Source organism: Simochromis diagramma, unplaced genomic scaffold (genome assembly GCF_900408965.1).
Source record: "Simochromis diagramma unplaced genomic scaffold, fSimDia1.1 OVJJ01000642.1, whole genome shotgun sequence".
NCBI classification, from domain to species: Eukaryota; Metazoa; Chordata; class Actinopteri; order Cichliformes; family Cichlidae; genus Simochromis; species Simochromis diagramma.
The window spans coordinates 65065-126012 of record NW_024387518.1 but is presented as its reverse complement, the minus strand read 5'-3'; the positions used below and the strand labels follow the sequence as shown (position 1 = coordinate 126012).

Sequence of the window (60948 nt, the reverse complement as noted above, 5' to 3'; positions counted from 1 at the left end):
GGGAAGGGTAAAATCTCTTGGGTCTGGGTTCTGTTTCCCCCTCTGGGGGAGAGGGTACCTGGACCCGGGGTATAGAGTATGTTTGGGGAGTGTGATTGTGTGTACATGTCCATTTATGTCAATCCTTACGTTGGGTGAGTGCTGAGTGTTTGTATATGTGTGCATGAGGGTGGGAATGCATGTTTGTGTCTGTGTGTGCCTGTTTGTCTGTGTTTATATGTCAGGTTGGGTCTTACACTCCACCTCTCTGGGAACTCGCAGGCCCTCCAAGGCCTATCTCCCCTCACCACACTCCCTGCCGGTGACTGATGCCCTCAGGGGTTGGTGCATTGGTGGTTCTTGGTGTCCGGGGCTGGGCGCTCAGGTATGTACCAGCTCACTCCCGGTGGCTACTTGGCAGGGCCTGGCGCCTGTTGCTCGGTCAGGCCCCAGGGATGCGGGGGGGGGGGGCCTTCAGGCCTCCGGCCTCTGGGCCTGCGGCTCGGTTCACCCTGGCACAGCTGGCTGCCGGCAGAGCCGGCGGCACGCCGGTGCAGCCCCCTCTGACGCCTCGTCTGGGGATCCTCAGCCCTTCCCATGAGGGTGGCACGGATGCCCCTCCGGTGGTCCTCCTTGGGGTCTCGCACTCTGGGGCCTCTGGATGTCTGGAGCCTGGATCTCCTCCATACCTGCTTCGCGCCCTGGGGACGGGGCTATGGCTCGCTACATCCTCTTGCAGACCATTACATGGGGAAACCATTTGAATACAAGCGCGCTGATCCACACAGGTATGCACATGGGTGTTCACTGCTCGTAGACTTAAATTACACCTTTCTTGGCTGCTACTTCAAAGCACATTGTGCGCTGTCTCTCCTGCGTGCTGCACAACAACATTGAATATTTAGTATTTACTGCTGCTTACACTTAGCTAGATTAATGCGATGGTGTTGTGTTTAGTATGTTGCTTTGGGGTTTTTTTTTTGCTTGTTTTCTATTCTTCTTCTCTCAACAGGTGATCCAGGAGATTTTTTTCCTCCCCCCCTTTCTCACTGTCCCTCTCCCCTTCTGTTTTTCTTTTCCTTCCTCTTTCTCTCTCCCTTTCCTATCCCTCACTCATGTCTGTCCTGTCTGTAACATCTGAAAATAAAATAAATAATAAAAACAAAGGTCGATCAAATGGACCAATATGGCAATGCCACGATGATCCATTTGGCAAAATAAATCCATTGGGTATCCTTGTTGGTCTTCAGACAACAATTCTGACGGCTAAAGAACCAAATGGGTCAGGCAAAAAAAAAAAAAAGAAAAGAAAAAAAGAAAAGTTTAAAGTGAGACAATTTGTATTTTCATGAAAAATATTAAAAGTTAAATGGTAGTGAAAATAATATAACGAGACCATCTTAGACAGGCATATTTTCACCAATCTGGAAAAAACTGCATATACAATTTGTTGAAGAATACTGTTTCTCAATGTGAAATTGCAAAGTCTTTAAGTATCTTGTGTGATGTACATAATATCATTAAAGAAACTGTGAAATTTTGAATTAATTGATCAAGGTCAAAAATCTATATTGGAAAATTAGGACAAGGCCATGTGTTCCTGCCATCAAATTCAAAATCAGCTTATTTTGTTTTTACAGTGGTACATTTTCTCAGTTTGACATTTGATATGATTTTATGTTGTATATGTGATTGTTATTTTATATTTTCTTCCAGATGTCAGTAATCTCATCCACCTTCAATGACTCTTTCCTTGATCAGCTATTCTCTCCCTTTGAAAATACAGTGTCTCATCTACAGACCAAGGTCCCTTATTTTCATCTCCTTCAGCATCACCATTATCCTCCTCCTCCTATGCACACTTATCCTCTAATATGTTCTGCAACAGTGGTGGAGAGGGCACTCTGTCTTCTCAGCATTAACAGCAAGTCAGTCAGACAGTTTCACATACCACATAGTCACTATGGAACTAATTTATAGTTTTGGATGTATCCTCATCTGTTTCGCTAACTACAACCAAGATTTAAATATACTGTTAGTGGGGGCCCTTATGTATTTGTCCAACTGGTTTGGAGAGACTTCACATCTTGACCTGTGTGAAGCGTTACTTGGCTGTTGGTCATCCCATCACGGGACTGAGAAATGAAAGAGGAATCAGAATGAGAAATATATCTAGTGACTGTGCTTGGCTGCTTTCTATGTTTGGGGCAGGTTTGTCAATGAAAGAAGACATCTTTTTCATTGTGTACTTCTGCCTCCATATAATATCAATAATAACTATATCTTTCTGCAGTCTTTGTGTACTCTGTATTTTGATCCGTCCTGGCCCAGGGGAACAGGGACAGGGTTGACCAGTCAAAGCAGAGGGCATTCTACACTACTGTGGTCCTGCTGGTTGTTCTGGTATTGAGGTTTGCCAGGACTGTGATTTGGGGATGTGCTCAATAATTCAGAGGGAAATTATTGTCTGATTATGAAATGTTTTTTTCTAAGGGTACATTTTGCCAGCAGTCTGGTGTAACGTTTGCTTTTTCTACACAGAACAGGAAAATTAACATCTTGTTCAAACAAAACAGCAACAAAAAATAAAGTCAGTGAGGGTAAACGCTATTTAATCATTCAAGCTAAAGCTACAATGTTACAATTAGATTACAAGGTGAGGGTCAACTTAAACTATTGGTCCCTCATTTGTTATATATTTTATTTTGACACTGAGAGTGGAAAGGTATAAATGTTTTGATGTGTAAGATCTGTTTTTGTGTTGATATTTGCATTCTTAATTTAAATTATTGCAAATTATGCTGTTCAGTTATTTCCTTCTGGTAGGTATTATTTATTTTGCCTGTAATTATTTGGCATGCTATATAGCTTTCATAATATCGGTTTGATACAGACAGTACAACAAACTGTTCTATTTCGGGCTTCCGTCCACACTGAGATGGCGTTTTTGTTCAAGAAAAATGGAGCTTTTTGAAAATGCTCTTCAAAGTGGATAAATTTGAAAATGCTGCTTTCACGTTGCAGTGTGGACTGAGAAAACAGAGGCTTTCGAAAATGATGACACATTTTAGTCATATGATGCAGTCATGTGACCATGTGACCAATTCAGCTAAGATGGCGGATGGAATTGTACAGCAGTTGTTTTGGTTTTTCCCATTTTTCACAGCCCTATTAAAGATTAATATCAGTTTGTACATGCTCCAGATAGCTTTTCTTCAAAGAAGACGGAATGTTAATTTCAGCGTATTTGTTTTGGTATGTCTCCCAGTCTATATTCTCGCTTGCTTTTGCAACTTTGTACCCTTGTGTTAGTCACAGCAACATCTCCACCTCATTGGCAATCCATTTGAAAAACTTTGTGCTTTTCCTCAACATTTTGGCGTTTCAAAAAGCTTGAAAGTAAATAAACAGCAGATGGAAATGAGGCAGGTCGAATCGTCTTACGTTTCATGCATGTGCAATACAGGAATGAAAGCTGTTATTCTGGGTGGACAGCCAAAGAATATAAATTCAGATAAATTTTAAAGCATACTGTGCGAGCCATACATGGGGAGCAACCTATTCTACAGTTTTCACAATAGACATGCTGGCATTGTTAACACCCCCTGCAAACTAGCCTATTCAGCTATGTCCTCTGTGATAGACCTTGGTTTTTGGTCTATATCTTTTGACATATTTGAGTTACTAAGTTACTAAGTCCTGATGTACTAAACAGGCATACTGGGCTTTCCAATGATATCTCATGTGTCTGGGTGGTCTCTTTTAATTCCAAAGAGGAAGGAAATCACAAAAATGCTCATGAGAAGATTCTTTTTTCCTTTATTTCTCAGGCAGATGTATGGGCTCAAAGGCATCTTATTTGAATCTCTGACTGCTGCGGTGTCTTTGAGTGTGAGATGAAGGCACTTGATGGAAACTTTTTTTTTTTGTCTGTTAATGGAAATATCCACTCAGATTTAGTATTTGAGAAATGTTCTATGCTTTGGTCATCAGAGAAAGTGATGGCAAAATTTCCCTACAGACATTAACTGTGTAAAAAGATTAAGTGGGAGAATTTGCTTGGAAACATGCAAAACTCCTTGGTAGTCCTCCATCTGTTACGCAAACACCCGCATTAATGTTTCCCATGAGATTCCTCATATTTGGATTAGGTTACAGCAGTCTCTCACAGTACAAGGCGATCAAACAACTGACCAGGTGAGTATACTTTAAAACCTCTATTACATATTTAAGCTGTTATTGTCCCTCATATACCATCATTAGTCTATTTGACTGTCAGGCTAAACAAAAGTCCACTTGAGTTCACAAATTATGAATTTACGTTGAAACACACTGACTACATTTTAATATCATTATTTATCATTCACTCCTTGTAAAGTGCATCAGTGTATCATAAGCAAATTTAATAAATTGAATATATTTATGGAAAAAATACAGTTTGGTTAATAGATGAAGAACCACTCTTCTTGAATAGATGGATATGTAACACATGTAGCAAAGGCATTTCATGTCTGTCTTTTTCTTTTTCAGACATGCCAGTGAATGATTCCTCTTTCAGCACCTCTATCCCTTTAAGCACACTGTGTCTCCTCTCCAGACCAAGCTCTTATATTTTCATCTCATATAGTATCACCAAAATTGTACTCTTCATCCCTCTCTACATTGTCATTCTCTGCTATCGCCTCCAACAATGGTGGAAAAAGCACTCCACCTCCTCAGCAACAACAGTGAGTCCCTCAGACAGCTTCATCTACCACATGGCGACCATGGAGCTGATTGGTATTATTGGGTGTCTCATCTGCTGTTTTGGAATCTACAAGCAAGATTTAATAATGTTACTAGTAGGAACATTTATTAATTATTTTCGCTGGTATGGACAGACTTTCTTTCACATCCTGGCATGTTTGGAGCGCTACCTAGCTGTTGTTTATCCCATCGTCTACTTGGACCTGAAAAATGAAAGAGGGATCAGAATGAGGAATACCACTATTGGCTGTGTCTGGGTGCTTTGTGTTGCTGGGGCAGGTTCAGTGATGAAAGAAAACATTTTCATCATTGTTCACCTCTGCTTAAATATATTGTCCATAATCCCCATCTCCTTCTGTAGTCTTTCTGTTCTCTGTGTTTTGATTCGTCCAGGCCCAGGAGAAAAGGGGACGGATAAGACTGACCAATCAAAGCGGAGAGCATTTTACACCATTTTGTACATACTGGGAATGCTGCTGTTGAAGTTTGCATCTAGTGTGCTTTGGACTGTAATCTATGGTTTTGGAGGGAGTAATTGTGTAATAATGACAAGCTTTGTCTGGATACATTTTCTCTTTAGTATAGTGTTACATGTACTACTTTTGAAAAGACTGGGAAACTCTGTATTTTGCAAAAACAACATCCACTGAGAATAGCAGCTAGTTTTGTGTTGATAGGATCAATATAAACAAAGGTACAAACAAATCACTGAAGCATGTTGTGCTTAGACTAGTTAGCAATTGCACAAAGTAATTAAAAATAAAGTAAAAATCTGATTTTTAGGTATCAAATCAATGCCGCTATTAGCATTTGCTTTCTTCTAGTCTGTGTCCTGAGCAAAAAATTACAAAGAAAGAATAACTGAAGGAAGAAAAAGAAGAAGCTGTAGATAGGTGGTTATAAATCAAATTAGTATATTATATTTATAAATAAATATCCAACATAAGTTGTATCCATTTCACATTTGTTTCTTATTTTCTCACCATATAAAAATTTTATCTTTGATGAAAGAAGTTTCATGTAAAAGGCACAGCACAGAAAACATATGTTTCAAAAAATAATGATTAAACATATAGTCATTTTTTTTGCAATTAACGTGGTTTTTGATCAATTATTTTCACTTTAAAGCATATACATAGTAAAGGTGTATCTTAACTCTTGTTTTCAAACTACAGAAAAATATAGAAAATATTTTGTTACAAATTTTTTTGTTTATACTTCCTTTCAAATTAAGTTAGAAAGTGCTAACCAATCCAAATACTAACCAGACCTGACCCTCCTTAGCTAACAATAGAGAAATACATAAAAATATGAATATTTTTTGTGTTCATAAAGCATGTTTCACTAGAATTGAAACAACTCACATTTTTGTGTCTGTATTTATGTTTTTATTTACATTTTTCCTATATTTGTAAGTGTAAACTGAAGTATTGTCAGTATCATTAGCAAACATGCAGACTGCAGGAAAAAAAGAGACTTGATACTAATTCAGAATAAATTTAATGTCTCTTGTAGAAAATCTCACACTAAATCTTAGGAACATAAAATTATTACATTACAGTGTCAACATGTCTAAAATCTACAGCAAAGGTATATTACTGCACATCATCATATATAGCTCACGTATAGAATGTAAACTTGTAAACACCATCAGCCGTTGAGCTGTTCACTTTGTGTTTCTACTGTTATTACTGTAAAATGTATACCTGTAGTGTAGGCTAATGAGCCTTAAATTGTAAAACTTGTCACATTTGTAAAATGTTGTATTTAAAAGTAAAGTGTACACAGCAAAAATGGCACTGTTGATTTTAGAAGTTAGAAAATATACAGTACTCAGTGTTGAATTTATAACATTAGGAGTTTTGCTGGCCAGGTCTCTCTTGGAATGAGACTTTTCACCTGGAAAAATGACGGATAATAATAATAATAATAATAATAATAATAATAATAATAATTAGGGATGGGTACCGGTGTCCGGTGCCATGATGGCACCGGTTCTGACATAAACGGTAGTAACCAGACCGAAAAGCAGCGCACATTTCGGTGCTTTATTTCGGTGCTTTTTTTCCTGAGCTGTGATACACTTCTAGCCAATCATTTTACGTTTCCGAGGATAGTAGGCGGGCCCAGGTACGTACGTTCTTTTAGAGCAGAGCTACAGATTAAAAATGCCCAAGGCGAAGCGGTCAAAAGTCTGGCTGTACTTCACAGCAAAATATGCAAACTCAGCAGCCTGCAACAAGTGCTTTAAGCTGATACTGTGATACTGTCAAAGGAGGTAACACCTCGAATCCGATGAAACACCTGGCGACGCATAGCGGGTTTTTTTTAAAAGCCGAGAAATGCGCTGTATTTGATAGCGTGCTGCGAGACCTCACACCGAGCACATCTACTGCGGGTGGGTTGCCTGTTATGCAACATCCCCCAAAAACCCCGAAGAGGAGAGTCCTGGCCCCTAGCCCTGCCAGTGTAGCAGAAATGATGAGGATGATGATGCAGCAGCAGCCGTTCTTCTCTGCGTGAGTAGCTTAATGTTGTTCGTGTGTAATTTACGTTCAGTAGGCTAACCATGTTATTACATTAATGCATGTAAGGTGAACTATCAAACATCATCATAGCTACATGCGGCTGTCTTCTTGTTTGATGGCAGATACTCCCTTCACCCTGGCCCAAAAGGCTAAAATGACCAAAGAAAAAGTGGAAAACAGTTAAACATGAGAGGTTTAGGACAAAGTTTGTGTTTTTTCCATTGTTTAAGCACTGCTTCCAGCCAAGAGTGATACCATAAATCCCCTATAGCTGCAGAAAAGGCTAACATTGTTATCTTTTTACAAAAAACAGCTGAACATGAGAGGTTTTTGGACCAATTTTGTGTTCTCCATTCTTTAAGCACCAGTTTGAGCACCGTTTGAGCACCGGCACCGTTTCAAAATAATGTGTATATTTCCACGAGAGAAATCCCACGCCTGGACCATCGTTGACTGCTGCCATGATTCTAGCCTACGTTACAGCGTCATGTGCGCTTTTTACATCCAACACAAAAACTGCAGTCGTGGTGCTTTTGATTGTACTCAGAACTCATAAATTCTGCCTTCCGAATAGGAAGATGTAGGTAACACCAGACTGCAGATAAACTGCATACAGAGCTGGACTGGGACAAAAAATCAGCCCGGGCATTTTGACTAGAGACCGGCCCACCATTGTAGCAAAAATCATAAAGCCTTTGAATGAAAACAAACACTGTTGTGACAGTGATGTACGCTGTCTTGATGGTATATATGTATTAATCTATCAATCGTTTGTTGTAAGACTCAGATAATTATTTATTAAAAGCTAGACATTTGAAATGAGAATAAGAAAGTATTTCTTTGTACCTGTTAATGCCCTACCTGCCCCCTGGCAACACTTTGCTAGATCCGCACCTGCACAGTTACCAGCTGTCAGCTACCTAAAAAAGGATCCTGGTGTTATTTGTCTCTCAGAAACAGTTCATAACTTCCCTTCAACTCATTCATGTCACCTAAAAGGTAAACCTGTTTCTCCATCAACTGTTCAGCTCTGATGATTCAGTAAGGACATCTCCTGGTTTCATCTTCATGTTTCCCTCTCATCACATAACCAAACCATATCATGACCATCAGGTTTACAGCTGTGGCTCCAGCAAACATCAGCTGATACTAGAAATTAATATTAAATAAATTCTAACAACAGCTGATCAAGATTAAACGTGCTGCTGTTGTTTAACGCGACATCCGCTGGTTTCCTCTTTCTGGCACAAAGTGGACGATAAATAAACAAGAGGGAAAAGCCGATCAGCTGATCATTGATCAGTTTTCATGATTGAAGTAGAAACAGGAGAGGGAGGGGAGACAATGAGAGAAGAAGAGGCAGCTGTGCAGCAAAGACACAGAATAACTCCAGCTTTGTGTCTTTTTCATTGTAGCTGAATTACGGGACAAACTGTTCCTTTTCACCTAAATACGAAACGCGTAATAATTTCTCTGAATACCAGACGATTCCGTTTTTTAGGGAATGGTTGGCAACTCTAATAATTAACCGTATGAACAAAATAAAGTTCAACATTAGTAACATAGCACCCACCCAGCTGTATAGAAACCCTGTCATGCTAGCTAGCACGCAGTACGAAAAAGTCAGCACAACGAAAATAAACTCCACCTAAACTTGGTTTATATCTGACCCAGATGGACTGCAGGTCATAACTTCTTACCTGAAGTTCAGTTCACCTGACACTCGGACCGGCGGCCGCTTCGCATCTCTCCTCTTGCCTCCCTTTTCCTTCATCCACCTGCTGGCTTCCACCACTTGCTAATGTTATTGAATCTGTTGAAGCTCCACGATAGTCCCAACACTGAAAATTACAGACAATCTGTTCTTTCCCTCAGCAGTGTCCCCAGTGACTGTGTCCTAAATTAGTTGGTCTTAAGGTGCATGATTTTACACACATGAGGAAGAGTTCATCAAGTCACGATGTTCAACTAAGTAAGAAAAGAAAAGCTATAATTTTCTCTTTATACATTATTTTATCCACTTTTTATTAATATTATATTCCTTTATTCACATCAAAAATAGTTCACAAGATTTAGTAAGAATTGTGCATTTCATCTGCTTACGCATGTGCAGTTTCACAGCATTACCACTTTCTCAAAACAGATTGTTGACATGCTAATGACACTGAAAGCAAAGAACAGATCCTAATTAACGATATGGCTACAGTCAGTAAACGTAACATAATATACACATGCATGGCTTAATGATGAAAGGATATATTCTTGCCACCACAAATCTTTTGTTTGGGACAATGGAGAAATCACCTTTAGCACACACGAATTTTTGAGTAAATTTTTTACGTTTCATATGGATTGGTGTTTATGCTATTCTGTTTTAAACTCTGTGTGAACAAACAAACGGGCGATCGTGGCTCAAGAGGTGGGAGTTCGCTTTGTAATCGGAAGGCTGCCGGTTCGAGCCCCGGCTTGGACAGTCTGAGTTGTTTGCCTACAGACATTAACTGTGTAGTTAAGTAGAAGAATTTGCTTGGACACAAAACTCGTTGGTAGCCCTCCACCTGTTACACAAACACCCACATTAATGTTTCCCATGAGATTCCTCATATTTGGATTAGTTTACAACAGTCTCTCACAGTATAAGGCAATCAAACGACTGACCAAGTGAGTATACTTTAAAATCTGTATTACATGTTACAAAAAAAATGTTACAACCAAAAAGGGGATAAATCAATGACAACGCTCAGACATGATGCTTCTCTTTCAGCAGCTTCATTGCGAATGATTCAGAAATATAAACATACATACAAAAGTATTAAACATCTTAACAATGATGTACAGTCTCTGTTAGTTCTAGGACAATATACCTCAAGACCATTTTCTTTCCTTTTCTTTAAGCTGCAGATTAAATAACATGTAAGAATTTACAAAAATAGCTTATAAACCAATAAACAAACGCAGATCATTGAACTTAAATGTACTGAAAATAAACAAAGCATTCATATAAAAATATTAATAGGCATTTGCCCCTTCACACAAAATAAACATGTTCTTCAACAACATCAAATGCAAAATGCACACAATGCTGTATGTTTCATACGCAATCTTGCAAGATAGTGCTTCATACTAGCCACCAACAGACCGCTTAGCTTTGCTAGCTGCTTAACAGTTTCCTAACAACACAGTGAACATAAATCATGTAAATATTCCTAATATCCTCTTGGTACATTTGGAAACACGGTCAGTACAGCTCAACATACAAAAACAGAAATGCTCAATTACCACCTGAAAAGGGTATAAATCAATGACGACGCTCAGACACGATGCTTCTCTTTCGGCAGCTTCATTGCAAATAAGACATCCCGGCCAGAGCTCCCCGCGGAGAGATATGCAAAGACGACACAAGAGTTCCCGAGGCTCATCTGGAAGCCGGAGTAAACCAGAAAATGTCTCCCCGAGCGTGAGTCCTCTATGAAGAGCAGCTTTTCCTTCTCACCAGAGGTCCTGGCCACTACAGGGCTAGCGGGCTCATTTCCCTTGAAACTGCAAAGGCGCCATGGTGATGTCACACTGATGGTAAAAACATTGCCCTTTTCCGCAGTGCCACGAACCCAGCCACCACAAGTCAGAGGCTCCTGGGAGAATCGGTGGACCGGCAACTGTCGGAGGAAGACGTGAGTGAAGAGGAATCCCCCATTATCCATTTCTAGCAAGGACAGCATGCTCTCTGTGAGCTCGAGAGTAGTACCATCACCCAGGCCCGAGAGCGAGAGGAGTTTCACGGCCCGCCCTATGTGAGAAATGTTAGATCTGTTGAACTCCTGGCTAGGGCTGCCACAAACGATTATTTTGATAGTCGACTAGTCACAGATTATTTTTGCGATTAGTCGACTAATCAGATCATGCATCCATTGGATGTAAAACGTACATAATATAATGATAAACTTAAGCGGATTTATCAGTTAACTTAGACCATCTCAGATTTGCTTAAAAACCTTTCATCTAATTAGAAATCCCAGTCTTCAATTAATTCAATACAAAATACTACATAGAGTGCACTATACAGGTCATCAGATGTTCAAGATGGGCTTTACATCTACCAACAACTGCTCACACTGCCAAACCAATTCACCGGACAATTATATCCACGCTCTTTGGTTCTGTCCACCAGTTCAGAAGTTTTGGCGCGAGATATGTGAAGACTTATCAAAGTGTCTGAAATGTAACATTCCAACTTCCCCTTTAGTGTGTTTGTTGGGCAGCTTAGATAATGTCACTTCAGAAAAGAATATAGCCCATATGGTTTTCACTGCCCTATGCATAGCCAAGAAAACTGTCCTCATGAACTGGAAAAATAAAAAAAAAATCTTAATTCTAACCAAAATAGAAATGATCTGTTAGATTACATTAGTCTTGATACAACCTCTGCCACCACATCAGATCAATTGCTCTGGGCTCCTTTGATCAGCTCCATCACCTAGTGGGGGTGGGGGGTCATAGTTTAGTCCCACCTTCGCTGTCGTGATTGGTGTGGGGGTAGGGACAGGCTTAGGGCGTCAGGTGGCTCCCCAGGAGCATCTTCCTTGGGGGGCTCAACCCGGGGTAGCGGTCATGTCCGGTTAGGGGCTCTGTTGGCTCTTAGGTGACGGTTTCCTCGCGGCTGTGTGCAGCGGGGCTAGGGGAGGGTCTGTGCTGACGGACGTGGGTTACTGACCTGGTAGCCTGGCTGCCCCTGGGTGGGTCCGGGACGGGCGTGAGGTTCTGGGGGCACTCCGTCTCTGGGCTGGGGCCCTGGCTGGGCCTCGGGGGCTTGGGTCCTGGTTGGTGTGTTGCCGGGGTTGTGGGCGGGTGGGTGTATGGGGGCCCAGTCCTGGCGCAAGGTGCCGCGGGTGCATCGAGCCACCTGGGGGGCTCTTCTGCTGGTGGGGGAGGTTGTTACATATTGCAGGAGCTCTCCTCTCTTTAGGAACTCACTATGCAGGAGGGGGAGGTACAGGAGAGGTGGAGGAAGATCTCAGCCTGGGCGTCTATTGTCTTGTGTAGTCTGGAAGATGAGTGGATGGTGGGGTGAGTGCAGTTTTCTCTGAGGTGGGGTCGGGTGTGCTGTCCCGGGCTCTGTGGGGCCGGGCGGCGCTGCTGTACTGGGCCCCGGTCCGGATGGGCCTGGGCCCCCTTTCCCTGGCGGGTTGCGGAGTATGGGGGTGCCTACTGGGGTCAGCGGGGGAGCTGACACCAGGGAGGGGTCACTTGCCCCTCCCTTCCTTCCCTCCCCATCTCCAGTTGCCTCCCTCTTCCTGCTCCACCACAATCACCCACACATGCAGGGCCTTGGGGTAAAGATGTGTCACCAGGGTGCAGGGGAGGCTACCCCCCCCCCCCCCCTCTGTCCCCTTCTGGCTGCCTGTGCCTCAATTTTATCAACTCAGACATTCACATTACTCACTCTCATAACACATACATATAGGATCTTGGGGGTGGGCACGCTACACGGAATCCAAAGTACCATCAGGGTGTACAACCTCACCCCTGGCGTCATTGCCCACCTCTCAATTTTAAATACACGTATACATTGAGGGCTATCAGGAGGGGCTATGCGCTTACCTGCTGCTCTCTGGCAGGTAGCTCCATACCCTCCTGGGTTTTAAAGGCACCTTAGAACACACATGCATCAACACTACAATGAGCGGGTGGAGGGAGGTTTGGAGTCTTCACACACCCCCGTTCTCTGCGACCTGCTGGAGCGGGGGGGCTAGGAGGAGTTGGCCTTCCGACTTTAAAAAAGTAATCAGTAACTAATTACTGATTACTTTGCCAAAAAAGTAATCCCGTTACTTTACTGATTACTTATTTTCAAAAATAATTAATTACTTAGTTACTTAGTTACTTTTTAAAAACACAATTTACAACCTTAATAGGTGATAAAGCGATAGATCTTTCAGCCCAATTCTACTTTTTCTGCATAATCCATCATACAAAATGTAATCAAATGGAAACGTCCCTTTTTAAAACTTGTTTTATTAGTTTTAATCTTTTAACTTTATGCATCAAGCAAAAATTTAATTATATGCAACATTCTCTGACTGGAAGAAATTTGTTTAATATTTAAACCTATTTTCTGCACATTCCAGCACATAAAATAAAATAGTTTTTTGTGTTTACACTCACTCTTTCAAATAGATGCAAGTAAAACACAGCAGAAAATAAATAAAATCAAAGACTAGCGGTCCTGTTGCTCTATTTTCACCTGTAAAGCAGGAGTGGGGTAGGCAGAGGTTTACCCTGGTGCAGGTGTGCCGCAGCGGTCAGTGGAAGAATCCGCGAGTTTCTCTGTGAGTTTCCCATTATGTCGTTGCGCACTCGGTGCTTGCTTCGAAGTTTAGGGGTTTTTTTCGCTGTAAAAAGAAGTTTTCTTCCCACGCAAAATGGACACTAATGTTTTTGTCACTTTTTATGGAATCAAACTTAAAGTAAGGTCAGTACTTCCATGCTTTAAACGCTGCACGCTCATACTCTCTCCCGCACTCGATATATTATCCATTGTTGATCTGCACACAGCTGTTGTCATGAACGTCGCACTCGCTTACGTCACTGTCGTGAGACATTCTCGCAAAAAAATGACGGTAACGCAGTAACGCAGCGTTCCTACGGGAAAGTAATGGTAATCTAATTACCGTTTTTGCAATAGTAATCCCTTACTTTACTCGTTATTTGAAAAAAGTAATCGGATTACCCATCTCTGGTTCTGGGGGCCTCTGGATGTCTGGAGTCTTGATCTCCTTTATACCTGCTTCATGCCCTGGAGGACGGGGCTGTGGCTCCCCACACCCTCTAGCAGATCATTACATGAAGGAACCTTTTAAAACAAACGCGTTCATGCTCACAGGTGTACACACGGGTGCTCACACACACAAACTACACCCTTTTTGGCTCCTACCTCAAAGCACACTGTGCGCTGTCGATCTTACATGCTGCACAATAATGTTTAATATTTAGTATTTACTGTCATATTCCCATATATCATTGTGATGTTGTTTATTGTATTGCTCTCGTTTTCTTCTGCTTGTTTTCTTTTTTCTTTCTCAACAGGTGATCCAGGTGATTGATAGATGTATTTTTTTATCTGCTTATTTAGTTGTTTTTTGTTTTTTTGCCCGTCGCTCTTCTCCGCTGTTTTTCCCCCTCTTCCTTTCTCCCTTTTCTTTCCCTCATTCAAGTCTGTCCCGTATCTAGCAAGTGAAAATAAAAAATAAATAAAATAAACAATATAAGGTGAATCAAATAGACCATTACGGCAAGGCTGGGATGGTCAATTTGGTAAAGTAAATCCGTTGGGCATCTTTCCTTGCCTTTAGACAATAATTCTGATGGCAAAAGAACCAAACAGGACAGGCAAAAAGAAAAAAGAAAAAAAAAAAAAAGGAAGGCCTTCAGCAGCTTGACGAATGGCAACATGGATATCCTGTTCCCAGTGATTATGAATCTTTGCCGTTCATCCTCTAGGGGTCAGATTTCAGACGAGGACACGATCGCCAGGATATAACACAGAGCTTCTCACTTTCCCATCATAATGTTTTTTCACTTCTGTCTGTTGACTTCCTTGCATTCTCCCACACTATGTCACATTCCTCTTGGATTTCTCGTGTCTATTTCTCTGTGCAGGTCCGGTGGTCTGTTTTCCATGTCTCAGAGGTGAGACCAAAAAGTAGATCAGTAAGTAACCTTGGGGACCTCCAAAAGTTGATTCTGTTCATCTGGACGTAGCTTTTTGTGGGAGAAACGCTTCGTCACTAATCCAAGTGACTTCTTCAGTCTCAGCTGACTGCAGGTTTCTACAATTTTATAAACAGTACATTTGCATAATGACTGAAACCAGCCCACTGAAGGAACAATGGGCTGGGAGGTCAGTTCCTTAATCTTAATTATGCAAAGTCTCATGACCATTGATCAACAACCACTGATCAAAACCCACTGATCAAAGCCCACTGATCAATGGCCATGAGTACCATCCACAGAGAGTTGGGGAATTAAAAAACCAGTACGCATGTTGGAGAACTAAATATATGAGCCAAGAAAGATTCTTCTGCTAATTAATTATCTTAGTTTTTTCTGGGAAATTCTGTATGCTTTTTGATATCAATTTTCTTCTTCACTGAATAATCACAATTAATGCAGTGATGCAGTATTGTATTTAACCGTGACTAAACACTAGGGGTGCAACGATACACAAAATTCACGGTTCGGTTCGGTTCGATACTTTGGTGTCACGGTTCGATATTTTTTCGATACAAAAAAAATGTTCATGCCTTTTTAATTTGTCATTTATTAAAATTATAAATATATATTTTAACTCAAAAGTACAGTTTTTAAATTTAACCCTAACCCTTGTGCGTGTTTTTTATTTTGACAGCGAATGCGCACCTGCGGACCACTTATGTGCAGCCCTGGTTATTTAGCTCGTCATATTGCAGCCACAGAAATTATTTTGTCCATGAAACCATAAAGCTGCACTTTCTTTTTGCCTTATAGTCTGATTTGTCATAACTTCTCCGTTTTGTGGTAAGCTTTTCTTTGGCTGTCACTTCTTCACCCTGACCTGTCTTATTTGGCTCAGCAGAACTAAAATATATATCCTGCTGCTTTTACACACGCACTCACATAACGCTCAGCGATTCTCTGCGCGATCAACCTCTCACATGTTTAAGCTTGCTGCGGGAGATTTCTACGGTGGCCCCTAGAGACAAAGCACACGCAAAATACAAAGCACATGCAAAATACAAAACACATGCAAAATACAAAGCACATGCAAAATACAAAGCACATGCAAAATACAAAACAAATGCAAAATCAAAAACACATGCAAAATACAAAACACACGCAAAATACAAAACACATGCAAAATACAAAACACACGCAAAATACAAAGCACACGCAAAATATAAAACACATGCAAAATACAAAGCACACGCAAAATATAAAACACACGCAAAATATAAAACACACGCAAAATTCAAAACACATGCAAAATACAAAACACATGCAAAATCCAAAACACACGCAAAATCCAAAACACACGCAAAATCCAAAACACACGCAAAATCCAAAACACATGCAAAATCCAAAACACACGCAAAATCCAAAGCACAACGGAAGTGCTCCAGGACGCTAGGGGCAGTGTTGAGCTCGATTTGCAAAATAAACGGCAAATTTGTTGCAAACACACGGAGATGGATACCAGCAGAAAACACCAGCAAGGATAGACCAACCACGCCTCATAATAAAGGTAATGTGCAAACTGTTGTTAGTTTGATTGTTGTTGTTGTTTTATTACTATGAACGCTTGGTTTATGCTTTGCTCATGGAGAACTGGTTTAAAAAAAATGGATAAAAGTATGAAAACGTCATGTTTTAGCGATTTCTGTCCCTTGCTAAACATAAAAAGTAGCATGCTGTGCCGTTTATATACATATATAGAATGAAAGTTAAGATAAAATATGTAATCTTATTTGAATATTTTGCTCTGAGTAATTGATTGAAAAACATTCTCATGGTCAAACAAGTATTTGCAAGTGAGGTTATAAAAATCTAAGTGTAATGTTTTTGGTTCAGGAGTCTTAATGTAAGATGTGAAATACTTGTATTTTCTGTGTGTTGTAGTGAATCTTAATTTTGTAAAACATTTGATGGGGTAATTTTTACAGATGTACTGTCCCTTCTGTGGACACCTCTTGGCAGACAGTCCTGCCTTTTGTAGTCTATGTGGTAAAAACATCAAGTTTTTAAAGGACATCACCAGCACTGTGTCGAGAAATCCTGCCCTTGGTGAAGAGGCAGCAGCTCTTCCATCTACCAGTTCCAGCATCCTGACTGGCACAACTATACAGACTACACAGGGTAAAAAACATATTTGTATTAAATAAATCTTCTTAACTGTCCGTTCCCTAAAATAATATTTTTTTTTTCTGTTTATAGCTGGGAAATCATTAGTGGAGTCATTTAGAAAATTTAGGGATGTGAAAGAAAGGGAAAGAAAGGCATTTTTTTCAAAGAAACACCAGGAACAGAAGGACCAGAAACCAATTAAGGTATGTCATAAATTTGAACGTGGAAGTTGACCACTTTTGTTGCTAATACAAAATCCAAATTACCTGTAGCACTGCCAAGGCATCGCTGTAAATTTCCATATGCATATGAAAGGAACTGTATATATTGCAAGGGTGGCCAACTATGTCCTCTACAGCTATGGACCCCCCCCAGACTATCTCTGTTTAATTTACTTTGAGGCTGATTGCTGTTTATTACCTGCATATGGTGTGTTCAGCTAATCACAACCTTGGACATTAGTGTTTCTCGGGGAACGTTGAAGAAACTAGAAACGATCTAGTTGCCGCTCTTGGGGATTGTAGTTCACCACTGATACAGGGCTTACAATTGTTAACCTGATCAGAATTTCTTAATTGTCAGCCTTTGGTCAACATTCCTTCAATAATATATGCCCCCTGTTAAAACTATATTTAGTCGCTAATGTTGTCTTTTGAGTCACAGCACAGCTGGATCACAACTACAGATCAGAAATAAAATGGAAGACAGGGAACACCATGTAGGAGCAAAGATGTAAAAACATGTTATTGTTAATCTCATTCCTAGATACAGATTGGCATCATGAGAAGGACCAGTGATGGTATAAGACCTGTTCGAGGAAAGTCACTTCCAGTTGATGTTCATTCTCACTGGTCAACTGAGCAAATCTTGTCTGCCGGCGTGAAAAAACATAAGGACTTTAACCAGGACATGGCCGATGGACCCTATGTACTGCTATACCCTGATGCAAGGGAAGTTAACACAATTCCTGGAACCAACACCCCTTTCAACATCCAAAAATACAAGGATGCCATAGGGAAGGCCTATCAAAGAGTAACTCTCTACATTTGCAACCATGATGACTTCTTAAATTATGGTTAGTGATTCTGATAATGCAGTGACAATCATAAATTTTCGATATTAAAATAATTCAAGATTTTTCAAAAAAATGTTGATCAGAGAGTGACATGGTTTTGCCACAGATTTTAAATATATTTAAATTGTGATTTATAGCCAAAGTGTTCTATATGTTTGCTAATTGTTCGATATAGCTTTCAATACATACATATATTTAAATTAGACTGTATGTTTTGAATCATTGAATATTTGCAGATTGCAACACAGAGTGTGAATCTGAAGAGGACAATGAAGTTCAAGTAAAAGCAGTAGAAAGCCCACTGTCGGACACTGTGGTTAGTCTTTTTTTCTTTACCATTGTTTTGTGTGTGTGTGTGTGTGTCTGTGTTTGTATACACCAATATAATCAAGAAAAGTTTAAAGTTTTAAAAAGTGCTGTTAAGCTTATTTTACTACTTATCAGGTATGGGATTTTCCAGATAATCACAGCACCCCGGAAAGAGCACCTTCAAGAAATAGGTAAGTTTTGTATTGTGGAGGATACAGTGCGGCGACCGTGAATAGTGAGGAGCCAAAATACATTATTATGTATTATATTGTAAATTCTGAAATTATTTAAATTCTTTACAGGGGGTCAAACTTGCAAACTTCTTCTGAAGTAAGACTCTGAAAAATGTCATTAATAATTGTCATACAGGCTACAAACATAAAATATATTAACTGTTCATATATTTTTGATATTTAGACTCAAGGGTCCCTGCTACAGGTATGTTTTGGACACAGAAATTTGTGTATTGAGACACTAGACCAATAAAATCTTAGTTAACTTTAGATTTTAAGAAATGTTCTACTTTGCCCACTAAATGTTTTTTATTGCAGCACATACACAAGTGTTTATGCACCGATTGTAATTGATAGTGACTCAGACAAAGAAGTTCTCATCGAAAAGGATGAGAGTGAAACACAAAGGTAAGTATACATTTAAATGTGAGAATGTAAATATGCTAAAAGTGAGTATTAACATCCTCATTTTATGTGATATTAAATAATTTTTTTATGTTCTAGTACAAATGGCCTGACTGCTGCAGAAGTACTTGAAGAGCTGGCGTCTAAGACAATAAAAACATCTGTCAGCAGATTTAATATAAACAGAGCAAATGTTTGGGACGGAGCAGCTCGGGGCTTTAGACGTGTGTCTTACAACCCAACTGATGATATACTTGTGAAGTTCAGCGATGATGCAGGACAGCGTGAAGATGGAATGGATAATGGTGGTCCTAAACGTGAATTTTTGACATTATTAATGAAATGCCTTAGATCACGACGAATATTTGATGGACCTGAGGACAGCAAATTTCTTACATTTGACAGCGCTGGTGAGAAAGTTATACCATCTGACTATAAAATTAAATTAATACATTCTGAAGTTAAGCTTGGATGATTCATTGTTTATTAAAATAAAAGGCATTTAATTTAAAGCATTATTTTAGCATAACTAACTAAATACATCCATTACCAGCTGCAAGAGAGGATGAATATTTCCTTGCTGGCAGAATGATTGCCACATCATTGGTACATGGTGGTCCAGGGCCTGCCTTCCTCTCCAAGACACTCTACCAGCATCTGATTGGGACAACAAAGTCTGATGTGGTGGAGGTCACAATTGAAGATGTAACTGATGAAGCTACAAAAGCTTTTCTGTTGGAAGTATGTTGATTTAAATATTCTATTTTAAAACTACAATTTCTTTTGTTATCACAAAGATTGATGTGTTAATTGCACATTGGACTGTAACACTGTGCTCCAAAGTAGTTGTAATTTTAATCAGCATGCTAAGTGTACCGATGTTTGTTAATTATGAACAAAGATAAATGTTTGACTTTCAGTACAGGAGTAGAAAACAATACCAGAATAACATGCTTTAAAATATAGACCAAACATTGAAGTGCACTAGTAATTACATTTAAAATAATTTTGATGTGAACGTCATGCACAACAACCTGTGATACTGCAATTTTCTTTTTTTCTTATGTAAACACTAGATATCCAATGCTGCAACGCTGAAGGAACTCCATGGGTGCATTGAAATGCATTGCAGCTTATTGCAGACAGCTGGCTGCTATGGATTTCCGGACTCTTTAGATGGTAAAGGCAACATCATTAAGGACTACCTTAGGTGGTACATCATATACCGCAACCACTTCTCAATCCAAAGGTAACATATTTGTAAGTATTTGGACTGATACAAAATAATGGGGCAATGTAGCTACACTATTTTAATAATAGTTTTTTAACAAAATTGTTTTTAAACCGTAAGCAACACTATACTGAATTGATAACAGACCACAGCTACAGAAGTGGTCTGCCTATTTTTTTTTCTAATAATTTGTATGTTTTTGCTTAATTTTACAGTTTTGCATCTTGCCTTTTTATTTATTGTTTCCATGGTTAATTATACTTGTGTTTGTTATCCTAATGTTTGCAAAAAGGTTTTGAGTTATCATGCATGTTGTTTATTCAGTATAGAAAAAATCATGTGAAGCTGCAAGGACAGAGATCAAATTTCAAACTTTTGAACACTTATTCTATTAGAATTCTTGTTACTTATCAGTCCCCACATAAAACGGACAAAGCTGCAAACACTAGTTCAGCTAGTGACCATGTTTAGGCAGGTACTTTAAAAAATCCAGTGCAAATTTGATGTTTGTAGGTGGTTTGATCTTTTACATTATTGGTTTTATTGAGAATAAACCGTACTGTACTGGCTGAAAATGCATTTGCAACATTGTGGCTGAAGTAAGTTAAGCTCCAGTTTGCAACATTCCCTTGCTGATGAATACAAATGCAGATGGTAAAATATAAATTCTGAAGGTGGCATGGTGGAGCAATGGATAAAACAGACTGGGATTCAGAAGGTAGCACGTTTGATGAGAGCACACACACCAGGTGTGTCCTTGAGTAAGACAGCCAGCACTAACTCACTGCTCACCCCAAGGGTGATGGGTTAAATGCTGAGATCTAATTTCCCCCTAGGATCAATAAAGTATTTAAAATTCATTGTGCTTTTGGAATAATTAAAATAAAACATTCAAAAAGTGTTTTTCATGTTTTTATTGTAGTGCTGATGACAATTTTCCCCTTATAGATTTAAGGATGGCCTCGCAACACTTGGTGTAATCCATGCCCTGCAGCAGCATCCTTTGTTGTTCCAACCCTTCATGTGCTCAAGACCAGAGCCACTGACATCTGACTTTTTAGAGGACATGTTTGCTGTGGTCCTGAGCGAACCTGGCAGTTCAAGACGGCAGGAAGAAACCAGGGTGCTTGGATTCTGGCGAGACTATCTGATAGACGCTGAAGGTTTGTATAATACAAAACTTGTACTGCAAACAAATTACTACGATCAGTGCAAACCAATAAAGCAGCTCTTTCATGAATATTACTTTTATGATGTTTTTTAAGTTTAAACTGTCAGGTGATATTTCTGCTATAGAACAGGTATTTGTGCTATTAATCTTGGAAAAAAAGGAAAAACATAATACTTTGGGACATTTGAGGATCCAAGTTTCTGATATTCTGCTTTGTATTTGAAATTTTTAGAAAATAAAGATTTATCTTTAGCTACATTCTATTTAATTCTAGATACCAAAACAGCAGTCTCCCTACAAGACATACTGATGTTTGCCACGGGCCTAAACAGCATTCCACCAGCTGGAATGGAACCAAGACCAAGATTGCTGTTTGGTGATGCATCACGTTTCCCAATTGGGAAAACATGTGCAAACACCATTGTGATACCAATGGCTCAGTCATATAAGCAGTTCCAGGATGATATGGACTTTGGAATATTAAACTCTCCTGGTTTTGGTCTGTATTGATCGACTTACAGTTTGATCCTCATACTGTAATGTAGTCTTCATGTCAACTGTGTTTTTGTTGTTATACAAAAAGGTTTGTTTAAAGAAATTGACTAGATATCTGTTGGGCCAAGGCCTTTGTTTTAGTTACAATGCTAAAGTAAATGTCTGTGATTTGAAATGATTACTTTTAGTACCCTTAGCTTTAGAAAGAATTCCCTTTATATCTATTCTAAATGGTGAATAGTAGTATTCATAGATATTGTACATTTTACACAATTTGTATGTCAGTGCAAAGTGTAATTTGCCTTGTTAAGGTTACCAATAAATCTTATTACTTAAATTAGAGTGTTTTTACTCCTTTATTTTATATCAACCTGTATTAATAAAGCTAATAATACCAACACGTGTCTTGCATTTAAGGTGGAGGTTAAGAGAGTCTTCACAATATCATCTGTTAGGAGAAAGAATTTATTTGATCGCACTGTCACAATTGATATTCTTATTTGGAAAAAACACAAAGGCAATTTTTTTTAAGTGACTATAAACTGATGAACTATAATTGTGTTCTACTTGAAGCAAAAAACATTTTTTTTAGCCTTAACAAAAGTGCAGGTGGTGCATTATTATAACCACAAAGTGGAATCCACAGTTCTGGGATGTGTGGGAACCTTGGCATTACAACCCAGCAAGCCTTTTTAGTCTGATGTAGTTCTCCACACAAGATTCAAATGTCTGGGATGAACTGAAGCCACTGTTTAGTCCTTCAAAATATTCCTGTAGGTGAGGGTCTCCACAGAAATCGGGAGTTGAACTCATCCTGAACTGGCTCAGCTCTTGATGTCCAACTGCAAGGCCACAGTCGCGTCCACCAAACCTAAAAGTTTGTACAAGGAAAATCTTTAATATTAAAATACTAAGAAAATGCAAAAACATCCTTGTCTCTGTAAGGGGGGGGGGAACTATGCTTAAAGTGAACATATGCTTTTGCTTAAGACCATTGGCTGTGTTATGGCATCGAATACAATAGAAGGTGGTCAGAGTTCCTGTAACTACCTGTCTTGAACAGGTAGTTATGTTGCTGAAAACATTGGCAGATTTTTGTTATGTATTTAAGGAGATAATATAAAACAGCTTTTCATGAATTTTAGCACTGGAATCAACATGTGAAAAAAGTAGACATATTTAGTCCAAATTTTTGGTGGTACAAACACTGTGGTGTCTTTTTTTTATGACCATACAGTAAAAGAAGACTATATGATCAAGTGCATAGATCAGTGCGCCCCAGGGTGGCTGTGGCTACAATGTAGCTTGCCATCACCAGTGTGTGAATGGGTGGATGACTGGTTGTGTAAAGCGCTTTGGGGTCCTTAGGGACTAGAAAAGTGCTATACAAATACAGGACATTTACCGTTTATAGATTAAAAGGTGCTAAAAAAAAAAAGAAGTCATTTTTGTGATTTCTACTTAAATTAAAGAATTTTGATTTTTCACATTTGTAATTGACAAGTGATACAAACCTATGAGGCAGGTAATACATCACATCCGGTTTACCAGATGGACAGCGTGACTGGCTAACTGGACGGATCAGGTGCGTGTTCCACTTTCTTTTGCATTCATCCAGATCCCTCTGAAGCACAGCCATGAAAATGAAGCGCACCAAGCACATGTGTTCATAACTACCATTAAAGAGGTGCATTTCTTTCATGTCACTCAAAAGGTCCATCCAGAACTGTGTTCTAAAAAAGACAAAAACATACCATCAGATCACAAATCACCAGCCTTCAAAGCCTCACTATTTCTTACATTTATGAAATTGTTTCTTGAGTTGACGTAAAGTGCGTGCATTTTGGATTTCTATTCATCTCTCTTTCTTTATTGACTATTACAGTTTATATTTTCTATCTTATACTTGTATGTAACATAATGGCTACACATTGAAGCTATAAAGGAAAGGTGGTGTAATACACATCAAGGCTTCTGCATCACAGACTATATATTACAGCCACACTTTTATCTGCTTAATATAGTTGTTTCTTGAAAAATTTTAAAACCTACCGCTGTTTTCTGAAGTACGACCACCAGCTTTCAATTCTTTGATTTGTTATTGAAGATCCATACATATGACTGGCAGCTCCTGCAAAAAAATCCTGATGAGATGACCGTAAGGCACAATGCATTGCTGCCATCGTCCCATTTTCAGTGCCGCAGTCTGTGCGAAGTCGCACTGGTATGACTCCAAACTCTGAAGCACACTGAACGTAGTGTTGAGCTATGACTTCTGGGTTGCTGTTAGTTGCTCCGCAAACCAACCATAATACCTTCCGCGAATAGCCATCAATACAACCACTGATAGTCAAACCATATGGCTTTAATTTGTCATATCCATCAACATGCCAAGTGTGGTTTGGTCCAGGTGAATCGTAAACTCTTCGTACAAACTTTTTCCTTGAGCGCTTTTGGACTCCAGATGGGTCGAGCTCTGCCATTATCACCATGACATCATGCCTTTTCACAGAAAGATGGCGTTTCTGACGCAGTGTCTGCCACATTGAACGGTATCCATAATGTTGACCAGGTCCCTTCAGCTCTTCTATTATTGCAGCACGAATCAAGGCCTGACTTGAGTAATCTTTTTTGCGGGACAGTGATAAACTTCTTAATCTACATTTAAGTGTGGTCAGACTGATCTTCTGTTTATGTTTTGAGGCCAAAATGTCCAAAATTTCATTATAGGAGTAACCGTCTCTGAAATATTTCTGAATGAGGTCTTCGATGGAAATGTTTTCTTGAATTGATCCTTATAAACAGAATAAAATAAAAAATAAAAAAAAAGATGGGAAATGGTAAAATAGATCATCAGACAAGAAATGTGCAGTTTTAAATAACAATGACATTTTAAAACCAATGTATTGTTTCATTATTTAACTAAATTAATATGTTGCTTATTTGGGCCTCAGTAAATTCAAGACAAATAAAGTCTACAACTATAACCCTAACCTGGACGACTAAGAATCTTCACAGATATACCTTAATGGTTTAAATGATTGCAAAATAACGTGTATGCAATTTATATAACATAAAAATAATATAGTACATAAGGACTGCATTCAAATGTAAATAAGCTGTAAACAGCCAAATGGCAGCTTTGTGAACTGGTTGAGACAACCTTTTTTTTAATATGTAATTTGTGAAATACTTACTGTTGTCGACAAACGCCAAAAACTCAATATGTTTGCCACATGAACCGCAGAACTTGACAACTTCTCCCACGTTATGGCCACAATATGGACAAAACATTCTTATCCTGAAAGACACAGCATTTTTCTTTTAAAATAGAGTATTAAAACGGCAAAGGGCAGACCTAAGCTAAAGTGTATATACACAAACGCATTTCCAACACAACAGCTACGTTGCTAGCGTAAAACAGAACTTCCAAAACACAACTACCTACATAACTTAAATTACACAATCGAGAGCATATGTGTATTAGTTGTTGATTTATAGACAAACACTAATATATATTCAAATAATTAAAAAAAAAAGAAGGTTCATTTACCTTTTACTGCCACACACCAAATCCGGTCATTAGAAACGTCATGGCTTATGTAGCCACTAGGTAACAAAAACTCAACACTGCCCCTAGCGTCCTGGAGCACTTCCGTTGTGCTTTGTATTTTGCGTGTGTTTTGGATTTTGCGTGTGTTTTGTATTTTGCGTGTGTTTTGGATTTTGCGTGTGTTTTGGATTTTGCATGTGTTTTGGATTTTGCGTGCGTTTTATATTTTGCGTGTGTTTTGTATTTTGCGTGTGCTTTGTATTTTGCGTGTGTTTTGTATTTTGCATGTGTTTTGTATTTTGCATGTGTTTTGGATTTTGCGTGTGTTTTGTATTTTGCATGTGTTTTGGATTTTGCGTGTGTTTTATATTTTGCGTGTGTTTTGTATTTTGCGTGTGCTTTGTATTTTGCGTGTGTTTTGTATTTTGCGTGTGTTTTGTATTTTGCGTGTGTTCTGTATTTTGCATGTGTTTTTGATTTTGCATTTGTTTTGTATTTTGCATGTGCTTTGTATTTTGCATGTGTTTTGTATTTTGCATGTGTTTTGTATTTTGCGTGTGCTTTGTCTCTAGGGGCCACCGTAGATTTCACTTGTCATGTTTGCATAGTAAACTAACGATTAATAAGACGATGTCAGAGGAATTGGTGCACAAATTATCATCACTCACAGATCAGTGCTGTCGCTCTCTATACACAGTTCGCACGATTGGAAAGTGAAAGCAAAAAAACAAGCGCAAATTCAAATGCGATTTCAATATGTCACATATTGACAGTGGCTCACCGATGCCAATGACATAATTACTCAGCTACATTTCTGAAAGAATGCAAAAGCATTGACATATATTTTTCCTTCCTACAATAGCCCGACGGGCAGGGAAGAGATAGATTTTGGTAGCCCGACTGAAAAAATCGCTAGCCCCAGGACGTCGGGCTAGCGATATTGCGAGCCCTGTATCTGATTGAGGAATCACTCATCTTTGGAAAAGAGAGTTTATTACAGAGAAATGTCTCTTTCCAAAATAAAAGCTATACTATCCGCTTCTTCTGGGCTATATTCTCAGCAGCATAAGGAGAATCATGTGCTAACAGCTGTCTAAATGACTCGGCTAAAGTTAGTAGCATGCTTGTTGTTTTTGTCTTTGCACTAGGATGATGTCGGCGTAAATGTGCAGTCATATTCATTGTGTTCCCACTAGTGCTTTCAGATTAATCTCGTTGAAATGACCTTAACGCCACAACACGGCAAATCTCCGTTAACGAGCTACCGCCGATTGCCCCGTGCATGGGGCTAGACGGCCAACACGTTAACGAGCTAACTGCGCTAACACACTAGTTCCCACCCATGTAATTGAGCATTGCATGGCACATCCAACATACTGTTTTACTTTAGTCCATGACTCGCTTACCTTCAGGGTCATACGTCACATGAAAACCAAAATAATTCCAAACACCAGATCTGAATGAGGGTGGGGGAGGTCCATGTTGCAAGGAGAGCTTACCTTCTGTCTTGCTAGCTTGCCCTGCGCTCTTCCTTCTGACGATGCTGTCTGTGTTGAGCGCTCAGTGGATCTGCGCTCGACAGTGCAGCCTAGGCGGAGTAGTCGAACGCAGATTCACTGAGCGCTCAACACAGACAGCATCGTCAGAAGGAAAGTTGATAAAATAAATTACAAATGTTGTATTGTTCGATACATATGCGTACCGAACCGAAAGCACTGTATCGAACGGTTCAATATCTATACGAATATCGTTGCACCCCTACTAAACACCCTATATGACTAAACAGAAATATCTGTTACACTATGTGTTTGATGAACTATATCACTTGGAAATTCATGCTGATATGTTAGTCTTTAGAAAGCAAACCTCCTACCTTATATTCTCTACTAGAAACAAAATAAAACCTCTGTTTTAATTAAAACAAAAAAGCAAATCAGGTAACTCACACATTAGTTGTTTATATTGAAGTCATTTGAAATATTGTAGGCATGACAGATAAGAGGAATCACGTTTTCATGGTTTGTGTTTAGGTGAGAGGTAAGAAAATTTGATTTTAATACAGATTTACGTTCATGAAATGATTTGTGTTTCACTTGTGAAGTATAAGTTGTGTGTTAACATATCAAAGAAAAATGAAACGGTGCATTTAAAAACAGTGTTGTAATCTCTTATGGTTATAATAATCTCTGAGCCGGGGGGGGGGGGGGGGGGGGGGAATGCTGACGCTCTGCTCACCTTGGAAGTGGAGAGAACAATGAGAAAATTTTCCTACAGAAATGAGCCATGAAAAAAACAAGACCAAATTAAGCATACATACATAATGCATCCGTCATAACATTCTCTGAACCCTTAAGGCTGTTAAAACAAGCACCATCTATTTCATCACAAGTTGATTTGGATTCTGTAAAGAACACAAAACTGTTGGAGGAATCTGGTTAGTGTACACTACCACATTAAGGAAGTGACTGCAAAATAACATAGTTGAACTGGCAAGAATTACATTTCTGGGAGAAGCAGTACATAGTAGTTATAGTATTAGAAGTAATAGAAGTAATAAGTCTAATAATAGATCTTGGGTCCCAGGGTCATGCTCTGGTGTCCATGAAAGAGGAGCGAGCATTATTAACATTCACCTAATGAAAAATACAAAAAATTAAAAAACATTCAAAACATCACAGCTTGCTTTGCAACATGCAAAACCTCCTTCCTCCTCCCACATGTGATATGAACACTCACTAATGATTTAAAGTGCTGTATAAAGTGCAGATATCAGTTTGCCACACATTCTAACACCATAGAAGGAAGATTGGAAATAAGCACTACTGAAAAGGTGGGTGTCCTTTAACACTTGTTAAACTATTTGTTTGCTTTTGGATGTTTTCTGTTTGTGTTCATGTGGGTACTGTTTAATCTGACATATTTCTTTTTAGTCAAAATTAAAAAATGCAGATCCCATCAATGAAAGACACATAAAAAAAAGCTGCAATTGCTGCAGATTATTTTCTTTATACTGACTGAAATTGACTTGAACTGTGTAGATGTAAGAGCAATTTAGAAAATAGTGTTGTTTTGTTATCAAAAAATGTATTTGAAGTTTGTGTTAGCAACATACTTTACTGAAAACATCAATATGTCATTTTTGCTTCTTTTCTTTCAGGACAAATACACGTACAGCTGATGTAATATTAACATTTTATTCATCTGATTATCTTCTAGATGTCAGTAAACTCTTCCTCTTCCAGTGACTCCACTTTTCTTCACCCAAACCTTTCTTCAATTAACGCCCACATTCCAGTTGACCTTGAATGCCTCATGTCAGAACCAGGCTCTCTCATCTTCACCATATTCAGCATCACAAATTTGTTCCTCCTCCTCCCTCTCTGCATCTTCATCCTCTACCATGGCTTCCAAGAAAGGCGTAAGAAGTTCTCCCCCTCTACGATAAGCCACTCTGACAGCTTCACCTACCACCTGGTCATCATGGAGCTGGTCGGCATCTCAGGGAATATCCTCAGCTGCTGTGGTATCTACAAGAAAAATTTGAACATGTTAGAAGTAGGGGACACTCTTTTTACTTTGACGTGGCACGGAGAGAATTACTTTCACACCCTGACCTGCGTGGAGCACTATCTGGCTGTTGTTCACCCCATAACTTATGTGAGCCTGAAAAACCAAAGAGGGATCAGAATCCGAAACATAAGCATTGGCTGTATTTGGCTGTTTTGCTTTATAGGTATAGGCTGGGTGATAAATAATAATGCCTTTCTCTTTTTGGATTTTTGCCATTTGATACTATTGCTGATGGTTGTCTCCTTCTGCAGCCTTTCTGTTCTTTGTGGTTTGATTCATTCAGGACCAAGAAAACACGGTGGAGGCTTTGACCAGTCAAAGCAGAAGGTGTTTTACACCATTGTAGTCATACTGGGGCTGCTGGTATTAAGGTTTTGCTGGGGCCTGGTTTGGGCTATACAATTCATTTCAAGAGAAAATGTTAATTGTGTTACATTGGGATGCGAAGCCTGGTTTAATCTGCCAAGCAGTCTGGTGTTACCACTGCTATTTCTACACAGAAATGGTAAATTTGTGAGCTGTATAAGCAACAATCACTAAAAATTCTTCTTAATATCATCAAACAGATTCGAAGACAATACTTTTTTAGGGGTAAGAGATGAATTGGGTCGTGTGATTAAAGAGTGATGTATGAAGGTGTATTTATGCTGAGATAAAGGGGCCTGTTTATATTAATGTGGCCATCATTGTATTAATCTTTTGACGGCAGAGGAAAAATCAAAATTTGCTACTAACTTAGAATAAATATAATCTCGCTTGCAGAAAATTTCACGCTAAATCTACTGGCAGTTTAGTAACATAAAATTATTTGATTACAGTGTAAACCTGCCTACTCTTTATCATATATAGCTCATATAAACATTATGCAAACCTTATAGTTGAACACCATCAGCTTTTGATTTGTCGACTTTGTGTTTCCACTGTTATTACTGTAAAATATATACCTGTATCCTAGAATAAGGATTGTTACAGTGTAACATGTTTAAAGTTTTTAAAATGTTGTACTTCAAAGTAAAGAGAACAAAGCACAAATGCTGGTGCTGATTCTTTTTTTCTTTTTTTTTCTTTTACTTTTGCCGCTCCATTGGCCAGGTCTCTCTTGGAATGAGACTTTTCACCTGGATAAATAAAGGATAATAATAATAATCATCATCATCATCATCATCATCATCATCATCATCATCATCATAGTAATAAATTATGTAAAATACTACCAACACTACTCAGTGCTATTTTTTAACACTTACACCAGTGTAGAATATTGTTGATACTGCTCAGTGTTAGTCAGTTACTCTATAACTTGGTAGTGTTAAAATAATACAAGGTCATTGTTAGAAAATATGAACTTTCAAAGGTTTAAATTTAACACTCAGTGTCTATTTAACACTGGTGATTTTGCAGCATAGATTGAACTACAGCATCAGAACATACAACAATATTTCCCTGTACTTTCAGTCTGCTTTTTCTGGCATATCCTGAAATAAAAGCTGTGATGGTGTTCTGTCCAGAAACAGTACTTATTTGATTGTAAAATCATACAGAACCCAAAAGAGGCTACACTGCATTGTTCACACAAATCCAAATGATCCACATCAATCAAACAAATTTTAGCATAATTAACCATCACAAGTTTTTTGATTGCATATAAACATTACAGTCAGTCAGTCAGTCCTTTCTCATCAGTGTCCTAAATTAGGTTGTTGGACTTAAGGTACAGGATTTTGCACACATGATGCAGAGTTCATCAAGTCACAGAGGTCAACTTAGTAAGAAAAGAAAAGCTAATTCATTATGTTAATAGTTTTCTGTTAATATTTTATTCCTTAATTCATATCAAAAGTAGTTCACTAGATATATCAAGGTGTACATTACATCTTTTTTATGCATGCATATTTTTACAGCATCATTACTTTATTTCACTTTATTTCTCAAAACAGACTGGTGACATGCTCATGACCCTGAAAGCAACAAATGCTAATTAATTATAAGGATACAGTAAGTTAACAAAACATAATACACGCATGGATGGCAAGAGGAGATCTTCTCTCCACCACAAATCGTTTGTTTGAGATAAGGGACAAGTTTAGCATTTCAGACTCTTTTTTTTTTTTTTCCCCAATATATATTTTTGGCCTTTTTCCAGCTTTATTAGACAGATACAGAGACGACTGACAGGAAAGCAGAGGGAAAGACATGTAGCAGAAGGCCTCAGAGTGGACTGAAACCAGGGCTGGCCACGCTCAGCCATGCAGCATATGGTTGCCTGCTCACCCGACTGAGTTAAATCAGCACGATGCACTTCAGAATTTTCAAGTAGTGATGTAATGATACTAATTATTTCAAACTGATACAATATCGATACTTGGATCTGAGTACTTGCCGATACTGAGTACAAAAACCGATACTTCTACCATACACACAAAAAATGCAACGAATTGGAGGACAGATTTTATTTTATTCTCTGTTGATAAATAATAAAATATTAATAAAAATGACCACAAAAATAACATTTCGAGTAAAATATAAACACTTCCGTAAAATTATCGCAGAGTGTCTACATTGTAACCAGACAAACAAAATAACTAAAGTATTTTCCACTGTCTCCAGCTTTCAGAGAAACATAACGTTAATGAACCTATTGCAGAGTATCCACATTATAAAAAAAATAATAATAGTGAACTATTTGTGACTCTCTCCAGCTTTCAGATTGAAAAATAAACACTTCTGTTCAGAATAAATTAAATACAAATTAGGTTTCAGAATAAAATAAACACTTTTGTTAAATTATTGCAGAATGTCCATATTGTATCCAAACAAAATATCAGTAAACCATTTGGCACTGTCTACAGCTTTCAGATTCACATAAGATTAATGAAGTTATGCATGTGTTTTTCTACCTCTTCAGTCAGCAAGCAATGGTGTGACCTCTGAACTAAGCTGTTTTGGGGAAAGTGAGAGGCAGGTTCTTTTTGATGAAAAGAATCATGTCTGCATGATCATATATGAGCCTATTTCTATTTCCTCCTATTTCCTCCTTCTAAACGTCAGTAAGACAAAGGAGCTGATAGTGGACTTCAGCACTAAGCAGGAGAGGAACTACCAGACCCCCGTCATCAACGAGTGCCCAGTGGAGAGAGTGGACAGCTTCAAATACCTAGGAGTTCACATCACGCAGGACCTGTCATGGTCCTGTCACATCAACACCGTGGTGAAAAAGGCCCGACAGCGTCTCTACCACCTCAGACGCTTGAGAGACTTCCAACTGCCCTCCAAGGTGCTCAGGAACTTTTACTCCTGCACCATAGAGAGCATCCTGGCGGGAAACATCTTAACCTGGTTCGGGAACAGCACCATGCAGGACAGACGAGCTCTACAGAGGGTTGTGCGGTCAGCTGAGCGCACCATCCGCTCCGAGCTCCCTGACCTGCACTCAATCTACAGCAGGCGGTGCTGGACCAAGGCCAGGAAGATCGTGAAGGACCTCAGCCATCCCAACAACGGACTGTTCTCTCTGTTGAGGTCAGGAAAGCGATTCCGCTCCCTGAAGACCAACACAGAGAGACTGAGGAGGAGCTTCTTCCCGCAGACGATACGGTCTCTCAATCACACCACCACACAGTACTGACCCACACATACAGTTCTTACACACACACTGGACTTTCTGGACTTTGTTTTTGCACAACACTGGTCACTATATTCTTCATTTCCGGTTAATACTTGTACAGCTGCTGTTATTGTGTATATATTTATTTAGATTTAGATTTCTTCATACATTCTTATATAGTTCTATATTGTGTATTGTGTATTTTGTTGTACAGTTATTTTATTTTCAACTTTAATTTATATATTTATCTTATTCTTCCCAGTTAAATTTACCCTTCATTCTAATTTGTGTTGTACAGTTATTTCATTTTTAACCTTAATTTATATTTTATTCCTTCCTAGTTAAATTTACCCTTTTTAATTTTTCATATTTATTTCCTATCTTATTCATAGCCTTTTCCTTTTTGTTTTCTTTAGGTCACGAGCAGTTGTCCAAGCATTTCACTACATATCGTACTGTGTATGACTGTGTACGTGACAAATAAAATTTGAATTTGAATTTTATTTCTGCTTTCATTCACAATGTGTGACACTGAGCTGAACATCCTTTTACTATCAACACTTGTGCACGGTGCTGAAAGGTATCTGCCCGCCAGTTTAGCCAGGTCTGGGAACCGCACTTTATTAACCAACCAGTATTTTAGTGGTTTGTCTTGTTGTAAAATTGTGGCCTTTCCAAAATATGTTTCTAACTCTACACTGGAACCTACCGCAGCTCTGCCCACCGATGCTGATGCCTGCTCATCTGCAATTTCATCAAACATGCTGTCCAGACTAGTAGTGGGCTGGTCACTGCATGCTTTTCTTGAAGGTGGTTCATTCAGGTCATGATCCTCCTGCTAGTTTCAGCACCTCTTTGACATTTGCAGCAGTTGTGGTGCCGGAGAAAAAAATAAGATTTTTGTATTTAAAACAGAGAAAGAAAAAAGTTAGCTGACAATAGGTTTGCTTACCTTCTTTTTTGCAGTCACACACAGTTACATACACAGTCATATTCACACATACAGTCACAGAGACACACAGTTACATACACAGTCATATTCACACACAGAGTCATATTCACACACAGTCAAACAGTTACACACACAGGCATACACTCACCTGGGATCGAGAGTGGGTTTTCTTCCACGTCAGTGAACCGCGTCCTGACAGCTGCAGCCAAGGTTCCCGTCATTGCTTTAATCCCACGGTCCTCATCAGTCTCCCTTGTTAGAAATCTGTGGAGCACAGTGACTGCTGGAATAACATCTGCAGCCATGGCATCTGAAGAGCTGAATTTTCGAGTTTACTCCTCAAATCGACCCAGAACAGATATCACCTTCTCCAGCAGTGTCCACTGGTGAGCCATGAGCCTATCAGGAAGTCCATATTCAGACACGAATATTCTCAGAGCCCGTTTCTGTTCGATCAATGACTGTATCATATGAAAGGTGCTGTTCCAGCGGGTCTAAACTTCTTGCTGGAGCCTCTTCGCAGGCTGGTTGACCTGTAATTGAATGTCCTTGAGACGGGAGCTGGCCAGAGCAGAATGTTTAAAATGTCCATTTATTTTGCAGCCAACTGCCATCGCATCAGCAACACTCCTCTGTGACAGAAGGCCCTCATGAACAACCAGCTGGAGAGTGTGAGCAGTACAAGGTAGGCTCGGCAGCTCAGCATCACTCATGGCCATTTTCATATGTCTTGCATTATCCCAAAGTACAATGTGGACAGACGTCTTCGTTTCAGTATATCCCAGGTCTGAAGCTTGCTATTGAAAGCAGCTGCGATGGTTGGGCTGGTGTGCGAGCCCCTGAATGACTTTGCATGTAGTGTGACTTGATAACAAACAAACTCCTCATCAATCCACTGCGCCTTTAAACTGAGGAGTGACATCGGGCACACACTGCTTGTCCAAATGTCCGTAGTGAAACTTAGGCTGAAACTTCCTGCATGAGGTTATGCACGTGTTTTTCTACCTCTTCAAAACGTTTTGGCACCATTATGTCTGTGATGTATAGGGCTTTGGAGTTGATGTCATGCCGCAATGTATTGTGGGAGCACGGCGCCATTTCCCCGTCCATAAATCAAAACAAACACACTGTGTTGGAACGATGACGACAAGAAACATGCTTAAAAGCAGCTCAAAAGAAAATGGATGGTATAGAGACCGATTGCGTCCAGAGGCGAAGCAGCGGTACTTGAAAAAAATAGAGTGCATCGCAAATGTGGACCCATATGAAATACGGCAGTGGAGTAAAGACCCCGACGACTTACCACCACTGTCCTACCCCGATATCGTCACATATCTTGTTTGTGGAGTAAGCGCTTACACTGCGAACCAGTTTCGTAATTACAAGTCACTGGAGGCGCACATCCAATTTACAAATGGCTGGGTGCAAGATTTGGCTACTTTCAAGCCGCCAAACTGTGAGTATGTCGTCATTCAAACCAAGGTAAGTCAGCTGGAGTGCATCGAGTGTAATAGCCATGGTTCACCCCCTACCACAGTTGATGTTATACATTTATCAATGAACTGGTAAAATCTCGTTGTCATATTATGTGCCCATAATTGTAAAGTTGATGCAAACTACCACATTGACAATCGGGCAAGATATTACAGCCATTTCATAGGCAGGCTTCCCTACAGTTGTGCGAAAGAATTAGCTAATCGTTATGTAACCCAACCAGTGCAGGGGCCTTCCTACACCCCGGACTCTGCGTTGTGTAAGTTTGTGTTGGATTGGGGTGCACAGCAGAGAGACCAGTCGGACACAGGCATTCAATTTGTGGCTCAGACCGCGCCGTTTATTCAGATGCTGGGGCAAACACCACTCCAACTCTGCTGCTGGCCCTTTGCAAATCACAGTAAACACTGCGTGATTATCAACATAGTAAAAGCCAACAACAAATATATAAAAAACACATTAAGCAAAAATAATCATGTCCTTACAAAATTCCTCGGTCTCAGGAATGAGTATGACAGAAAACTAACATAGCAGGATTACCAGCAAACTGTAGCTGAAAAGCTAATGCTTCATCTTGCATTACTTTGCCCGAATGAATGCTCTGCTAACTAGCGGGAATGTAGCCTGAAATTGCGGCAGATATTACAAAATGGAACATGCACACAAACTGCTCATACTCTCATCAGACAATACATGAACCTCCCAACAAACACAATATATGCTTAGCAAACCGTTATTTTACACAGTGGAACACTTATTTTTAACCAAAAATCAATGCAGTACACCACTGATAGGTTTGTAGCTTGAACCTATTCGCTGGAACGTTGAGGACAATATAATTACACAGCAAGCAAGACACGAAGTAGGCAAAGTTCTTCATGTTACTCATGCATGAGGGAGACCTGCCTGGAGCCAAGTGTCGTTCCACCACTTGACCTCCGTCAGACTCTCAGCCAGGTTCCCCATAGCACTCCTTTTATTGTGGTTACATGAATATGCATAGGGTCATTAACATATGATGTCTACATACAAACAAAGAGTACCATGTGTGTGTGTGTGTGTGTGTGTGTGTGGGGTCAGAGTGTGACCCCATAAATGACTTCCCTAAACCTGCTGGTCTGGAAGTCCAACAGTTCATCTAAACAAAAGGCACTTAGCCTAAAACAGATATAGCTACGTTTATCCTACCATAAAACAATAAAACAAGGTACGACCTCTTCTCATGCTCCCAGGATGTAGGTGTGCATTCCAGTGTGGAATACACACCAAGCCTTTGCAGCCTGTTAAAGATCACACATCCTATCACTACACAATCGATTATGCACCTCTAAGCATATATGATTAAATATTTCTAAGCATAAATGACAATCAACAATACAAAACCTAACAACCACTGACAGTGCTTACCTTTGCAAATCTCAGGCTGTATCCCAATTCAGGGTCTGCAGCCTTAAAGTACGCATTTCAAGGCCAATTACGTCACAGCGGCGCACCGAAGGCTGTCCCAATTCAAAGGCTGCTCGAAATGCGGCCCTGAAATGCGTCCTTCATTTCCCTGAATTTTAAGGCTGTGGCAGTGTAGACTTCGTGGCCCAACATATCTCAGAATGCATAGCGCGGCAGTGGGTGTGGATAATTTTGCCGAAAAAAAAAGGCGGATGAGGGGCAGCCGAAGAGTAAACTTTAAGTAAGTATTGAATATTATGTCACTTATTTATGTGCAAATGTTTAATAACGAAGAACATTAAAACATTACTGTTGGCCACATGTCGGCAAAGTTATGTGACATTAGTGACGTTTGTACTAACTTGGTTTTAAAGCCTTTACTTTAATATATACGCCGTTCAATAGCTGAGCTTAATCTTACAGAGAATGATCAAAGCTCATGTAGAAAGAAAGAAACAAATGAACAAAAGATTTTCTCCTTCATGTCTGTCAGACAAAGCTGTATGACACTTTCCAGCTGTTAGTATCATGGTTGCTAGGCAACCTGGGCAGTGCAACGGAGGCTAGACCGTCCCATTTCACAAGCCTCGCACTTCCGGCCTTAGCGGTCTTTGAGTACGCGGCCCTTGAGGATCGTTGAGGCTGCGTACTTTAAGGCTGCAGACCCTAAATTGGGATACAGCCACAGTAAACACTGAACCAAAATGGCGCCCGCGCGAACGAGAAATCTGAACTACGGTGTCCTGCAGAGGACAAATAGTCAAAATTGCTAAAATTTACAATGTATATGCAGCTCAACAGTGACACCTTGTGACCAATTCCAGTCACTGCCTTACAGTTACATAGCACGTATGTCTACAAAGTCACTCCATTCGATGTTTGTTAGTAATTTCTATAACTTCCGAGACCACCAAGGATAATATTATTAAGCTATAAAGAGTGATATGAACATATATAGAACTTACCGGAATGAAAATGTCCGGTAAGTTAAGTGATATCTGGAGATGGAAGCGAACTGGATATCAGCTCGTCTCACGGCTGCTATTCAGGCTAGATGCCTTCGTTTGGTAAGGTCCGCCATATGAGCTCCCTCATGTTGCTTCCAGGTTGGGAAAGAATAAAAAGACAAACCCTTTTTAAGCTTATTCCTGTGCCGGTTGTGCGATCGAACATTGCAGCCGACCACACAGCAAGTAGGAACCATGGCTGTTGTGTGTGCTTTCGCTCCTTTGCCGCTTGCTCTTTGTTTGGACCCGGAAAATGGCGCATCAGGCCAAAATCCTTTCCACACCCACCCCCGTGACATCACGCTCCAAAGCCCTATAGGCAGCTGGGAATCTCATATCGCGGCTCGAGTATGCTGACAAGACGGCGAAATCCTACGTTTTCCTTGACCAACAGTGGCTGGTCATCCAGGGCGATAAAATGAGTCAGAGCCTCTGTTATTATAACTGCCCGTGGATTTTCTCTTGACATTTTTTGTCACTTTTCCAAAACCTGAGTTAAAGTTGGCTGTTCTGGTCTTGCGTTAGCCTTAGCAAACTTGGTGTACTCCAGAGCATGATGTGTCCTCAGGTGTTTTATTAAATTGCTTGTATTGAACAATGTACTCTCCTTCCGTCCCCTGGACACCTTACCAGGACACAGTTTGCACTTGGCCTTGCTTCTGTCGTCTTCACATATTATGAATTTTTTTTTCTTTTTTTTTTTGCCTGTCCCGTTTGGCTCTTTTGCCCAACTGATTTACTTTACAAAAAAAGGACCATCCAAGCCTTGCCGTAATGGTCTATTTGATTCACCTTTTATTGTTTATTTTATTTTATTTTCACTTGCTAGATACGGGACAGATTTGACTGGGGAAAAGAAAGGGGAGAAAGAAAGAGGGAAGGAAAAACAGCGGGGAAGAGGGACGGGGATAAAGGGCAAAAAACAAAAAACAACAAAATAAGCAGACAAAAAATACATATATCAATCACCTGGATCACCTGTTGAGAAAGAAAAAAGAGAAAACAAGCAGAAGAAAAAAATAATAATAAACAGCATCACGATGATATATGGGAATATAACAGTAAATACTAAATATTAAACATTAATGTGCAGCACGTAAGATCGACAGCGCACAGTGTGCTTTGAGGTAGGAGCCAAAAAGGGTGTAGTTTGTGTGTGTGAGCACCCGTGTGTACACCTGTGAGCATGAACACGTTTGTATTAAAAGGTTCCTTCATGTAATGATCTGCTAGAGGGTGTGGGGGGGGCCACAGCCCCGTCCTCCAGGGCATGAAGCAGGTATGGAGGAGATCAAAACTCCAGACATCCAGAGGCCCTCAGAACACAAGAGACCAAGGAGGACCAACAGAGGGGCAGCCGTGCCACTGTCCCAGAAAGAGCTGAGGAGAGTCCCAGATGAGGGGTCACTCAGCAGCCGTGGAGCAGAAGCCAAGGGGGGTTGCAGTGACGTGCCCGTGAGCTCCGCCGGCAGCCAGCTGTGCCAGAGTGACCGAGCCCCAGGCCGAGAGGCTGAGGGCACCCCACCTCCAAAGTGGCTTATATGAAATCTTCATCCCTTCCTGGTTCTTAGAGGAGGGGGATCCATCTTTCACCCTATCCCTCCATTATATTCCCTGCTTGCTGTCTTCTATGTCTATGTTTAGTCTCATCTAACTCTAACCCTCAAAGAGTCTCTCATTCTTGTTCTCTAAACCTACGAATTATGGATTTGATCAACTGGTCCCGTAACGGAATTGACACCCTGCTGGGTTTGGGAGAGCTCGATTGTCCAGCGGAGACGTTTGTTTCCGGATACTCGTCGGTTGCTTTGGGTGTCTGGCGACACTCTTGATGGAGGACATTGAACAACATGTATCAATTCGGAACCACGGTAACAGAGTTCTGGCTGATTCGAGCTGGCTCGGACCTAGCTTATCGAAGAACAAGAAGCGGCTACAGCTGTTCAAAATCCCACAAGGGTGGCCGATATGATAGATGATGGGCAGGGCTGAGAGTACTCACACTGTGTTTATTGAACCCAATATGGATAAGATCTTGGAGAAGAAGAACGGGAATTGAGAGAATTGTTGACCAGTGATGGACATTAAACCAACTGTAAAAATTGGATGCCGTTGTTCGCACTAAAGCCAAACATTCACCATCTTCACTCATGCGGCTATCTCACTGGTGCCAGCTGAAGGCCTGCCAAGGTCGAAGCTGACTGGAACAACAAAAATGCACCAGGCAGCGACAGCCGGGTGCAGTCCTCAGCCGGCTTCTTAATCTCCAGGGGTCCAGAGTCGGCTGGGGGCTGAAACCCAGCCTCTGGGGAGGCCCTGGAGTGCGTCACAGTCTCTGAACTGGCCAGCTGTTGAGGACTGATTACAGTATTGTGTGGTTTGTCTCTCTGCTTGGAATGAACAGATGAAAAATAGTTCTTTTCGGGTTGGATTGACTCAACTTGTTGTACAGGAGGAGTTGGTGAAGACGATGGCTGAGCTGATAATAAGGCTGATGAGTCTACTACCAACTGAGCTATTGACTGGGCTATGGACTGTAACATGGTGTCTAATAAGTCTGGCTGTGACTGTAACTGGGCTATGGGTAGTGAGGCTGAATGAGATGGAGGTGACGGCTGGGCAGCTAACTGAGCTTCTGGCTGGGAAGCTAACTGGGGTAAAGACAGCTGAGCAGGAGAATGAACAGGCAACAAACAGTTCTCCTTGTCATCTGCTGCACAAAACAAGGCCCCTGAATAAACTGTCCCACAGTCCAAAACAGAAAAAGGGTCCTTCTCACTCACCACAGCCGGCAGTTCTGAAGTCCTAATATCCGGCTGTGGGGTGACGCGCCGAAGGCGCGATCGTCGATTCCTCCCTGCCGACCGCTCCGGCGGGCCGGGCAAAACCTCCGGCGGGCCGGGCAAAACATTCACCACCGGGCTGGGTTGGGAAGCGGTAGCGGCTGGAAGGTGGAGGTGAAGTTCGTTAAGAATGAAGTCTTGTGCGAGCAGGTGAAGAGAGTCCAGTAGCCAGGAGTGAGCAGAAATTAGCTGCTGTAGCCTGGCTTCTACAGCGCGGTGAAACTCCTCTCCCTCACATTCGAGCCACAGGTTGACCAACCTTGAAACGGAGTCGATTACTTCCTCCCGAAACTCCTGGGAAGGTGTGGATGCTGCTGGGTCCATGTTTGGTCGGCTCGTACTGTCATGGCTGGCGGAGTGAGCCGTGTGGTGTGGAGGAAAAGGAGGACTTACGATTCTATCACCCCTGTTCTGGCAAATTTACACTGGCTTCCTATTAATTACCGAATTGATTTTAAAATTTTATTGTTTACTTATAAAATTCTAAACAATATGGCACCTGACTACCTAGCTGATCTCCTCTGTCTGTATAGCCCTCAGAGAGCACTAAGATCATCGGGCCAACTGCTCTTAGTGCAACCTAGGTCTCGGCTGAAGACCAGAGGAGACCGTGCCTTTGCCGTTGCTGCACCCAGGTTATGGAATACTCTTCCTCTTCATATTTGCGCATCAGATTCCATTCAGTCTTTTAAATCACGTTTAAAAACGTATTTGTTTAACCTGGCATTCAAGGCGAATTAGGGTAATTTACATCTGGCTTTGCATTTAGATTATGTAATTATTTTATATTTTATTTATATCTGTAATTTATATTTTATATTGTGATTTTTATCTGTATCATGATTTTACTGGAAAGCACTTTGGTGTACTTCGGTCTTTAAAAATGTGCTATATAAATAAATTTTGATTGATTGATTGATTGACCCAAAATGCAGCAGTGACTGATGATACAAGTGATGTTTATTTACAAAGTGGTAGTGGCAGAAACAGGCAGTGAGGTATGACAAAACAACTGAAGAAACCTAAACTGGGAGAACTAACTGACAAACCTGAGACCATACAAAAGGGTTGCGGGGCAGAGACAGGAACACCATAGAACGCAGAGATACACGGATGAATGCAGACAAGCCGACAATGAACACAGACCGACACCCACTAAATATACACACACAAGGTAATCAGGTAATCACACACAGGAGGGAAGAACAGCTGAACCTAATACACATGAGGACCGGAGGAGACAAGCTGAACACAATGACAACAGACACAGACTTTCAGAACAAAACAGGAAATCTAGGACCCGAACCGGACACAAGGGGGGAGGACACAGAATAACTAGAACAGAGGAAAATAATCACAAAACACAAAACGCTGGGTCAACGACCCAGGACCATGACAGTTCTTCTGGGAAAAAGAGAAAGCATTGAAAAAAAATTCCCTAAAGATACCAACCATGTAAAAAGGGGGAATTTGGTTTGCAACATGCAAAATATATATATTAGTATATTTGGACATCAGTGGACAGTGACACTCACAGCGGGGAATGATAAAAATAGTGGAGAGGTTCACTCTTCGATGATAGTTCCTCCTGCTATTCCTCATCAATACCTTCAGTTTCCCGAGGAACTCTTGTAACAGCTCATTTTTTTCACTGTTAACTGACGGATGGTATGTGTTCTGGAGATATTTGACTGTGGTTGGCTTTCTTGCATCCTGGTGGTTCCTGTTGGGCTGTGGGATACCCAGGTACTTCAAGTTGTCCTATATGTCCATTATCCTGCATTTTAGCAACTCCACTCTTTTCTTTCTTGGCAACTATTTGGCCAATCTTACCCAGTTTAATTTGGCATCTGATTTTGGGGCAAACAGCTATCAGGACAGTGTGTCACTTTGGTATATTGAGCAGTGAATTGTGCAACTGGCTAGAAGCTGGACTCAAGTGTTGTCTTCCACAGCCCCAATGAGTTCCTGGTGAAAGTGTGTGGGGCATTGAGTTGAAGCCATCAGAGTGAGGGCTGCAGGTGGAGTCACTCTGATGGCATCAACTCTCTTCGGGTGAATCATATAGTGGTATCTAAAAGGTTGATTTAAACATAGTGCGATCCAAATTCCAGAAAATACGGGTTGCTGTGTACAACAGAACGTAGAAAACATATCAAATGTTACTATTTCATGAAATGCAGTCGCTCATTTTGAAGTTGATGGCAGCTACACAGCTCAAAAACGTTGGAACACAGCCATATTTGGTGTTTAAAACTTGAACATTTGTTCATCATCATCAACTACCTGAGACTGAGAAAATGAAACAGTATCAGATACACTAAGCATTATTGCGCCTCTAAAACAATAGCATGGTTTGATCTGTTCAGTTAAATAATATAGGTTTAACCTGATTATTTCAGTTCAGTTCATTTTTATTTCAAACATTTCAAACATGTGCCTTCACAATCATTACAAAATATCATTCCATTATTTGTTTGTTATTTAAATAGTAGTGGATGGTTTTAGATAAGACTTTATTCTGCACAGATGTGTAGAATCTACAGATTACCAGCAACATTTTCCAGGTCACTCAATGCAACAGATTTTTCACAAGCTAATTTTAAAAGGTGGTTAAACAACATGGTGTAATAAGTGGATATTGTATTAAAAAAATCAGTACACATGAGGCAAAACTAAAGACATGAGCGTTACAGCCTTTGCCATATTTTGGATCACGGTGGCTGGATATTGTTCAATGTGTGTAACCTGTGCCTTTAACTCTGCACTTACTTCCTGTCTGGAGAACTGGCAGCTGCTGATTGGTTCCAACATCAAGTGCCTGGCAGCAACTGACAGCAGCAGCAGACCCATCCTTGGCCTCCAAACCATCTATGAAAAATTTGCGTGTGTGACTTCAGGGAATTGCAAAGTTTTATATATAGTGTGTAGATACTCTTTCACTTTTAAATAAGCAGTGAAGCAGGAGGGGTGTACTGCCTTATTATTTTCTGTACTTTTTCTCGTGTTTATTCAATTAGGGAGTTAGGGGTAGCACTTGTCTTTTGTTTGGTTTTTGTTTCACAGTCTAAGGAGCTTGCAAAGAAAAGTGTCTGGACTTCTTTAAGTCCAGATGCTTTTCTGGACTTAAAGAATTCCAGAAACTTAAAGAAATCCAGACACTTTTCTTTCCAGGCTCCTTAGACTACGATGACCTGGACTGAGAACCTTCACAGACATGTTTCACACAGAGTTTAGGTAACACCTCACTTTCTACAATAGCTGGTTTGGTTTGTTATTTTGGCCTTTGTTCACCCCGGAGTTAAAGCTTTCAGATTTTGGTAGCACCAAAACTACCTTAACTTGTAAACCCTTATGTTGTGCTCCTGTAGCTCTAGACTGGAAAGTAACAATGAGCAGAGAAAGATTCTTCTGCTAATAATTATCTTTAGTTCGGTGAATTTCTAAATGCTTTTTGATATCAATGTTCGGCTTCACTCAACAATTGTGATAAATGTTTACGTTATGTGGTATTGTATTTAGCCATGACTAAACACCCTGCATTAACTTCTCTTACTTCTCTGATGAACTATATCCCTTGAAAATTCATGCTGATATGTTAGTGTTTAGAAAGAACACCTCCTACCCATTCTTCTCTGATAGAAAGAAAGAACAGGCTATTGTTTTAATTAAGAAAATCAGGTCACTCACACATTAGTTGTTTAGACTGAAGTCATTCAAAATATTGTAGACATGACAGATACAACGAGATGCCTTGTCATGGTTTGTATTAAGGTGTGAGATAAGACAAGCTGATTTTAATGCTGATTTACGTTCATGAAATGATTTGTTTCACTTGTGAAATCTAAGTTGTGCAATAACATATCAAACATAAATAAAACAGTGCTTTCAAAAACAGTGTTGTAATCTCTTATAATTATAATAATGTCTGAGCCAATGGAGAAAAATGCTGATGCTCTGGTGACCCTGGAAGTGGAGAGAACAATGAGAACATTTTCCTACAGAAATGAACCATGAGAAAAATATACAGACAGGGGAAATTAGGCTCTACACAGGCCATTTGTCATCACATTCTCTGAACCCTGTGAAAACAAACCCCATCTATGTCACCACGAGCTCATTTGGATTCTGTAAAGAATGAAGCAAAGTTGGAGGACTCTGGTTAGTGAGCACCACCACACTGATGGAAGTTTCTCCAAAATAAAAATTGAACTACCAAGAATGACATTGCTGGGAGGAATAGCTTGTAGTAGTATTAGAAGTAATAATTTTAATAATATATCTTGGGTCCTTGGGTCATACTTTACTTACTTCATGTAAAAGGAGTGAGCAATGTAAACATTTACCTTAAAAAAATCATTAAAAAGTGTTCAAAACATCACAGCTTGCTTTGCAACATGCAAAACCCCCTTCCTCCTCCCTCCTTCCACCTGTGACATGAAAACTCAATAAGGCTGTACGTATTGATCACATATCAGTTTACCACACACTCTAGCACCATAGAAGGAACATAGGAAATAAATACTACTGAAAAGGTGGGTGTCCTTTAACACTGTCACACTGCTTTCTCTTTGTATTTATGTAGGTATTGCTCAATGTCAGATATTTATTTTTTGTCCAAATTACAAAATTCAGGATCCCATCAGTGAAAGACAAATACAAGATGTTTCAATTGCTACAGATTATTTTCTTTGAACTAACTGAATACTTAACTTAGCAACTGAGTAAATCACGTGTTTTCTTTATAATAACAGGTATTTGCAAGGATAACTTCAAGTTTATGTTAGCAACATATGAAGACATACTCTACTGAAAACATCAGTAAATAATTTTTGATTCTACTTTACTAAAAGAAAAAATGCATTTTTCAGGAGAAATACACGTACAGCTGATGTAATATTAACACTTTATTTATCTGATTATCTTCTAGATGTCAGTAAACTCTTCCTCTTCCAGTGACTACACTTTTCTTCACCCAAACCTTTCTTCAATTAACGCCCACATTCCAGTTGACCTTGAATGCCTCATGTCAGAACCAGGCTCTCTCATCTTCACCACATTCAGCATCACAAATTTGTTCCTCCTCCTCCCTCTCTGCATCTTCATCCTCTACCATGGCTTCCAAGAATGGCGTAAGAAGTGCTCCCCCTCTACGATAAGCCACTCTGACAGCTTCACCTACCACCTGGTCATCATGGAGCTGGTCGGCATCTCAGGGAATATCCTCAGCTGCTGTGGTATCTACAAGAAAAATTTGAACATGTTAGAAGTAGGGGACACTCTTTTTACTTTGACGTGGCACGGAGAGAATTACTTTCAAACTCTGACCTGCGTGGAGCACTATCTGGCTGTTGTTCACCCCATAACTTATGTGAGCCTGAAAAACCAAAGAGGGATCAGAATCCGAAACATAAGCATTGGCTGTATTTGGCTGTTTTGCTTTATAGGTATAGGCTGGGTGACGAATAATAATGCCTTTCTCTTTTTGGATTTTTGCCATTTGATACTATTGCTGATGGTTGTCTCCTTCTGCAGCCTTTCTGTTCTTTGTGGTTTGATTCATTCAGGCCCAAGAAAACACGGTGGAGGCTTTGACCAGTCAAAGCAGAAGGTGTTTTACACCATTGTAGTCATACTGGGGCTGCTGGTATTAAGGTTTTCTTGGGGTCTGGTTTGGGCTGTACAGTGCATTTCAAGAGAAAATGTTAATTGTGTTACAATCGGAAGTCAAGTCTGGTTTAATCTGCCGAGCAGTCTGGTGTTACCACTGCTATTTCTACACAGGAATGGTAAATGTGTGAGCTGTATAAGCAACAATTAGTAAAAATGTGTCTAACTTTGAATAAAAAAAAAATATATATATATGAGTCTTGTGTGTGTCTTGTGTGTGTCTTTCAGAGTCACTTACCACAGGTGTCTTACCCTTGTTTTTGGAGAACGTACCACTTATATAAGTTTTGATTTTTTTATGCTTCATTTCCTGAATGTCACCAGACAGATGCAAAAACATGACATTTTTAAGAGTAAGACATAACTTAGATCTTGGCATTAAGAGTGACATGTGAAGTGAATTTATGCTCGGACGAAGGGGCCTTTTTATATCAATGTGGACATCATTGTCTTAATCTATCTGCTAAGCTGCAGCAGCAATTTTATGTGTGTGCATGAATACATATTGTAATGCATTAGGATTATTTATTTTTGGTCCATTGAGTCTCTATAATAATTATGGTAATACAAAACTCCAATTTTTACCATATACAGAGAAAGAAAAAAGTAAAGAAAGAAAGGAAGAAGACCAAATCTGGAGTCCTGCTATTGTTTCTTGAAATGTTTTTTTTTCCCTTTACTGTTATTTACCTTTAGGAGTTGTGTGAAAATATGATATTTCTCTATCACTGTATGTCCTTCTCAATTATTATCAGTTGCTATGTAAAGCACAGGTTTCATGTATTAAACAATACTAATAAAAACATGAAATACTTTAAATCTATTCTTTTAATTCTGAACCTGCATATACATAAGAAAATCCATCCATCATTTGCTTCTGCGTATCCTTTTCAGGGTCGCGGGGGGCGCTGGAGCCTATCCCAGCTGTCTCAGGGAGAGAGGCAGGGTACACCCTGGACAGGTCACCAGTCTGTCACAGGGCTAATACATAGACAAAGACAACCATTCACACTGACATTCACTCCCACATTCACACCCATGGGCAATTTAGAGTTTCCAGTTAACCTATCCCCACTAAGTGCATGTCTTTGGCCTGTGGGTGGAAGCTGAAATACTCAGAGAGAACCCACGCAAACACGGGGAGAACATGCAAACTCCACACAGAAAGACCCTGGCCTGAGAAAAGAAAAGAAAAAGGAAAGAAAATAAATAGAAAAGCAAATTCAGATGATCTTATAATTATAATAAGCTATAAAATGTAGCTTAACTTAATTTACCTACACAAACATAAAACTATCAACTATCAACAAGTATCCAACAGACCGTGCCAGAAGACAAAGATTTCTGATAACGTTCGAAGCGAGTGTATCTTTTTTAGATTGTAATGTTCTCCCTCAGTACCTGATGTGGTGCTGTTCACCCTGTGCTGTGCACTTTCCTACTATGTTCGTTTCAGGTGACATCAAGGACATGTGCTACAAAGCACGTTCTGATTACCTAACATCAGGAATCCGGACAGAAAACCACACAATAAGAATTATCAAGTCAATAAGTCAACACAGGTTTTCACAATTTAGCTTTGAGCACATTAACATGAGAGAAGTGCATTTGGCAAGTGTACTGGCAGACTGATTTTACAAAGGAATATAAAATGTAACAGGCTGGACTGGTAGTCTGCCATACTGGGAATTTGCGTGGTGGGCTGATACACTGGGTCAATATTGTGTGTTTTTTTCTCTCGCTGAAAATGCTACATCCAGATGAACAGAATAACATTTTTGGAACTTATTTTTTTTGTTTTTGATATAATTATACAAGCTATCAGTTGGCTTGAAGGGCCGCTGTTAGCAGCTGCATTGTCAGCAGTAGAACCAGCAACAGCTAGTAACAAGCTCTCACAGTCAGACAAAGTTGCTGATGCTAGCGTAAGCCATGCGGTAGTGTAGGAGAAGTAAGTAAGTATTATTATTATTAAGCGCTTTTCACAGACAGACAGTCACAAAGTGCTGTACACAAAGATTGAAAGAAACAGTACATTCAATAGACATTATACACAATGTAAAAGGTTAAATATAAGTTAAATAATGTGAAGAATATAAAATATGTAGATAAAAAAAAGGCTTGTTTGAACAGAAAAGTTTTTAGCTGCTTTTTAAAAGGATCCACAGAGTCAACCACACGCAATTGTGGTGGTAAACTGTTCCACAGTCTTGGTGCAACAGACTGAAAATCTCTGTCCCCTTTTGTCTTCAGTCGTGCACGGAGAACAACCAACAGACTCTGAGTCTGTGAGCGGAGACGACAAGCAGCAGTGTATTTTATAAGAAGCTTGGATAAATAATCTGGGACTTGGCTATTTAGTGCTCTGTATGTTAAAACAAGAATTTTAAAGTGAATTCTGAACTCTATTGGGAGCCAATGTAAAGAATTTAAGATGGGAGTAATGTGAGCACGCTTGCTATAATGAGTTAGTATACTGGCTGCTGCGTTTTTTATTGCCTGGAGGCGAGAGAGAGATGATTTATCCAAGATAGTAAACAGGGAATTACAGTCATCTAAACGTAATTACACAAATACATGAATGAGTTTTTCCAGTTCAGCTGAGGAAACCATATATCACAGTTTAGAGATGTTTCTTAAGTGAAAGAAACAGGAACGAGACAAAGATTTTGCATGACAGTCAAGGCCCAGAGAAGAGTCAAATATTACTCCAAAATATTGAATATTTGCCTTGACAGAAGGACAGAAAGAGGCAAGAACCTGACTAATTTTAGAATGTAGCTCAGGAGGAGCTATGATCATGGTCTTGGTATTGTTCGTATTTAGAATAAAGTAGTTGCTTGAAAGCCAATCATACACCTGAGTTGAACACTGGACTAGGGTGGACAGCCTATCCAGCTGATGAGGACATATGCAGCTGAATGTCATCAGCATAAAAATGATAAGACAGGTTGCTAAAAGATTGAATAATACCATCTAAAGGAAGCATATAAAAAGAAAATAATAATGGACCTAAAAGTGAACCCTGTGGAACCCCACAGGTCAGGGCAGCAATGTTAGAGGTGAACCTATCAGTCCTAACAGAAAAGGTCCTATCTGACTAATAGGAAGAAAACTAGTCTAGGGCAGAGCCAGATATACCAGCCCAAACCTTAAGCCTGTTAAGTAGGATTTTGTGGTCGATGGTATCAAAGGCTGCGCTAAGATCAAGCAAGAACATGGGCTAAGATAACAGAACAATTCCCTGCATCAGATGCCATTAATAGATCATTATAGACTTTTAAGAGAGCGGTCTCTATAGAGTGCTGCTTTTGAAAGCCAGACTAAAAAGGGACACAACTCAGTAATTTATAGTGACCTGAATTGATTTTCAACAGTTTTTTCTAGTAATTGTCAGGTTCCTGGGTCTGTTGACCCAACGTTTTAAGTTTTAGTTTATTTGGATGTTGTTTATGTTTAAGTTCATTAGATTAGCGAAGTTCATTTGGTTATTAGACTCCTTGTGTTTTCTTCACCTGTATGTAAGTTTCCCTCACCCTTTTGTGTATATATCCTGCGTGTCTTATCTTGTCAAGTTTATATTGTCATGTCTGCATTTTTTGTTTCCTCTTTTATTTTGAAGGTCTGTGTCCTATGTCAGTGCAGTCAGCTTTGCTTCCTTTGTCTCGTTATGTCTGACACTAGTCAGCTGTTTCCCCATGTGTTTCCACTTCCCCTAATCACCCTTGTGTGTATTTAGTCTGTGTGTTTCTGTTCATTCTTTGTCAGGTTGTCTGTTGTTCACGCCATGTTTTCCGTGCCATGTTTCCAAGTTTCATGTCTAGGTTTTTCCTTGTTGTTTATTTAGTTCTCCCAGTTTAGGTTGATGTTACTTTTACTTCCGTTTGCCTTGCCCTTTGTTTGCACCTTTTTTACCAGCCTTATTAAACGGCTCGCTTTTTGTTAATATTCAAGTTTTGGTCCAAGTTCCTTCGTGTCTGCATTTTGGGTCCTCCACGTCAAATTCCTACAGTCTGCCTCTGCCAGACTGTGACAGTAATTTCCCTAAATAATGGCAATTTTGAAATAGGCTGATAGTTGGTAGTGTAGCTAGGATCTAAATTCTGTTTTGTTTTGTTTTTTATTAGAGGAGTTACTTCTGAATGTTTAAAATAAGACAGAACACAGCCTTGCCTCAGTGACAGTAGTCCCAGGATGAGATGGACGAAAATGTAAGTGTAAAGAAAATAGATGGGGACATAATTAGAAAGGGAGAGATACAAGTAAAATGACTAGTTACTTAGATCATGATAGCTAAGCATAGCATTTATCTGTCATATGCTGCACTCCGGTGAAACTAAGATTTCCTAACCCAAAACAACTGGGCCACCCTGACTGAAAAGAAAACTGTGCCATTATCAATAGTCAAACAAATTAAAGATTCTGAGCTTTAGTTTCCCTGGAAAATATGAGGGCAATAAGAAATTTTCCTATAGAAATTAACTGTGAAGAAAAAACATTCATAACATATGCACTTGTTGTGCAACATGCAAAAACTCCCACAGCCCTCCTTTCACCTGCTACACAAACACATGAACTAATCTATAAAAGTGATATATATTTCAGCCTGATATCACTTTACTACAGTCTTAAACACAGCAAGAGAAGGTTGGACTGCTGGCAAGGTGAGTGTCCTCTAAAACCTGTCTCAAAATTTCATTTACCAATATTTGAGGATGAAATGACATTTTATTGATGATAATAATATGGAGAATTCAACCAAAAATCTAAAATCAGAACTCATGTATATTTTTAGAGATTAGTCAGTGGAGTCAGTGGAAAAATAAATAAAATGAATAAATAAAATGAAGAATTGTAATTGGTTATTAAATAAAATAGCTTTTTTAATCATATTTTTATAAATAATTGCTGTGGTTAGTCATGCCACAAAGGAAGAGAGTTACAGGAGAGGATGTTGAAGTATTTCAAACATTTACGCCATGTGATGTGCATTAATTATAAAAATAAAGCTATAATTTACATTTAAAGTCATCTTATCAATCATTACAAAAAAAATAACACTGTTGGGAAATAAAACACACTTTTTAAAAGTTTGGTTTTGTTTTAAAAAAAAAAAAAACTGAGGTCAGATTTAATATTTTCAAATGCACATTTATGAAAGGGACATGGAAGATATCCTCATAACAGGGTGGAGTTAGCCACATATAGGTATGTGTTTGTATGTGTATTTAAGGGAAACCATTTCTTGAAATATCTGATAAAGTCTGATTGTTGTACTTTTCTCAGTTCTTTCCAGGTCTTGTAATTCAAACACAGTGTGCGCTTTAACTTTCTTATTGTGGGTGTTCTGCAGTGCTCACAAACACTGTTATGACTGAAATTTGCAATTTGAATATATTTGTTGGAGGAAATCCTCTGGCCTTCTTATAGAGTGTTATTTTCTAGGGTGACACTGTTTTACCTGTCAGTATTACATCTTTCAGTTAACACTTCTGCTGTACCTGCAGTCTTTTGGTTGACTCTTCTGAAAGGACAGATATAATTGTCATGGTCCTGGGTCCTGACAATAATTCATTGTAATTTCCACATTTAGTTAATCCACCCTCTCTTATTCTTTTCCAGATATGTCAAGAAACTTGTCTTCCTAAGGCTTCCCCCTTCATCCAAATCTTTCTTCTAATGGATTCCACCTTCCTTTAGGCATGGATTGTCTCCTCTTCAGTCCAAGCTCTGTAATCTTCTTCACATACAACCTCATCACTATTTTTTTCCTCCTTCCAATCTGCATCTTCATCCTCTACCGTGGTCTCCAAGAATGGTGGGAAAAGCACTCCATCTCCTCAACAGCACCAATGAGGCACTCTGACTGCTTCACTTACCACACTGTCATTGTAGATCTGATTGGAACCTTTGGGTGTATCATCTGCTCTTGTGGTCTCTACATAGATAATTTAATAGTAATTTTAGTTGGGGGGACTTTTTATTCTTTCATCTGGTCTGGAGAGACTGTCTTCCATGTTCTGACATGTGTGGAGCGCTACCTGGCAGTTGTTCATCCTACCACCTACCTCAGCCTAAGAAAAGAACGGGGAATAAGAATCAGAAATTTCAGCATTGGATGTGTCTGGCTCTTTTGCTTTTGCAGGGTTGCCTGCAGTGATGGACGACATCGTCTTTAAAAGTGTCAATTTTTTCCTCTTGATATTATCTATAATAATCTCCTCTTTCTGCAGCCTTTCTGTTATCTTTGTTTTGATTCGTCCAGGCCCAGGAAAACATGGTGGGAACAGGGAAAGGGTTGTCCAATCAAAGAAAAAGGCATATACCATTGTGGCCATATTGGGTGTTCTGGTGTTGAGGTTCACTAGTGGCCTGGTGAGAGGTGTTCTGTATATTTTAAAAAGTACGGATTGTGAGCTAATAACAAGTGTTGTCTGGATTAATGTTTTGAAGTTGTAAGGCTCAACTTTGAAGCCTACATTCTCCATTCCCAGATTGTGTTGCACTTCGTCAAGTCTCTCTACCACTCACTAAGTATTTGGCATTGTTTACAGACAAGTCAGCATCATATATACATGTTACAGGCAGTCAAGCATCTGCTTAGTGACCACTGCAATCACAAGGGAACTTTTGGTGCAGGTTTTTGGTTCTTTACGACTGATTTTAACTAGCAACTGCCAAAAACCTCCTGCAACCAGTTTGTCGAGGAATGCAGATTTGCCCTTACCAACCTTCTTTCCAAGCTCCTTAGACCTTACCAACCAGTTACTAAATTCTAACCAAAATGTGCAGTATGTAGAGAACCACTTCATGTGTTTTTACACCAAGCTCACTAAATATGCAAAGCAGATCCAGGGCTACTGTCACTGACTGCATGTTTGTAGAGTTGGAGATCATTCACAAGAAGTTACAAATGGAATTATTACATAATTCATCAAAGGGATGCTTTTGTGGCACACAGACAAGCATGTAAATATGGTAATTTTTTTTCCCAAACCCAGTCTGAACTTTAGCCACAAAGCGAAACACATTCTGATGTACACACTGGCAGACTTATTCAAAGTAGACAGTTAAAATAAAATAAAAACGGACTCTGTAACATTCTTGAAAACAAAATGCATTAAAAAATTCTAATTGGGGTGTGGTTGATTTTTTTTTAAATAACCAAGTGGTATAACTCTATTTATTTACACTGTGTGATTTTTATTAATATGTTTATCTTTACTTCATTATGTTTTATGCATAATCATCTGTTTTGATTTCATATTTGTGAATGCTGGGGGACATTTGAATATAGAAATTCTCTTGCTGAGGAGACAGGCTGACACTTGCATTATCTGTCGCCCCTAATTTGTTGATGATTTGTTTTGCAAATATTGGGTCAAAGATTAAAGTTATTGAAGATTAAAGTTTGATCTGCTTACACCACAAGATAAATTTTTTTTTACTAGTTCATCAAATTTATTAATTTACGATAAGGTTGATATAAATGTCCAAACCACATTCATTGTAATCTATCAAAAACCAAGAGAAAGAGTGACAGTGTCAATAATATCTAAAATCTGACTTATTTGTAGACAACCAAATTTACCAAATCTGTACGTATAAGATAGTTATGACTTATTTTTGTAATCTAACTGCTTCACTGAATTGGAATTAGACAACTATAAAATATGCTAATGTTTTATATTATTCAAATATTTTAAATTTGTATACAATTTGTGCATTTTGTTATATATTTGGCATTTCAGTCTGACACAATTTTCAAAGTGAAGTTCTGCTTATCAGATCATTAGCATTATTGACATAAACATTATTTGACTTCTATGGTCTCGTCCTCAGTTTGGACACTGAGTTACAGAAATTGACCGTGAACAATGATTTGTTTTGCATCATGCAAAAAACCCCACAGCCCTCCTTCCACCTCTTACACAAATACAATATTTTCCTCATGATCTAGATTTAGATCATTCTCAACAGTCTCTGATTCTTAGCACAACAGACAGAAGATCTAATATAAACACCATTGACAAGGTGGGTTTCATTTAAAGCTTTCAGGTGTTTTAAATATTTTATTGTTTGATGATCTAAAATAACTTTCTTATTGATGTTTTTATTGATTAATTAGTATTAGTGCAAACATTTTCATATGATATAATACCAATGTCAACATTTCAAAAGAGGATGTTTCCAAATGTCCTGCCAAATATCAACTAATCAATCAAATATTCAATCAATCAATTTTTAAGAAGACACAAAATTTCCTGTATTTTTTCATCGCTGTTTTTCAAAATGTCATGTTCCTCTTTCAGATATGACCATTCACACATCTTCTGACTCTCTTCTTCATCCCAATGCTTCCTTGGTCATCTCACAATTTCCTTTAGACTTGTACTGCCTCATGTCCAGACCGAGCTCCTTCATCTTCACCACATTCTACATCACAAACATCTTCCTCCTCATCCCTCTCTCCAGCAAAATCCTCTACCATGGTTTCCAAGAACGCCAAAAAAATCATTCCACTTCCTCCGGAGCAATGATGAGTCACACAGACAGCGTTACCTACCACATGGTCATCATGGAGCTGAGTTGTCTCTCTGGGGGTATCTTCTGTTGCTGGGGTATATTCAGGCACAACTTAACAATATTGTTTGTTGGAAGGCTTCATTATTCTTTCACTGCATATGGCGAAATCTTATTTCACAACCTGACCTGTATGGAGCGCTATCTGGCTGTCATTCATCCCATTACCTACCGGAAACTGAGAAGTGAGAGAGGGACCAGGATCAGGAATGTCAGCATTGGCTGTGTCTGGTTGTTGTCCTTTTTTGGAATGGGTTTGGGGATGATGAAAGATGTAATGCTAGCAGTGGATTTTTGCCTCTTGGTATCATCTTTGACAGCTGTCTCTTTCTTTAGCCTTTCTGTTCTTTTTGTTTTAATCCATCCAGGCCCGGGGGAACAGGGTGTGGGCAGAAAGAGGGTTGACCAGTCAAAGCACAAGGCAATTTACACCATTGTGGCCATACTGGGAGCATTGGTGTTGAGGTTAGCAAGTGGTCTGGTCTGGGCTGTTCTCCTTGAGGCAAATGAAAGTAATCATTGTGTAATAAAGGGATGTGTTTTCTGGTTTAATCTGCCCTGCAGTCTGGTGTTACCTCTGCTCTTTCTACATAAGGCAGGAAAATTAGTTGTAGTTTGTAATAAAAAAATATCCAGTGAGGTTGAAAGATAAATAAAGTAACTAAAGATATAAGAAGATAAAGATCAAACCAAAGCGTGTAATTGACACACAAGCTCACCATGTCCATTTTACACTTTGCCAAAACGTGAAATAAACACACATACAGACATTGCAGTAAGCTGCAGTAACAGCAGATGAGGTATGGCCATATCAAAGTAGACTGTCGTGTCTATAACACATTTCTGATGTGATACTGGGTTGAACACTGAATGCTGGTAAATCACTGTGGTGATGGTAAGTGCATATTTATTTAAATTTTATTTGATTTTTTATGAGTTAAAGAAGCCCACTTAAGGTCAAAGTTTCTTCTGTTTTGATCTTACTTATTGTTTATAGACATGTCTGTCTCTTTAAATGCTGGAACTTTAATGTTTAAATGTTACCAATTTCTTGTCAGGATTTCTTAGTCAGTTGTTTGATTAAAATTAATTTAATTTCAAGTTAAATAGATGTCTCTAAATTAATGGAAATGCTTTATTATTCTTCCTGTGTATCCGTCTGGTTACAAATCATGTAATGTTCATGTACTTGCTATATTATCTTATTTCTGAAATAACAGATAATGTGATTTTTTGGTGTCAGAGAGAGAGAGAGATACCAGGTGACTCTTTATTGACTCTTTTTTTCTATCTGAAAGAGTGACACTGTCTCTTATTAATGATAAGGTACACTGTGCATTGTTTGGCCACTTTTCTTGGTGAGGACCAAAACTGCCACCAACAAAAGTTATTATATAAATAAAACATAACAATTTCTTCATATGTCACAGTTTGTATATTTTACCTCTTTTTTTGATGCATTTAAATACATTTTTGTCATTTACTCTCTTTTTTTTGCATGTATTGTTTAATTATTCCATTATTTCAAATACAGAGGCAGCATCAGTGAAACAAATGCATTTTGAAATTTCCAGGCCACTGCAATCAATTTACAATTGCAAATGTAGGCTGAATTGATAGACAGATAATGTTTTGATCACATAAGTGGAAGTTATTGTTTTACAGCAACAGGATAATGACAAAAATTGCACAGCCTACAAAGGTAAACAACAAAGTTAAATTTAAAGTGTGACAGGACTCAAGGTAGGCAAATTTACCTATACAACAGTGATCAAAAGTAAATTACAGATGAAGTGGTGAAAATTGCATTACTAAATAATATGTAGACTATAAATAATAGAAAAAAAACAGCTACAAGCAGGTATAATACATGCTATAGCTGTGACTGTTTTTATACAGTTTTATAGAGAGCAGTAGGACTAGTTACCTGAAGTAAAGTGTTATGGCAGCGAGGTTGAATCACTCTGAAAAAGAAGGAATTCTCGGTTGCCCATGATGGGGAGCAGTTCGTTCAGAAACCTCCTGCCCTTCACTGACTCACTCACTGAAGTCCAATTATGCTTCCAAATTGTCTTAAACATGCAGAAAAAGAAAAAATACAATCAAGATCGAGAAAATATGATTCATTAATAAATATCTTAATGTACTGAGTCAGCTTCTAACAGCTATCTTAGTAAAAGTCCAAAAACTCCTGCCAGAAACACAACACAGGAAAACAAAACCACAGGGTTTTCAAAGAAATCAATAAGAAATCAATAATGTCAAGGCCCATCCATGAGCATAGCAACTCTCGGCTAAATTGCCTTATTTTATTATAATACAAACCAGTCACGGTTTACATCATTCTTGTTTGTATACTGTGATGTCCTAGTAAAATATTTGATGGATTGCTGATTTAAGTTTATGATCTGTCACGTTTTGTTTGCCATGCCATGCAGAACTCTAATTTGTATCATAGATTGGAAACATTTTTTAAAAGGTTGAGATGACTGATGCATTATTTTGCGGTGCTTTCTGAAAAAAACTGATGTTTTTGGTTGGAAAGAAATTACACTGTTGAACAGTTTAAATTTGTTTTACAGGCAAAACTTTCATGTTATCCAGATACACACTAATGTGTTAACGCACTGTATTTCAATGAGGCATCGGTTTATCCCTATATATAGCAGCAGTAAAGTAGACATGGTACAAGGTAGGTGTTTGAGTGTGTGTGTGTGTGTGTGTGTGTGTGTGTGTAGTGCATGTTTGAGGCTTTTTTATCATTATTTTCTTTTCATTATTATTCTATATTTTAAACCATCGAGACCCTTCTGCAGATATATCTCATGATGCTTGCATTTATTTGATTGATGCAATGCCAAACAATAACAATAGTAATAATAATTAAAACAGGAAAATTAATTTGCAGAGTAAAATAATAATATCCAATGCGTTAGATGATTTGGTTAACTGTTAATATTCAATTAGTTAGAAATAGAAAGATTGTTCTACAGTTTGGGAGGATGTACACACTTCAGTCAGTGACAATACAGTAAAAATACCATAGCCACCGCCTTGCAGCCATGAACATTTGGTGGTTGCTTGGTTACTGGGTTGTTTTTTTTAATGTTATTTTGTTTAATCTTCCATTGTTGTGGGATTATTATTATTTATTTATTTTTTACTTTTGTTTTTTTGTTTTATTTTGTTTTTTGTTTGTTTTTTGTAAGAACCCATGATAATGAGCGTATCTTTTTTGTGACCTGTTTTTTTTTTTTTTTGCAATACCGAACACCACTTGCCTTTCATCATTTTTGCAGTTCTGCAAAATGACATAGGCAGTCAACATACAACATACAACATTTTTGATACAACGCACCAACTGTCTCTAATTCTGGGGGTTTTGTTTTGGCTGAAATCTGAATGCAAAAAACTTATGTGACGGCAGACTGACTCTTATTGGCAACTTGTTTTGCAGCTTTTGATGCATCAAAGTGACTTTAAGATAAATTAGTCAAGGAATTTAACAAAAATAATTCTGTCAGTATTTGTGTTTGTTTGTTTTTATCTTAAATGTCTAATCTGCTCTTTCAGCCAACTATATTATTAATTATTAATTAAACCATTAATTTAAGATTATATGGGGAAAAAATCATTCAGGCTGTAGATAAATCAACTATGCTGGTAAAGGTTTATGTTAATAACCATGCCACCTTTCTGCTTGAATAAACAGAGAGAGAAAAAAAAACATTTCCCAGCCTGTAATAATTTGCAGGCTTATTAAATGGCCTGCATTTGTATAGCGTTTTTCCATAGGACCCCAAAGCGCTTCACACTACATTCAGTCATTCACACACTGGCGATAGCAAACTACATTGTAGCCACAGCTGCCCTGGGGCGCACTGACAGAGGCGAGGCTGCCGGACACAGGCACCACCGGGCCCTCTGACCACCACCAGTAGGCAAACATGGGGTTAGTATCTTGCCCAAGGATATTTGGCATGCAGCCAGGAGGTAGCCTGGGATCGAACCACCGACCTTCTGTTTCGTGGCTGACCTGCTCTGCCACCTGAGCTACAGCCACCCCGACACCAAAGATCGGGGTGGCCACAAAGATACCAACAAGGACACTCTGGGCTTTTCCTTCATTTGCATAAATACAGACATTTTTTGCAGTCACAAAAAATGTCTATAGTCAATGTAATAATGATAATAATAATAACAATAATAATAATAATAATTATTATTATTATTATTATAGGAAAACATTATATAGTTTAGTTTTAGATGTATAACATGGATTTGGTAGGAGTGGTAGTAATTTATTTTATCAACTAATATATTTTTAGCAAGGGTGTGTGCCCTGATATATTCCTGGAAAAAATTACAGAGCAATGGAAAAGATTTTCCTATAGAAATGAACCATGACAGAAGATTTACAGAGCTATAATTTCTTTTGTGACATGCAAAACCCCTCCTGACCCATCCTTCCATACATTATTCAAACACGTTCACTGATGTTTTAAAGTGCTTTATATTTGGCCACGTAGGAGTTTATGACAGTGTCTGAATTACACGCCGTGGAAGTGAGATTCGACTGCCGATGAGGTGAGCCAATATTTTGTTTGTATTGTTTGATGTATGTTAGCTGACCGGTTTAAATGCCATCACTTAAAATAAGCACAACACTGTTCAGTTGCCAGTTTACTGAAAACATTGTGAAGTACCTTTGGTGAAGTAATCACCGTTTCAGCATTACTATACAAGAGTTCCTTTTTTATTTTTTTTTAACAAATCCCTGCCATTTTTCTCTGTGTTTTATTCCAGATGTCATTCAACTTTTCCTCCCATCCGAATCTTTCATCCGTCAATTCTGAGCCCCTTTATAAGCATTGTCTCATTTTAAAGCCAAGCTCCTTCGTTTTTATCACATTCAGCATCACTAAAATCTTCCTCCTCCTCCCTGCCTGCATCCTCATCCTCTTCTATGGTTTCCAAAAATGGCGGCAAAACCATACTTCATCCTCAGCAACAACGATGAGTCACTATGACTGCTTCATCTACCACATAATCATCATGGAGCTGTTTGGTCTCTTTGGGTGTTTCATCTGTTGCATTGGTATTTACAGGGACTATCTCATCATAGTGGAGGTGGGGACCGCTTTAATTTCTTTCACCTGGTACGGAGAGGTGTTCTTCCACCTCCTGACCTGTTTGGAGCGCTACCTAGCAGTCGTTCACCCCATCACCTACCTGAGCCTGAGAAATAAAAGAGGCATAAGAATTAGAAACATCAGCACCATCTGTGCTTGGCTGTTTTCCTCTGCAGCAACGAGTCTGGTAATATTGGGGAACTTGTTTCTGGATTGGTGCCTTTTGATATTGTCTTTAATCCTAATCTCATTCTTTAGCCTATCTGTTCTCCATGTTTTGATTCATCCAGGCCCAGGAGAACAGGGTGCAAAAAAGGAGAGGGTGGACCAATCAAAACAGAGAGCATTCTATACTATTGTCATCGTACTAGTAGTGCTTGCGTTGAGGCTTGCTGGGAATCTGGTTTGGGGTGTTATGAATAAGTCAAAGGATAGTATTAATTGTGTTATAATAACAGTAGTTTTCTGGTTTAGTCTGCCCTCCAGTCTAGTGTTACCTCTTCTATTTTTACACAAAATGGGAAATTACTTTGTGGTGTGTAACAAAACCTAATATAAAAAAGCGAGACTTACAAAACCAAAAGGACCACAGATACAAGACGAAGATATTTTTTAACCTCTATTTATTCAAAAGCTTTGGCTCCACAGTGCCTCAGTATGACTCCGGTTCTTAAGAAACTAATCTAATGTTGGATGCTGAATTCACCTTCTCAAATTGCTGTTGAGGTTTGTCTGTCTGCCCTCTGCTAAGGTTTTGAGTTCATGAGAGTACAGAGACAGAATCAAGCAGTTTGGTCGTGCCAAAAAGTTTTCAGGGTGCAGTGCAACTCATTACATAAATTGTACTTATTTCCATAGTGTATAGAGAACAACGTTTGTGCCAACATTTCACAAAAAAGTTAAACAGCTTGTAAATGCTTATGTATATAATGCATTCTCAATCGCTGACATTGTTTGGTTTTCATCAAAACTGGGAAAAGACATGGTAAAAGTTTTCATCTGAATAGTATCATCTGCTGGTTTGGTATCAGAGGGTAGATTTAAAT

General features: G+C 39.1%; 3 protein-coding genes across 5 annotated transcripts; 2 read left to right on the top strand and 1 right to left on the bottom strand.

The window, feature by feature from the left end:
• Positions 1 to 16364: 16364 nt before the first annotated feature.
• On the top strand, positions 16365 to 18873 carry LOC120725874. Its single transcript, XM_040018945.1, has 7 exons — positions 16365 to 16530; positions 16949 to 17141; positions 17220 to 17332; positions 17895 to 18204; positions 18441 to 18520; positions 18649 to 18704; positions 18816 to 18873. Exons 2-7 carry the CDS (start codon positions 16949 to 16951, stop codon positions 18853 to 18855), a joined length of 792 nt encoding a protein of 263 aa, XP_039874879.1. The 5' UTR covers positions 16365 to 16530; the 3' UTR covers positions 18856 to 18873.
• Positions 18874 to 18946: 73 nt separating this feature from the next.
• Positions 18947 to 22240, top strand: LOC120725886 (G2/M phase-specific E3 ubiquitin-protein ligase-like). Its single transcript, XM_040018959.1, has 6 exons — positions 18947 to 19154; positions 19274 to 19561; positions 19705 to 19892; positions 20228 to 20400; positions 21331 to 21545; positions 21828 to 22240. Exons 1-6 carry the CDS (start codon positions 19136 to 19138, stop codon positions 22061 to 22063), a joined length of 1119 nt encoding a protein of 372 aa, XP_039874893.1. The 5' UTR covers positions 18947 to 19135; the 3' UTR covers positions 22064 to 22240.
• Positions 22241 to 22571: 331 nt separating this feature from the next.
• Positions 22572 to 25641, bottom strand: LOC120725885. 3 transcript variants are annotated; one of them, XM_040018958.1, is made up of 5 exons: positions 25602 to 25641; positions 25246 to 25349; positions 24101 to 24179; positions 23563 to 23781; positions 22572 to 22919 (listed from the first exon to the last, which is right to left on the bottom strand). In XM_040018958.1, the coding sequence occupies exons 2-5, from the start codon at positions 25340 to 25342 to the stop codon at positions 22721 to 22723; spliced, it is 594 nt and encodes a 197-aa protein (XP_039874892.1). In that variant the 5' UTR covers positions 25343 to 25349; positions 25602 to 25641; the 3' UTR covers positions 22572 to 22720. The 3 variants fall into 3 exon arrangements, with proteins under 3 accessions (XP_039874892.1, XP_039874890.1, XP_039874891.1); XM_040018956.1 differs by having other exon boundaries at positions 22580 to 22919; positions 24101 to 24842; XM_040018957.1 differs by lacking the exon at positions 25602 to 25641 and having other exon boundaries at positions 22580 to 22919; positions 24101 to 24842; positions 25246 to 25543.
• Between the last annotated feature and the right edge of the window lie 35307 nt (positions 25642 to 60948).

Bases quoted from the DNA above. Each gene is read 5' to 3' on its own strand.
- LOC120725885 (XM_040018956.1), bottom strand. From the start codon at position 25,342: ATGTTTTGTCCATATTGTGGCCATAACGTGGGAGAAGTTGTCAAGTTC. The intron at 23,782-24,100 runs GTAGGTTTTAAA...TGTCTTTTTTAG, and splicing joins TCGTACTTCAGAAAACAGCG to AACACAGTTCTGGATGGACC. The intron at 22,920-23,562 runs GTTTGTATCACT...ACAAACTTTTAG, and splicing joins ATGTATTACCTGCCTCATAG to GTTTGGTGGACGCGACTGTG.
- LOC120725886 (XM_040018959.1), top strand. The intron at 19,893-20,227 runs GTATGTTGATTT...TGTAAACACTAG, and splicing joins CAAAAGCTTTTCTGTTGGAA to ATATCCAATGCTGCAACGCT. The intron at 21,546-21,827 runs GTTTGTATAATA...ATTTAATTCTAG, and splicing joins CTATCTGATAGACGCTGAAG to ATACCAAAACAGCAGTCTCC.
- LOC120725874 (XM_040018945.1), top strand. From the start codon at position 16,949: ATGTACTGTCCCTTCTGTGGACACCTCTTGGCAGACAGTCCTGCCTTT. The intron at 17,333-17,894 runs GTATGTCATAAA...TCTCATTCCTAG, and splicing joins AGGACCAGAAACCAATTAAG to ATACAGATTGGCATCATGAG. The intron at 18,521-18,648 runs GTTAGTCTTTTT...ACTACTTATCAG, and splicing joins GCCCACTGTCGGACACTGTG to GTATGGGATTTTCCAGATAA.